This window comes from Panicum virgatum, chromosome 8K (genome assembly GCF_016808335.1).
Source record: "Panicum virgatum strain AP13 chromosome 8K, P.virgatum_v5, whole genome shotgun sequence".
NCBI classification, from domain to species: domain Eukaryota; kingdom Viridiplantae; phylum Streptophyta; class Magnoliopsida; order Poales; family Poaceae; genus Panicum; species Panicum virgatum.
In genome coordinates, this window is record NC_053143.1 from 53,858,713 (window position 1) to 53,930,801 (window position 72,089).

Below are 72,089 nucleotides of genomic sequence, written 5' to 3' on the forward strand. Positions count from 1 at the left end.
TATCCATCAGTGCATCAGGAGATGCAGCCGTCTCATGTTGATTCAGGTCTTCTACATTGGAGGTTTCTTCAGCTACATCCTGGAAATAGAATTACAATCAACCAGAGCATATATGTCTGAAATAAAGAAGAAGGTTTTGAAAGATGAGTTACCTGGTTGGTGTTGGACTCTGATGGACTCGGAGTTGCTGGTGCTGGTTTCTTGATCACTCGCCTTGTGATCATCTTCCTTTTCTTGGTCAAGACTCGGGGGGCAACTACTGCAGAGGCTTGTCTTTGTTTGAAAGCCGACTGAAGTAAGTCTGGCTGAATAGTCATTATCACTGTCTTCATTGATGGTGATCCTTTGCAGAAGAGTACATCAGGAGCAGTTGGAAGGAAGTGAAATGGCACCTCGGTACTGGTCATGGGTTCTGGACCATCTTGTTGCCGCTAACAGGATGAGTAGGATTAGCCAAGAGGAAGGGATAGAGGACTCCGGAGGAATAAAATACAAAAATTCAGTACCTCTTCCTCGGGGATTACATATTCAGGATCGATTTGCTGCAGTCGAGGACCTAGAGCTTTTCTGAAGACATGAGTTCTCCACATGTTCCACCAAGTATCAAAGCCGATTGATGAGGAGATAAAGAACAGATCGGCTGGTATTGGGATGTGGAGGTCATCAAACATGCCGTAGCACCTTGAACTGGTGAGACCATCAGGCAGATCGGCTCTGCTCTCCGCCAAGTGGTGAATATGGAAGTGGGGAGGAACCTGTCCTAAGCCAAATTGCCGAGCTGCTATGACTGGCTGGTAAGATTCATTACCTGGCTTGATAATTCTATTAGAGGTGCTGATGCCAACAGGAAGGAAGCTAGGTCGAATCATCAAAGAATACAGATGCCGAGTGCTGTCGTCATCGGCAAAGCTATCTAGTCTGAAGGCAGTTGGGTTCTCAAAAGATTCAGATTCGGTAAATGGGAAATATAGGGGATTATCTAGTCCTTTGTAGAAGACTTTGAACCAGTTTGCTGCATCTGTTGAATTCAGTTTACTGCCAGGGAGACTGAACAAAGCTTGGCCATAACTAGTACATCTAATTGGTTTACCATTCTCATCAGGAAAGGAGTTCTTGGTCAGGCGTTGGAAGTTGGGAATATGAGGTTGGAAGTACAGTTGTGCCCACAACTGAATGAACCACCAAGGGCCTCCAGTTCTCAGTTTCTTGTGGTTGAGCAAATTGGATGTCATTAAATGGAGATATCTATATGTTTCTCCAAGAAACAGTTTGCCTAGGCTAGTGTGATTACCATGGGCCAGGTGGTAGGCCAAGGGGAGATAGTTCTTAGTTGGAGCTAAAGAAGGACCACAGAAGATGAAGTGCTCTAGCCAAAGATTTAAGAAGGCTATGTGTTCCTTTTCAGTCACTGGACCTTTTGTTTTCATGTGCTGACTCATGTAAGTACCCCAGTTTGTGCAGTTGACTTTGGAAGAAAGTTTGAAGGGGACTTCTGCCATTTTGTGAGCAGCAGGATTAGGAGAGCTAATGTCTAGTCCAGTGATCATGGTAATGTCCAGCAGAGTAGGGGTCATGGGTCCATGACCAAAGAGGAAACAATTCAGAGCATCAGACCAGAAGTAGCTGATGGTTTTCAGAAGATTGTCATCTTTGTCAAGGGGTGACAGTGATAGACTAAGTGCATCAGCTATGTTCAAATCCGGCCATAAGGGCATGTGAGCTTTTGCTACTCTGTTGTACCATGTAATCCAGCTCTCAGGTGGATTAGGCCAGGCTCTTATGCAGTCAGCCCAGAGATTTAAATCAATGTTTTGACTCACAAAAGGGATCCTATTTGCTTCACAAGAGATCAAATCTATGGGGTTTTCATGGGTTTGTGGGCCAAGACAGAAAGATTTTGGGTTAGAGGGATGCGGCAAAAGGATGTCTGACACCTGGAGTTCAGAGATTCAGAAGCATATGTATGGTGTCATGTTTCAGAATTTTAGTTTCAAAAGCTTGGTAAGCTAAAGAAAATTAAAGGTTTGGGCCAAATATTACCTTCAGGCCGCAGATTGCCGTATCATCGGTTGCAGAGTTTGTTGTCTGAGTTGCAGAATCTGCCATGGTACAGATCTGTTGGCTTAGGGTTTGCTTGCTGTGGGCTCTGATTCGAATTCCAGCTGCTTGGAGGGTTCTTGCTCGAATTTGTAGAGCTTGGTTTTCGAATTGCGCTCGAATTTGAGGGTTCGTCGAGTTCAGTTCAGACTGGAAGTATTATTCTTCTGCGGGTTGATTCTAGTTTGAATTTCGTCGGCTCTTGGATATTTATGGAAGCCAGATGCATTGCCATCGGCTTTTTGGAAGGTAAACAAAGACACGAAATTGGGGAAACTCGATTTCATTAAAAAGGAAAGTTCATTACAAGGAAAGCCGATTTTACAAAGGAAATAATCATTCGGCTTTGTAATCCTACTCCTACGGTACTATTACTACTCGTAGGTACCTAGTACCTATGATGCTTGGGGTTTCGGGCCGGCACATCCCCATTGCCGTCGTCGTCGCTGCTGTCGTCGTCGTCGTCGTCGCTGCTGAAGGCGCTGCTGCCGCCTTCAGACCCGGAGTCGCTCCAGTCGTCGTCGTCGCCGCTGATCTCCTCCTCGCTGTCCTCCTCGGAGGACCCGAGGAACCGGAAGGGCTTTCCACCCATCGGCTCATCGTCATCGGAGGGGGAGTTGATCTCCTCTTCCGAGGAAGAGTCAACTTCTTCTGACGAGGGGTCTTCTTCCTCGTCCTTCTCTGACTCCTCTTGGAACAGGAGCCGGAGGTCTTCTCCTTCAGTCATGGGCTCGTCCTCCTTGGAGGCGACCCCGAAGTCGAACTCCTCTGCGTCCCAGTGCAGAGGAGCCAGCGCCTCGTAGGCCGCTGTTGGGTTCCACTCGGGGGTCGGCTCTCGGCTCTCTGGGATAGAGTCGATGGAGGAGGCCGAGAGGGAGGAAGAAGAAGAAGGGGAAGAGGAAGAAGAAGAAGAGTCTCCGAAGGAGTTGGAGCCGGAGGAAGAAGAGATGGCCATGGTTGCTGGAGGATTAGGGTGGTTTCTGTGCTACTGGCTTTGGGAAGAAGATGGAGATTTGCTATGAAGAAGAGCCGATGCAGAGGGAGGTTAAATAGTGAAAAGGTAAAAGATGGATCGGCAGTTTCACATTCTACGAGGAGCCAGTTGCAGGGACGTTGCTCTTCCTTGGTGGTTGCGATATGGTTAATGAGCATTAACGGGAAGATGAAGCGACGGATTGGTTTTGGAATTATCATTGCCAAAACCAGGGGGCATGTGTTATCGCCATAAATTAACAGGGTTAATTTATGGGCCGAAAGCAAGATGGGCTTAAAGCAGAAGATTGAGGAAGGCTTGTAAATCGGCTCCTGCGTGAGCATATGGGCCATATTGGCCATGTATCCTTAGATTTAGTTTAAGTTTAGAGATAGAGTCCAATCAGGACAAGATTAGTTTAGATTGTTTCCCAAGTCTCCGGACTATAAATATGTATCCTTTGCTATTCGTAAAAGGAGCGTCATCACGACTCGCAAACAACAATTCTCGGCGCATCGCCACCCCTAATCCTAGGGTTTCATCCAAGTAAGTGCCATGCTGCCCTGATCGCTTCTTTCGATCAGGGCAGTATTGTTCTTGCTTTTACCTTGGTATTACTCGTACTGAAGCATTTTTGATGGCGAGTAATACTAGTTATCATGATGTTCGTAGCATGGCTTTTAGTAGATCTGTTGTGCTTCGTTGCTTATCATCTGCGAATATCATGTTGTCACTGTGCAGTCACGTTTCAATCTCACGCTAGTTCTTATCGCATAGAATTAGTTGCACAGAGGCAACACCCTGCTTCTTTCATGTCTAGTAGATCTGATCTATTATGGTTTGCTCTTATATTAAGAGTTGGCATAATATCTGCTAGGTTAGGCCTTGCAAACGGATTGGATGATCCGGTGGTGTAATGGATGCTTTATCTTAGCCTTGATAGGGATTGTTCCGGGAATCGGCTCTTGCTAGTTCTTAGGCCTCTGTTTTGGGTTGTGGTTTAGTTGTCTGTTATGTTCGCTAGGCCTAGTCACGTGTAGGATGTTCCGATCTAACAGTGAAGCTGTTACTATCGTGGATTAGATCAAATAGATTTAATTAAAGCAGTTTTATAGTTATTTGTTTTATTTACCATATCTGGATACAATCAGATCCCATCTGACACCGGGACTCGATCGGCTCTTCAAAGCCGATGCAAGAGTCGTCCCGGGGAGCCGACCACGGCTCGGACTTACGTTTACACGTGTCTTTGTATGCAAGAAACTGTTCGGAGCACGTTTGCACCCTCCTGATCGGGTATAGGTCAGGTGGCACGCCCGGTTTTCACACATCCTCCGGGCGCGTGACAGAAATTGCGGGCCGTCGACGAGGGAGCAGTGCCTCTAGCGCCCTAGCAACCTCTCGGCTCTTCGTGTTGCCCGTCGCTGCTCGCCGGTGGGTTTCGACCGACAACAGAAATATTCACATTTACTTTATATGCGTGCATGTGTCTATAATATGACGGGTCCCAAAATTAAGGATGTGCCTAGTTGTTTACTTTCCTTCCTTGATCAAACCTGGGTTTAATTTATGTTGGGTAACTTTGCTAGTTGCCACTACTTTTTGGGCTATGGTTGGTTAATAATGAGACAAATGCTATACTTGTTTACTTCGTGTTCAATGGCTTATTGTTGTTAAACAAGATTATATGTGTTAATTGGAACATGGAGAACCACCCAGAAAAATAGTACAACCACAATACTATATGGCTCTGGTCTTGGCTAATTAATTAGAAACTCTAGCTTATGATGATCTTACCGAAAGGGCAAGAGGGGGTGCATTGATGGAGTATAGCTCGGACCTCTTGAGGCAATGATTTTGTTTATGGTCCTTTGCTAAGGTACCTCCTCATTAGGAAGTGTTATGACCACTTTGACTTGAAACCTTAGCGGATTGTCATAGGTTAGGGAATCTTTGTAAAGGCCTCGTAGTGAACTTCTCGCCAGTCACCAAAGGAAGTGTTTAAGAGCTTTACAAACCCGGGCGATACAGGGGAACACGAATTGTGGGTAAAGTGTACAACCTCTGCAGAGTGTAAAACTGGTATATCAGCCGTGCTCACAGTCAAGAGCGGCTTGGACCCTCACATGATAATTGAACTTCAAGATGATCTAAATTGGTGTTATATTTTTTTGGTTACTGTTGTTTTACTTCATACTCTTATCTTGGGATAATGGTACACATTTACACATAGTTAATGCTTGCTAATAAAACCTGATCAACTAAAATTGCTAAACGCAGTCAAACCGTGTCAGCTATTCCTTGGTTTGGCCTTGCATGTAGTGTAATCTATTCCCTTCCACTTGTTGAGTACCAACCATAAGAGTACTCACCCTTGCATACTGTTGTTCAGACCAAGATAATTGTCCGGAGTTCCCAGAAGATTTCGAGGATTTCTAGGCGTATGTCTCCCAGTCATCTGCCTGTGAAGTTGAAGATCCGCTACTACTCTATAAACGTTTATTTATTCGTTTAAACTTAAGATTGTCGGTCATGTAATAAAGTTCTTAATACTCTCTTTTCGTTATGGCATTGTTAAGGTATACACTTGAGACATCTATCATATGTGTGGGAACTTGATCCTGGCGCACATATGAGATGCATTCGGTTTCTTATTTAAACCGGGTGTGACATCCGGGCCGCTTAATTGAATTGAAAGTGGATCAAAGGTTCTAGTTCTCACAACCACTACAGAACGGGGGGAGGGGCTGTGCTTTTTATAGACAGCAGGTCACTCACTAAAGCAAAAAATAAAACAGCAATAGAATTACAAAGGCTTATTTAGCTATCACATGAACTGTACGGGTGGCAGCTGGTCCGTCTTCTGGAAGATTTTGCACAGCACCCTGCTCTCATCCAGCTGCACGTACACACAAGTTAATTAATCTCCAAACTTAGAGCTCCAGATCGAAGTTGTCTGAGAGAAAAATTAAATGTGGTTTTCATGTAAGCTAGCAATGCATCGATTTAATTTGACTGCTGGAGGCGTGTACATAGTACGTACCATCATGCTGGAAGTCGACGGCGAGACCTTGGTACCATCGGCAGGGAGGCGGCGGTATTCCTTCATGAACCAAGTTGTCTTCTGACCCCTAGGCCAGCGTCCCCTGTAGAAGACGAGTGTCTTGTACATGCCGAGCACCTCGCCGTCAGCGGTGGAGGAGAAGATATCCTTGTCGGTGCCCACGACGTTCCAGTAGCCTGAGCCGGCGGCGCGGCAGGGACGGGAGCTGTTGCCGTACTTGTGGGTGCTGGGGCTGAAGAAGTACCACACGCCCTCACCACCATTTACGCCCTTGGCTGGTAGGTCCCACGGGTCGAACTGGTAGATGTCGAGTTCGGCCACGATGGGGATAGGGCAGGGCTTCGCGGCGGCACGTTTGCACAGGTAGTGAACAATTAGCTCCTCGTCCGTTGGCTGGAACCGGAACCCTGGAGGCAGATCTGCAGATGGGTACATTAAAATAATAGCTCGTCGGTTACTGAACTACTGAAAATTTATTTAGTAATTCTGCTCAGTCTAGATATATAGATGCAGCAAATGAGTGTTCTATAAGAGCTTCCTTTAGTGACCGAATCTTCATCCAACATGGCACTGGGAGAAGTCGATGCAACCATTGGAGAACACGAATCCTTGAGAGAGAAAGAAGTCGACTCATACTTGAGAGCAGGGTTAACAATTTCGGCGAAACACCGGGATCCGAAATTTCGGTATTTTTCGGTATATTTCGTTTTCAAATTCAAAATTCAACAAATTTCGACCGAAATTCAACGAAATTCGCCGAAATTTACCGAAATTTCGGAACGGAATTCCGTTTCCGCTAAACACCGGGATTTGACCGGAAAACGAATTGGTTAACCCTGTTTGAGAGTCGATTGATTGCTCATTAAAAAATTGGGCATGGGAGCCGGAGCTATGGTGGTAGCAGTTGATTGGGTGGGCAGCGTTTCTTTATTGTGCATGCACTGTTCGTTGGTCTGCTCTTGTAATTTTTTTAACCATTCTAATCTGATGTGACTCGTGGGACCCATGAATTGTCAGGAACCAATTCAACCACTGCTGATGCTCTAAGGATTTTGTTTTAACACGCCTCTTGCATTATTGGTACCTTTCAAGTAGCGTAAAATCAACCTTATTAAAAGGATGTATAGTACGTACCTCCCACACGACGATCCTTCACCCAGAATGCTTCTGATATCCCTTCTTGGATTCTCTCGTCTTGGCGGCCACTGGCTAGCATTTTTACGCCCATCTTGAACTTTCCAGTTCTAGCAACAAAGGATGTCACCTGGAAAAAGGCATCAGCGAGACATGCCTCTCCATCATCAAGGGCTAAGATGAGGTCACCTCCTAGGACTGATCCTTCTTTTCCAGGCCGTGGACACACTATGCCACGGCTGAACTCATCCCAAGTCCAGTAATCCTGATCACCATCGACACTAAAGTCTCCGTGGAGAGCTACGACCTCAACAGAAGCTGAAGACAGGGGACCATATGTGATCCTCGTGTTGTTCTCATCGAACAGAGCTACTTTAAGATGGTTCCCATCATATGCTTTTATTTGCTCACGTGTGTAATACGTCTCGCACACCTTATTCACGAATCGCAAACGGTATTTGTTGTGCATCATCCTCTTTAGCGGTCGCCTGAAAAATGTTGTACAGTGGCTAATAAATATGGATAGCAAGAATAGTGACAAGGTCCGCGCAAATGCATGTCTGGCTCTGTGCTAATTGATTCTGTGCACAACTTTGGTAGTTCAATGTAATGAGGGTGAATTGTAGGAATAATGCACCTTTCATCTGAATCATCAGGCTCAAGTGGCTCAATGAGAACACCTCCTCTCCGAGGAGTCTTCTCTGACATGAGGCGCATGGTAGGCAAAACGCTTTTAATTGACTTGTGCTGGCAACTATACAGCGGCATGAGCTGCTCAAGAAGGTCCCAACGACGCTTTCTCAGCTCCACATTAGGTGTATCCAATATGAGGTGCACTGGAAGTGCTGTTTGGTTCGTATTAAATTCCGTACCTGCAGAATATAACGGTTAAGGCATTTATGGGTGAAGTGAAAATGTCAAGAGGCTGAACTTAGAAAACTGAGTAAAAAAAGGTTGGCCAATACTATAACATTACTTTTTTTAGACAATGGAAAAGATTCCGGCTTCAAAGTTCAAACCCCTCTAGAGAGCGGCATCAGTCTGTAATACTATAACATCATAACTACTACCTCTTGTAATCCTAAATCATATTACAAATGGCTTAATTAGTAACAAGAAAATAAACTGACCTACAGTTTCCAATGCATATGTGCATTGGTGTAACAATAGGTTTTCATTCTGAATGCAACCTATTGTCTTTTTGTGGATAAAAATATGACAATATACTTCTTTTAGAACTCCTTATCAATCGGTAGTGTTATTTTCTGGACCAAGCAGTGGTGTACACACGTTTCGATTTTCCGGCCCTTCCTATTAATGGGATGGCATTCGTTTTATTCTTGTATATGATCTCGTTTTCTTTTTCCCTATAGTGTTGACCAAGTGTCTAGCTAGAATAATATTTTGAAGTGGCCAAAATACACTGACTTACATGTTAGCATCTTCAAAATATACAGTAAAAATCCACACAGAAATTAGAACCGGCCAACTCACCGATAGCATGAAACGGAACATGGTCATCACCCATAAAATTCTGTCCCGTGCCGATGCCAACCAATGCCGATGACAGTAGTCCATCTCCAAATAAAGTATTAGGACGATGCAAAAAGGAAAAGAAATTAATAATGATCTGCACTATTGAATGGATCAAAGTAACTAGAACAAAAATATTCAAATTGAAGATTAAACAACAAGGTAAAATGTTGTGGTGATCAAGGTAAAATAAGCAAATGTATACTGTACAAACCCAGATAAACTATCTTCATATTGCTGTGGATCTTATCGATATTTCTTTTAGGTTTGTTTGCTACTACAAAAAGTTCGGTAATAAGCTTGTAAAATTAAATTAACTTACAAACCCCTTAATTATAAAGAGTTGAGTAAAACTGACCTAGTTATATCCTAATAATACATGTTTTCATTTTGAATACAACGTATTGTGTTTGTTGTTCGAAATACGATTCTTTTATGTCAATCTTGTTATATATACCATTATACTCCTATTGATGAAAAAAATATTTTCTAGCCATTGACATTAACGATAGTGGTTCCTTTAATTTTATTTTAGTAATAGAACATATACATATATATTAATTAAGTCAACCTAAGTACACACACGTGTGAGAGAGAGAGAGAGGGAGAGAGAGTGCGCGTGTAGCTACACCTAACTAACCATTGAATGTGATTTGATAATATGGTAGTTCGGTACAATAATATATGGTAGTTGATAGTTTGCAGCAGTAAGAAATTCTATTTGCTGCTCAGATTACAACTTACTCATGGTTTCACTTTTTAAGAGTTTAATATCTCAAAGAAATAATCATAAAAAAAATCACATAAGTAACCAGCATAACCAACTGTTTCCAGGAGCCCCCAAAAAGTTGTTCCCCATAGCATTCTGGTCCGTGAAGTCGTAACTCGCCAACATCTCATCAATAGCTATATAATATTGCAAACATATGAATTTTTTTAATTAAACCTGCACTATGGACAGTACATGATCTAGATAATATAAATAAAAAATATAACTAGGTTGGCAGCTGTTAGTGCATTGTTTCAATGATTCAGGTACATAAACAAAGGTATGCATAAAACTAGGCGTGGATTATCTCCATTTTCTTGCTGATCTTATTGATATTCTCTAATGCTTGTTCATTACTACTAAAAATGCTCTAACACTAAAAATGTTCGTATTTGTAGAAAATAAGAATTTATGTTCATATTAAAAAAGGTTTGTAATGAAAACAAAATATATAGAATTGTTTTTAGTGTTAGTTTCAGCAAACTATGTTTTTGGTGGAAAACTAGAAGAATATTTGTAGGTAGCAGCTTCACAAAATTACACTTCTAATTTATTTTCCAAATAGAAGTGTATATTTTCAAAATTACATGTGGAGTACCTGTGTGGAGTTTATAAATTTTAGTAATGTGAAGTTGAAAAAGTACCAATACATGAAACATCACAAAGAATATAGAAAGATTCAAATAAATACAGAAGAACTGAGAATGTATTTGTAGAATATAGGAAAAGAGTACTTACCTTGTCTGTTTGGCCTGTCATGGCCCCGAACAAAGAAAGGATTTGACAACCCTTCTAGAACTCGTTCTTCTGTTGGCGACACTACCATCACCCCAAGCCTAACCTTCTTGTTACTAGAGTTACTGAATATTTTAGAACCGCTGTGAGATTTAACCCCATGAGCTAAGTTAAATCGGCCGTTACTCACTATTGATTTTACTGACTGATCCACACCTCCTGCTGCTGAATTTGGTTGTCGTGCTTTCTTTATGTTTCTCTCGAAATCCTCTCTGGACCAATTGTATTGATTATCATGTTGATTGAACTCTGCATTAACAACAACCAACTCAACTATTGCAGAAGCAAGGGGTTCATCTTCTACAGTTTGATCCTCATTATTATATTCAACTAGAGCTACACTTATGTCTATGCTTTGCCCCTTTTCAATTTTCTCAGTCACCTCAGATGTAAATTTGAGTTTGTATCTTGGTTGCTGCACTTGATTCGATTGTGATCTGCAATAGAGAAAATTCTGCTACCTTATGAAAATTCTGCAAAACAACTGAGCAAAGCAGATATATGGTACGAGCAAACAACACCTTGAAGCAGCAGAATCATCACCACTTGTGCCCTTAGTGTGAAGCTCCAGTTGTTTACATAGGTCACTGTGACTTTCAGTAAGCTTCTCCAACTTTTTGCTTTGATCGTTGTAACTTTCAGTAAGCTTCTCCAACTGTTTGCGTATTTCACTAGTGTCATCCTTACTTTCAGTAAGCTTCTTTGATTGTTTGCGCATCTCCTCTTTGAGCTCTGTCAGTATGTGTATGACCTCGCTCTGAGAGTAGATTAACTGTGTTAGTACGATCATTTTTGTATGCTGGCAATCTAAAATTCTAATAAGAGAAATTTTGGGTAACAAGTTCAAATGGATCTAAAAATGGGATTTTGTTTCAAGTTTCACATTTCATTACACAATTTTATTCTTAACATTTCAATATGGAGTACAAAGCTTTAATAATTTACTGCCACATGATCAAATGTAAGCACTCCTACAAAATATGAGGTAGGAAATGCATCATATTTGAATTATCCACCTCGGTCATTACTAGACATAACAAAAAGTAACCCTAAATTTGTCCAATGTTGCTTCTGTCATTTTAAATAATAATATCCCGAAGTACTCATGCACACGCACATAGCTCAAGCTAAGGTAAAACATGTATGCATTGCTTTGCAAACCATGTATATAGAAAGCCATGAGCATATTGATTTTTTTATGTAAAACATATAGTTCAAGATAAGGTTTCAATTACAAACATGTCAAACATCGTACAATGAAAAAAAAGAAACTAACACTACTACAAAACAGGCCTTTGTTCCAGGCCATTTGTCCCGGCAGCCTTTGGGCCCGGGGGCCCGGGACAATAGGTGGCTTTTGTCCCGGGTCCAACGGCTAGCCGAGCCAGCGGGGGGACATGGGCCTTTTGTCCCGGTTGGTGCCTCCAACCGGGACAAAAGGCCTTGGGCCCCTTATCCCCTTCCCTCTCCCCCCGCCCGAGCCATTCAGCTCACTTGTTTTCTTGCTGTTCTTGGCTCGGGATAGAGGAGTTCTTGCTCATTTCTTCACCACATTTGTGAAGATCTTTGATTCCCCATCCATCCATCGGCGCTAAAGGTTTGGGGCTTGTTTTTCTCTTCTTCCTTGGCTTGTATAGCTCATTTCATGCTTTAGAAATAGAGAAAATGTGTAGCTAGCTCATTTCTTGGACATTTAGCTAGCTAGATTGCATATGTAGGTGTGATTTTCTTTTAGATTTAGATGAGTATGTGGATAGTAGAAATTTTTAGAATGAGTGTAGACACTTCATGTGATGTACTTGTATATATGACCATATTGTGGATAGTTGATTTTTTTATTCATGAATGAATTAATGAAATGAGTATATTATAGAATTTTTTGTATTATGAATGGATTATTTTGACACTCTATTGATGTATTTAATCAGGCTCACATTGAAACCATCTAGAAGCTAAAAAAATCTTTATTTCGAAACAATTATACGTCCTTAATCTGCCTGTGCCAAGTGCTGTGCCTATTAATCGTAAATGTTGGTGCTGCGACTGGCCGATTGGTGACATCCTTGTACCGCACCGTGTTCCCCCGAAAGGCAGTGTCATCACCGCAGGGTTGAGGTTACTGACATATACATTTTCAGAAATAAAGGTTTATTTTTCTTCTAGAGGGTTTCTGGATATTGAAAAGAGTGTACTCCTGGAACTGAAGGGTGTCAAAGTAATTAGAAGTTATAGAGATTTCTTTCAATTAATTAGAGATTTCTTGAGGATTAATGATACATTTCATCTTTTTTATATGATTTCATTGTTATTTGCAAGAGTTATTAATCTGATCATTGTAATTGTAATAGTAAATAATTTTTGCATTGTAATGGTAAGAATTTATAATTTTGTGGAAAATAAAGGTATTTTTCAGTAAAATATGGGTTCAGGAGCTGGCGGGAGTGGCGCCGATGGGGGTGATCGTTGTCCTTCTGGAGAGAAGGGCACAACTCGAGTAGGTCGTCGGTCCAAAAAACCTAGTGCTTTTCATAGGGTAGCGCTCCGTTATTTGGAAAAAGAATATAGAGAATGCATGGCAAGGGGCGAGGAACCTCCGTTTGATCTTGAGGATTTATTGCGGCGTTACGGTTCGTCACCACCAAACTCGGAGGTTTCAGCTCCGCCATCTTCTTCTGCGCCAGCAAGAAATCCGTTAGAGCATTTTGTGTTCCAACGCAAGGACGGTTGAAAACCTATGTGTTGTTGACCGAATTTTTAAGTTTCATGTATAGTACTCCTTTGTTAAGTTCTGTAATGGATTAAGTACTCCTTTTAATTAATCAAGATGTATGATGGATATTGCATATCTTTTAATTATTCATGTTATGTTACATTTAGTTTAATTTAGGTTTGATATATTTTATTTATTCGATACGTGTAAAGAATTCAAATCGATTTATTTAAAATGCAGATTGACCGGCAATGGATGTACAATGCTGACCGACGTTCGAAAGAATTCATTGATGGCCTGCATTATTTTTTGTCTGTGACTGAGGCAAACAAACAGAATGGTTTTATGTGCTGCCCGTGTGTTCATTGCAACAATAACAAGGATTACTCATCTTCAAGAATCCTACACAGCCACATTTTCGCAAATGGTTTCATGGAGAAGTATGTTTGTTGGACGAAACACGGAGAACAGGGGGTTACCATGGAAGACAATGAAGAAGAAGATTTTGACGACCACTTTCCCGGGAATGCTGGAATCGGTGCATTCGAGGACGATATTCCCATGGAAGAGCCCGAAGCAGATGTAGCAGAAAATGATCCCAGCGACGATCTGGGGCAGGCATTGCACAATGTGCAGGCAGACTGTGAGAGTGAAACGGAGAGGTTGAAGTTCCAGAAGTTGTTAGAGGGCCACCATAAGTTGTTGTACCCAGATTGTCAAAATGGATTGAAGAAACTTGACACCACCTTGGAGTTGCTGCAATGGAAGGCGACAAATGGTGTATCCGACAAGGGATTTGGTGAATTACTCAAACTTGTTTAAAAATGCTTCCTAAGGACAACGAATTGCCTGCCACAACGTATGAAGCCAAAAAACTTGTTTGCCCTTCAGGACTGGAAGTGCAAAAGAAACATGCATGCCCCAACGACTGCATCCTCTACCAAGGCGAGTACGAGAATTTGGATGCATGTCCCGTATGCAGTGCATTGCGTTACAAGATTAGAAAAGATGATCCTGGAGATGTCGAGGGGGAGCCTCCCCGGAAGAGAGTTCCTGCGAAGGTCATGTGGTATTCGCCTATAATACCACGTTTGAAGCGCCTGTTTAGAAATAAAGATAATGCTAAGTTGATGCGATGGCACAAAGAGGAACGCAAGAAAGACTCGATGTTGAGACACCCCGCTGATGGGTCGCAGTGGAGAAAAATAGATAGAACGTACCCTGAATTTGATTTGGATGCGAAAAAGATAAGGTTCGGTTTGAGTACGGATGGCATGAATCCTTTTGGTGAGATGAGCAGTGGTCATAGCACTTGGCCTGTGACTCTTTGTCTGTACAATCTTCCACCATGGCTCTGCATGAAACGAAAGTTCATCATGATGCCAGTGCTTATCCATGGTCCAAAGCAGCCCGGAAATGACATTGATGTGTACCTAAGACCATTGGTCGAAGAACTCTTATTGCTCTGGGGCGATGAAGTTGTACGGATGTGGGATGAATACAAACAGGAAAACTTCAACCTACGAGCATTGCTGTTCGTAACGATCAATGACTGGCCTGCTCTTAGTAACTTGTCAGGACATTCGAACAAGGGATATAAAACATGCACACACTGTTTAGATGATACCGATAATATATGGTTGACTCACTGTAAGAAAGTTGTATACATGGGTCTTCGTCGATTTCTTCCCATCAGGCATGCGGTACGAAAGAAGGGCAAGCATTTCAAAGGCCAAGCGGACCACCAAACAAAACCGATGCACCGTAGTGGTAAAGACGTCTTCAACATGGTAAAAGATCTAGAAGTTATTTTTGGAAAGGGATCTGGTAGCCAACCTGTTCCGAACGAAAACGGAATGGCGCCCATGTGGAAGAAGAAATCTATATTTTGGGAGCTACCATATTGGGAAGTCTTAGATGTTCGTCATGCAATTGATGTGATGCACCTCATGAAGAATTTTTTCGTCAACCTGATAGCATTCTTGGGAGTGTACGGAAAGACAAAAAATGCAGTAGAAGCACGTCAAGAATTGCAACGTATGGAAGAACGAGATGCCTTACATACACAACAGCGAGATAATGGACGACAATACTTAAGTCCTGCCAGATATACTCTTAGCAAGGAAGAGAAAGAAACCATGTTTGACTGCTTGAGCAGTATAAAGGTTCCATCTGGATACTCATCCAATATAAAAGGAATCTTAAATTTGGCAGAGAAGAAATTTACAAATCTCAAGTCCCATGACTGCCATGTGCTTATGACCGAACTTCTTCCGGTTGTGCTGCGGGGGATTCTGCCTAATAATGTCCGGTTAACCATCGTGAAGATATGTGCCTTCCTCAACACAGTTTCTCATAAGATAATTGACCCGGAGAATTTGATAAAGCTGCAAAACGATGTGGTGCAATGTCTTGTTGGCTTTGAGCTGATATTTCCACCATCTTTCTTCAACATCATGACACATCTTCTAGTGCACCTTGTCAAAGAGATTGATATCCTCGGACCAGTATTTCCACACAACATGTTCCCATTCGAAAGGTTCATGGGGGTACTCAAGAAATGTGTTCGTAATAGAGCTCGTCCAGAAGGAAGCATCGCCAGTGCCTACGGAACTTAGGAGGTCATTGACTTTTGTGTTGACTTTATTGATGACCTTAAACCGATTGGTGTCCCTGAATCGCGATATGAGGGGAGACTAACTGGAAAGGGTACATTAGGAAAGAAATCTTATGTCTACACAGATGATTTCTCATTCAAAAAAGCACATTATACGGTTCTTCAACAATCATCCTTGGTTGACCCATATATCGAGGAACACAAGAAAATTTCCCGGAAAAGTCTGAGGCATGGATTACACGTGAGCACGTGAACACTTTCTGCAGCTGGTTGCGGAAGCATCTAATGCATAACATGGATATAAGTGAACAACTGTTCTTATTGGCTAGGGGACCATCTTGGAATATCTTAACATACCAAGGGTACGAGATAAATGGAAACACATTTTATACGATAACCCAAGATAAAAAGAGTACCAACCAAAACAGCGGTGTTCGTATGGATGCCACGGACAATAATGGAAAAAAAGACACATATTATGGCTACATTGAAGAGATATGGGAGCTGGATTACGGTCCCAATTTTAAGGTGCCTCTATTTCGTTGCCAATGGGTTAAGCTATCTGGAGGAGGGGTAACAAAAGATGAGTATGGGATGACAATAGTTGATCTCAACAATCTTCGGTATAGAGACGAGCCATTTGTCCTAGCCCAGGATGTCGCTCAGGTTTTATACATTAAGGACATGTCCAGCAAGCCAAAGAAGGGGATAAACAAGCAAAAGGATGAGCCTAAGCGACACAGTTCTATCAGGAAAGAGAAACATCGTTGGAGTGGAGGATAAGACAGACTTGTCAGAAGAATATAATAATTTTGTTGCCATTCCACCTTTCGAAGTAAATGCTGATCCATGCATCCTGCTAGCCAATGATGATGCTCCATACTTGCGCCATGATCATAATCAAGGGACATTTGTGAAGAGAAAGTCTGTTACCGCTAATCCTTCATGTACTTGAATCATTTTATATTATTGTATAAAAACATAATCGGAATTCGAATACTTTTATTATATATGTACTGTACAATTATACTTTATGTGTTATATATATTATTTTATATATTTTTCACTTAATTACCAGACTCAATTATAATTTTCATTCAATAATGGATTACTCAACTAATTTTATTTATTTCATGAAATTACATTCATATTAACACACTATACTCTCTCACTAACACACAATCTCACTAACACAAACTATCTCTCAAACTGACACACTACTCATTAATATCATGAAATTGCTTAATTTTATCTAAAATTCACTTTTTAAACGTTAATATCGTGATAGAATCCACTTTCTGTCGAAAAGTAACCGTTTGAAAAAATTTGTTCACCTAATATATTTTTGCATGGTCAAAATAACAAATATGATTTCAAAAAAGTTAGATATTTCATTGACCCAATCACTTGAATGAAAATTAATTATTTTTGTTGCATGTATCAAGTTTATATAGAGATAAGAAATTTTGTTCCATAATTTTTGGAACCATAATTTTATTAACTAAATTAACAAATGAAAGCCAATTTTAAAAGAGAAGTAAAAAGAAACAAAAACAAACATAAGATTAGGCGGGAAACGAGGGAAAAAGGGCCCCTTTTGTCCCGGGTGGTAGATCCACCCGGGACTAAAGGAGGGCCGCGGGCTGGGAATTTTCTCGGCCCGCCCAAAAACCCCTTTTTGTCCCGGGTGAAGCCACCACCCGGGACAAAAAGGGGGGGCCTTTTGTCCCGGGTGAAGCCACGACCCGGGACAAAAGGGCCTTTTGTCCCGGGTCGTGGATTCACCCGGGATAAAAGGGGGGCCTCCTATATATTCACTCAACCTCCTCCTTCCTCCAACACGCATTTTCCTGATCTGCGCCGCGCTGCCGTCGTCTCGCCCATCGCGCCTCCTGCTCCGCCGCCGTCCACGAGCGCCGCCGCCTCCACGCCCCGGCAGCCTTGGACGACGACCCCGCCAGGCCACTCACCGGTGCGCCGCCGTCCCCGGCCCCGTGCCACCTCGTCTTCACCACCTCCGGCCATCCCCGGCCCCCGCCGCACGAATTGACCGCCGCTCCACCTAAAATAGAGCACCAGTAAGCCCCACCGCACTGCCCCCCCCGCCACGATAGCGCGAGCACCGGAGCCGCACGCCCGTACTGGTGCTCGCATCGCTTCGCGCCGCCGCCGCCTGGCCCCACCGCCGCCGGGACAGCCACTCCGCGCCTCCCCTGCTTTGCGCCGCCGCTCGGGCACGCCGTCGCCGTCCACCCCGCCGCCTCGGCGCACGCGGGCCCCACCGGGCCGCCGCCAACCAGCCGCCGCGCGGACCGCCGCCGCGGGTCCCTTCTCCCCTGTGCCTGGCGCGCCACCGCCACTGCGGTGTGCGTGGCTGGGCGGGGAAGACGCCCGTCCCACTGACCAGCGGGGCCCGCTGGTCAGTGGAGGGAGTAGGGGGGATTTTTCTTTATTTGTTGATTGATTTCGGCTGAAGCTCGTAAAATCCGTATAAAATCAAAGGAAAATGGGAAAAATATGAAATAAATTTTGTTAGATTTGTTAGAGTAAGATCTACGGAGGAAAAATATCCATGATGGCGAAATGACCTCTTTACCCCTGTAAAAATTTAGATTGTGTTTAGTCTTGATTAATTAGTTTCTATAGATCTGTTAATCTAAAAATTATGAAATTTTTGCAGTAGCTTACTTTAAGTATGAGTGGTTCACTGTAAAATTTTCTTGATCATAATACATAGTTTAGTACATGTTTATAAAATGTACCTAGCTAGTATATTGCATAGGGGTAAATAATATCTTTATATATAAGATTCTTTAGAAATCATGAGAAGTAATTTAATAAATGTTTTTGCAAGTCATGTTCTGTTGATATTAAGTGGTACTCTAGTTTGATACTTAGGTAGATTAGTTGTTTCTAGCACTAGGGTTTCAATCATAATTTCTGTGCTAGGAAAAATTCCTTATTTTTACCGGAGCCAATGAACAACTAGTTATGATTGCTGTAAAAATGTGAACACTTGAAGTACAGTATAACTGTTTTTAAAAATCAGTTATGCTTTATGCCTTAATAACTTGTGTTATTTTTCATACCCTGTAAAGTTATCCATTAAATCTGAAAAATTTGCAGAGAACTCCTAACGTCCGCCATCCCGGCCCGGACCCCGCCGCGCGAGCCCAACGTCCCCGAGCGCCGCCGACCTCACGCCGCCGCCTAGAGCCCCGCGTCCTCCGGCTCGCCCCGCCTTCGCCTGTGCGAGCCCAATTATTTGTTTAAATTTGTTTAGAAATTAGTTTAAATATGGATTATTTGTTTAAATTTGAAAATATGGATTGTTTGTTTAGAAATTATGTTGTAAAATATATATTATTTGTTAATTTGTTTAATTTTGATGACAAATAGGGTGTTAATTACTTTTGAAATTATATTATTTAGAGTTCATGTTATTTAGAGTGAAATCATAATTTATTGTTTAGAGTGAAATCATAATTTGTTGTGTAAATAAAGGTATATTTACAAATTCTCGAAATGTATGAATGTATGTATGTATGTGTAAAGTGAGTTTAAATTTCTTTTAAATATTTCATGTATATTTCTTGAATTCATCCATCGATCGTTACTTAGTGAAAAAACCGTCTAGAATATTTCATATATAGATGATTTCAAGTTTATTTCTTGAATTACATAGAGAATATTACTGGACCTCATCCATCGATTGGTACTTAGTTAAATGCTCGCAAATATGTGGATTATTTAGAGAATTTTTTAAGGGTTTTATTTGTATTCATATTTTAGTTACGATGGACCCGCGACACACAGACGCGGAAGACGAACAGTTCCTGTTGAATATGATTGGCGAAGGTCAAGGAGATGTCCCTGAACAAGCTGATGATGGCAGCAATACCGACATATATTTGAATATGTCCGGTGATGGAATTGAGGCACCATCTATTTAGGATGACGTTGCTGCTGAACAAAGTGCTAATGTACATATCACAACTATACTTATTTGTAGTGACAATCATATTTTCATCTGAATCTATATGAATACTATGAATGTTTTTTTATAGCCGTCTGGATCATCGTCGCAGCAGAAAAAGACGAAGTGAGGCCCAACAAAAAAACTGGAAGGGCGGTTCATTATAACGGAAGTTGGTCCAGATGGCGAACCGATCGCTCCAGAAGCTGCCGCCAAAAAATTCATAAGACAATCCGGATGTATTGTCAGGGACCACATCCCGATCAGCTTCAGACTCTGGAAAGCTTACAATCCAAGCGAGGAACGTGATGCGGTACCCAAAAGAGAAAAAGAATGGTGCTGGCGAGAGCTTAAGAAAAACTTCACGGTTCCAGCTGAATCCGAAGAGATATGCAAGCGCTGGACCCTGAGTAAGATGGCCGAACAGCTGCAATCATTCAAGAAAATTTTGACGAAGAAATATATCAAGACCGTGACCACACCCGTATTTACCGGCGAGCTCGAAAAGCTCAGGGGTCACTGGGATGCATTTGTGGAATACAAGTCTTCAGAGTTTGGGCTTCAGAAGGTGCAGAAGGCCAAAGACAATGCCTCGAAGAAAGTGTACCATCACACTCTAGGCCAAGGAGGCTACAAGTTTGCAATACCCAAATGGAAGAAGATGGAGCAGGATCTGCTTGACAGAGGCATCCAACCTGCAACCTTGAACTGGCCTGAAAGGTCAAGGACCTAGTTTTATGGTCACGGGGGAAGCTTGGACCCATTGACTGGTGACTGCATCTATGGGCGAAACATCCAGCGAGCAGCCCAGAGACTACAGGAGGCCATGCAAGCAGTGGCCGAGGAAACATTCCAGAGGGATATAGAGAGGGACGAGCTGACTTACGCCCTTGGGAATCCAGAGCATCCGGGCCGCACAAGAGGCAAAGCCGTGGTTCCGTGGAAGTATGGGTTCAGGGATTACATTGAATCATATAGAAGCCGGCAAAGAAGAAAGAATGATGAGCGGGAGCACATGCGAAGGCTAGAGGAACGGCTCATGTCACACGATCAAAGACTGGAGGAAGAAGTTCAACGCCAAGTGGCCATAGCAATGAGCCAGCAACAACAAGCGCAAACGGTGCCTCCAGAGCCTAATGTCGCAGCCGATCACCTGTCTCAGCGGAAAAGCAGCTGCGCTTCAATAGACGTCGCCGTCGCCGAGCCAACGGGGATCCAGGCCGTAGTTGAAGCGTCGGCCCCGCAGCGATTTCCAGTGGATGAGATCACCCAGCGGACACCTTGTGACATGCAGACTGTCGTTAAGAACTTAATGTTCACTGTTGCGTACGGTACCGCCATGCCAACCCAACCAGGCGACGTGTACCACGGGCAGCAAATTCCGCCTGGATACACACGAGTTGGCATGGAGCAGGTGTGCCAGGGTTGGGAGACGCTCAAGCTTGATATTCCTGGAGGCAATGGGGAGAGGACACTAGCAGAAGTCATTCATGGCTACATCCTATGGGATAAGCGCTACATTGTCCTAAAGTCGGATGATCAAACACCAAGACCGGTATCTCAGCATGCCTCTCCAAGGCCGGCATCTCCGCAAAACTCCCCAAGGGCAGCACTGTCTCGGCAAGGATCACCGGCACATTCTCCATCACCATCATCTCATGCGCCGATGAACAATCAAGCGTCACCGTCGCCTCCATGGTCACCCCCTCCGCCGCCGGCAAAGAAGCAGAAACGGCCGCCGACAAAGAAGGTGGCTGCACCGGCTAAGGAGCCTCCAAAGAAGAAGGAAAAGGAGAAGAAAACCAAGGAGGCTCCTATTAAACCCTGGGACATGAGCCACGAAGAATGTGATCGGATAACTCAAGAAAGAGTTAAAGAGCACTTCAAGCCGGAGCCGAAGCCGGAGCCCGAGAAAGTCATAAATCCGATATATTTGAAATTTTTTAAGGGAATGTGCGAAGCAAATAAGAGAAAAATCATTTCGAGAGACCTCCCTTTAGACTACGAATGCACAATTATCAAAACTACTGAGAAAAAGAAGAGACAATCAAAGTCGTCGTCGTCCAACGTTCCACAGCTCGGAGCCCAAAAGAAACAATCAATAGAGCCTCTCGTAGTGGGACAGACGACGCAAGAACAAGACTTTACTACATTTTTGAAAGAATCAAACCTGACGGCGGCTCATATTGCAGGGGGAGAAGATATTCCAAAGGCCGATGTGGTCGTCAAATGGACGTTTGAGATCGGCAAAACTCTTGTACCCCCCGAAGTAGTGTCTGTGCTTCCAACGCAAATGTATAAGCTGCACCAGCACTACATGCGTGCGATGGCCGATTGCATCTTCATGCAGGGAGCAAAGATTAAAGATGACGATTTCTTACGGGGGGAGGCCATTATATGGATAAATTGGGAAGAAATTTACCAACTATTCCATCAGGAGGCCCTCGACATCTCTATGGTCGGCTTGTGGGTTCTGTAAGTATATTACTCTCCTTACGTATTGTTTTGCTTGATCTCAACATACTGATCTCTTGATTTATTCGGTATCATGTAGAATGGAGATACATACTTGTAGAAGAAAGGGATACTCTCACCTCGGCTTCATCAACCCAATTACTTGTAATTGGAGGCTTCTACGTGACAATTCTGATGAGATATTCCAAAACTTGTTCAAGTACATAAGCGTTCATCACAACAAGCAAATGATATTGTTTCCTTACAACTTTGCGTGAGTGATTCCTTCCGTCTAACTCTTTCTATTCTGTAATCGAATTGTTTAAACCTTAACTACCAAGAACTGCCTCCGTATAATCTTGCAGTGAACACTGGGTCCTAATTGTCATAATTCCCGAGAAGAGCCTACTCGTGGTTATGGACTCATTGAGGAGACCTCCAGAACAATACGAAAATCTTCTTAACATGATGAAAAAGTAATTCTACCACTACTCCGTCGATGACCGATAATTTGAATCACTTTGTTACTTGACTATAATTGTTCTAATCATGCACAGGATTTGGAAAGAATTCGCTAAAAATCATCCAGGCAAATTTGACAAGGAATTGAAGATCAAGACAGATTTTCCGGTACGCACTTGGATGATTCGTTGCATGATTCATTAGTTTTATTATATATTCATGTAAATAACTGATAATTTCTTCTCTCTTAAAGTGTATGAGGCAGAAACAAGGCACTGTATTGTGCGCATACTATGTATGCGAGAACATCCATGGTCTGGTAGGTCCTCCAAAGGGCTGGACAGATTGGGAGGAGGAAGTAAGTAAAAAACTTGTTAATATTTGAACTCGTATTTTAATTAGTCAAAATTAATTATCCCCTTTTTCCATAGGTCGGGGAGATGCGCGATAAACTAATACCGGAGGAAAAGATTATGGTGATTCAAGAACAATTCTCCGGATTTATTGTTGAGCAAGTCCTCGATCCAAAAGGCGAATTCTACTATGATGGAATATCTAATATTGACAATCACAACAAATATGACAATATACGCATATATATGTAATTAAGAACGAATATACCTATGTAAATATATATGTGTGTCTATGTATTAAATTTCTATTTATGAGTATGTATGTATTAAATTTCCAAAAGGCGAATTCTACTATGTAATTATGAACAAATATACCTATGTAATTAAGAAAGAATATACCTATGCAAATATGATGGAGTATGTATGTATTATATATATAAGCACTCCAATAATATATATATATGTCTGTGTGTATATATATATATATCTTTATATAATATTGGTCCTAGACATTTGCATATGTAAAGGAATTCACATGTATAGATATGTGTATACATATATATATATATAAGTGAATTAATTTATATATGAAAACAAACTATCTAGGACAAATATTATATAAGTAACTATATATATATATTAGTGGAGATCATACACACTGAATTCCAATACATAAGTTTAATTAAAATGCAAAAATATAATTGAAATAGAAAAAGAATTGAGAAAAGGAAAACATGAAAAAAAAGGACCTTTTGTCCTGGTTGGTAACACCAACCGGGACAAAAGGGTGCGCCAGCCACGTGGGCGCTGGCTGCACCTTTTGTCCCGGTTGGTGTTACCAACCGGGACAAAAAGGTCCTCTTTTGTCCCGGTTGCCAGACTCGGGACAAAAGGGCACCCCTTTTGTCCCGGACTGGCGTTCCCGGTTGGGAAACCGGGACAACAGGGGTTTCCCAACCGGGACAAATCAACGTTTTTGTAGTAGTGTAAGAATGGGATAGAAAGCCGTATAGATTAATTGGTAATAATGAAAATATATCGCTATAAGATAAGGATAAAGAATATCTACATGAAAATTTTCTATCCTTTTAGAATATGAATAAAAGAGAGAAAGAAAAATAACGTTAATTAATAGAGCCACACCACCCATCCCCTTGTCGTATACTCACATGCTGAAAGAGCGTGCGCAACTCTATTACATGTTATTGGAATAAGAGAAACAGAACAAGTAATAAAAAAATGTTCTTATGCAGAAAGTTACTCCAAAGATACCAAAATAAAATTGAAAAAATAGAAATGTGACAGTTTTCTTAACAATTTCAAGAGAAAACGTCACAGCACCTTGGCACATAACGGGTTCATAAACATTGCTCAGAATAAAAAATGATTTTAATCAACTTAATAAGAGAGTGTGCTGCTTATTTCTCAACATAAGTATCATTTGAGATGTACCAAAATGATACTATAGAATACCCGCAAAAAAAATTGATACTATAGAAAAAAGATTTGATGCTTACCAATAGAAAGCCAGGGGCACCTTAAAAAGACTGAGTGACCAAAACACATTGTTTAATGTGAATTTCATAAAATTTTGAATCACATATTCAAAACTTTACATTCGATATTGTGAAACTTCCAAATCACACACGGAATGCTTTATGCCATCAACTTTCATATTACATATTTCAAACTTTTCTTTTCATAGATAAAAGAAACTTCAAAATATGGTAATTAAAATAAATTATTCCCAACTCTTAAGATATATGTACGGGAATTTATAATTGAATTTGAAATTTTTTGACACATATATCCAATAGTTTATACATTTCTTAACTCTTTGTTCACATATTCAAAACTTAATAAATAATAGGCAACTTTAGCAGATCAGTTGAGCATTTTAACTAAATTACTTTGGCATTTATTCCATTGTATATAAAGGAATTTATGTGTTTTGAAAAATATTATCGAAACATATTCAAGTGAGGTCTTGTTTTGAAGATATCTTTGAAAGAGATATAATTGTACAATCGGAATTTATATTTGATGGATAGTTTAAGAACTACAGGTTTTTTAAGTTTTGAAATTGCTTCCATGTGCCGCTGTCTGCAGGGGTGGGGGCCAATATAGGCTGTCGTGCAATAGCACAAACGTATAACCGGTCGTAATGAAGTCATTACCTTATATATAATTGAAAGTTTTAGGATTCCTTCTTGAAGGCTCCCAACACATGTCTCTAGGTGTTTTATTGTGCTTGCTTAAAGTTTTAGGCTCCATGTTTGAAAGCTTTCAACATATGGGTCCAAAGTTTTATCTAGTATTGTTATTCAAGGATTTTTTTTTATTTTGTAGCATTTAAAGTTTTTATGTTTGCAGATCCATAATCATTTTTCATATGGCTTGGCGATGACATATCTTTGTATCTACAACACTCCTTGAGATACATAGAGGCATGAACACCAATATCCACTTCACTGAACTCAGGTATACGAGGCAACATTATGTAAACCCATAAGCAATTTTTGCAAACATCATAAGCAAATTAGAATATATGAAAAAGTATTTTCCGTCAAAAATATATCATTAAAACATAGTGGTGTGAGAACTTATTTTGAAACTTTTATTGCAACAAACACAAATGTGCAATTGGATTTTGATTTCGATACTCGATTTTGATACTGTGATATTTTTATTTTCAAATTATGCGCATGCATACGTTTTTTTTTTCCCTCTCCATACCCTCACGTGCATGCACGACCGGGCAGCCTCACGGCACGTCTAATTACCGCAGGCTGGGTATGGCCGTATGGGGCCTGGTGGTGGCAGCCAACACATGGTGGCACACATGTCTCCCCTCGCGAGGAGCAGCATGCGGTCGCAGGAGGAAGGGGATCGATATGGATGGTGCGTGGCCACCGGCCAGCCCGCGGGGGAGAGGGGGTGCTGCCGCTGCTTCGACTTGGATCATCTACTGGCAGAAGGCACGGGGCCGGAGGATGCGTGCAGACAGATCCCGTGGTGGTGACCAAAGCCCAGCACCGGTAGTAACAGGCTAATAAAATGCAGCTCGAATCGGCAAATCTTTCAGATCTGAGACTGGGAAAGGGGCTCGGGGGAAAAACTCGGAATATATAAGTCAAATAGTGCAAAATCATGAAGCAGATTAAAGCTTCACAAGCAGATCGGGAGGTCACAACTACGGCAATTTGCTGACACCAAGAACATAGAAGTACCTTTTTTTTCCTAGCATCTCTTTGTCTTTGTGCCTGAGACCGGCTTCTTCGACATCTGGCTTCCTCTGTAGGCAGGTCATCAGTTGAGCTGTATGGTCCCCAGCAAGTCAGGTGAGGTTTCAAGCAAATCAAATTCGGACGAGCGTAGATCCGTGTGATTGTGAGTGGCATACCTCGAGCTGCTGGAGCTTGATTCGTCCTCCGTCCACCGCTTCTTTTTCTTGGCCATGGCGTCCCCACCTTACGACCGAGCAGGAGGGTGTTGGAGACGACAAGCAGAGACAGTTACCTCCTTCGCGTGGCTATGTCCCATGACATGTGCTATATATTCTGTATTATTAACAAAGGTGGGTGGGACCAATTGGAATAGTCAGAGGGTTTATTTGGTCAACATTTGCTGCTGTGCTGAAATGGAATGGTCAGGCATGTGAACTCCCTGGGAGTCCTTGGGAGGTCGATGTGAAGTCCTGGGAGCTCCATGTGATGTCCCGGGGTGTGCACAGCTATTCCGCCGAGTTGCGATTGCTCCCTGCGCCTTCCTTAAAAGTTGGAATAAACTCTGAGACATGTCGTAGGGCATCTAACGTGGGTGCAGCAGAGAAACAAAAGGCTTCCAGTGCATGAACCGGAGGGTACTCCATACCCGCATGGCGCCCCAGGGTAAGTGGGTAACTCATTCTGAAACCCCCCTGAGCCTTGAAAACATGAATGCAGATGCAGCTCAGGCTCATGAGCAGCAGAGCAATCCCATGGTCACCTCTTGTCGAGACGAAGTAATCAGTTAATTGTATGAAATAAACATACTTGCTCCGGCTGTTATATATACAGGGACCCGACTCTTTGCAGTGGCATAGACTTAGATCGAAATCGTCCTTCATCGCTCTACATTCATATCCATTTCCCGTATTAGCGATCGTCTCAAAACTACACGAAATAATGGCGGCGTTTTGGGACATCGTGGGGAAGGCGGCCAACCTGGTCCAGATCCTGGGACTGGACGCCGTCACGCTCATCACAATAGCGATGCGCTTCCTGGTGTTTCATGAGGTTAAGCAGGAATGCCGGAAGCTGGAGGACCGTGTGCAGATGCTCCGGCTGCTCCTGATGAGCTCCCCAGCCTGTTGCTGGATCATGCAGCAGGAGCACTTGGAGGCGGAGCTGGGGTATCAGGTGAACAATGCACTCAAGCAAGCGCACAACCTCATCGAGTCCTACAAACAGAGCACTCTGTTCTTACGCGTCCTTAGGGCAAGGAGCACGGCCGGACAGTTCCGTGATCTGTGTAACAGCATCGACTCCTACTGTGGCCTCCTCCTCTCCATCAACGCCTATCTCCTCATTATCCATCAAGCGAACCCTCCTCCTCCGCCACTTGTACTTGTCAGGTGATCAGATTGGTTACTGATTTTTAGGTTATCATCTAATACATGTAACTATAATTCTACCTAATTCGATGGACATCGCTCTGTTCTGAACGCGTTCTTGGCTCTGCAGGACTGCTGATGAGGTTGACGGAGACGTGCCGCCACCGTCGACTGGATATTCCATAGATGCCGAAATGTCAGCGGCTGCTCCTCATCCTGACACTCACATCATCGATGTTAGCCAGGAATGAGTAGACAGCTAGCCTTTCACGCATGCACCAGAGATGATCGATCAGATTGTGTATTACCATATGCGTTCTTTGATCGATGCCTTTGAAGTTCATGTTGTGTGAGAAATGTTGTATGTGCATCCATTTTCGCGTGCTGGGTATTGTACTTCAAAACGGACCCAAAATTTTCATTTCAGTAATACTGTGTATTCGATTAATTTTATTCAGCTAAATATCTATATGGGAACCGGGCAATTATTTTCTTATTCTCAATTGAATTCTCTAGCTACCATCTGATGTGCTTTGTGATTTTCACTCGGTCTTGTCTTCTTCCCTCTTGGTTCCCCACACCTGTCGTACTAGCTCAAAAAATAGAAAATGAGAAAGCCTGACTATTGCGTCCACCCTTTGGATTTCATTTATGCAAGTGTAGGAAATTAAAGAAAAGCAAAATAATCAGATAGTACCATATACAACGGAACTAGTTAGGGCGTTGCTATCGAATCAATATATGGCATAACTGATCAGGTAAAAACAACTATGATCAGGTAATCACAAATTTTGTAAGAACCCGCTTTCTATTCCTTCTTATATGATATGGCTGCGCTCCTACCTTTAAAGTTCAAAAAAAAACAACAATGATAGTGTTAATGAGAGGCATGTAGATGTAGACATGCATGTAGTAGTATTGCTACAATCTGGCTGCAAGTTGGGTGTCTATATGCTAATTATGTAGTCAAATTATATTACACAATTGTAGCTTACACACAGGCCGGCTAGCCAACTACTAGATGGCGAGGACGAAACATGTCCATTGAGGGCGACAAGCCACCAGCTCGTCTCGAGTCTTAAGCATTGTCCACCCTATTTAAACATTTTCCTGCAGCAGGGCGTCCCTTCCATTGGTTCTCTCTGTTCTAAACTCCGCCTCCGCCACCGGGCCGCACTCAGATCGGGGGCTGCTGGTGGTGTGGAGACCTGACCACAACCACATAGCAAACCGCCGGCCGGCGCCGGAGCAGCATCCATGCGTCGCAGGTGTGCGTGGATGTTGCGGCAGGGCGCGCGACCTCCCCACCATAGACGCCATCGCTGGCACGGTGGACCCCTTTGTGGAGGTGAAGGCCGGCAACCTGAAGGGCCTCACCGAGCATCGGGAGAAGAACCCCAACCCGGAGTGGCGCCAGGCCTTCGCCTTCTCCGTCGAGCACCTGCCGTGGCCGTCCAGCCAGTTCGAGGTCGTCGTCAAGGACAAGGACGTCCTCTCGAGCGCATTCATCGGCCACGTCATCTTCGCCATGGCCGACGTCCCCGAGCGCCAGGTCGGGCCGCAGTGGTACCGCCTGGCGCACCGGAACGGCGACAAGCTGCACCGCGGCGAGATCATGCTGGCTGTCTGGACCAGCGTCCAGGCCGAGGACGCCTGCTGCCAAGGGCGTGCCTACCATGTAGGCATGGGTATTCAAGTGAATACCTAAAATTTTTGGCAAAAAAATTTATATACATAGTGTATAACATGTATATGTATCATAGAATAGCAAATAAAAGCATCTCTAAAAGAATTCTTAAATCATACTCCTTACATTCTAAAAAAACAAGTCATCTTACTTTCTTGAGAAAGTGCGTATGCATGCATGCAAGAATCAATTAGTGTCAAATATGGGTAATAAATAGGGACAAATATGGTCATTTTACTATTTTATTAATTTGTCCTAGAATTTATAGGATGGTTTTTTTTATAGAGGGAGTAGTCTCTAACTCTTTATATCCTTGTGTAGAGGGTCATCCTAAATATTACTTCTCCCTATATTTTTATATTCCCACGACAGTTCCCTTATACCAGATATCCTATTGTTCGAACCTTGACATATTAGAAATGAAACATAATCTACGAATTTTAAGGTTGAATGTCTATGATCTTGTTCTAAAATGGCAAGTATTTGGAATCGAATGTGGAATTTTGTTCTCGGATGTGAAAAGGGGAGAGAGATGATTTATGATGTTGCTACCTTGAGGGATTGTTTTTAGAGTACTTATGGAGAGAGGTTTTCCACTAAAATCCTAAATTCGATATTAGAATAGTCTTTAGGGTGTCTCTTGGAGTTTGGAGATGATCTACACAAAACAGGCTTCACAATCTAACATTACCCCTTGTGCTTAAATAGTCCACTTTGCCTCCTCTACGCACAGCCGCAACGACGGCCTAGTCACGACCTCAACCGGCTCCAACCCATGTTCCCAGCCCTAACTACCCCGATTCCACTTCCCTTCTCCCGTGTGGCTGCTTTCTTTCTGCTTTGGGCTGGCGGCAGCGAACCGTAGCGGTGCGGCAAGCAACGGCTGCTCGCGAAAAGACGCGAGCAGCGCTACAATGCATAGCAACGACCAAAAAAATTTTGAACCTTTGAAAATGTTGAATACCCAAACCCCAAATCCTGGGCCCGCTCCTGCTTGCTGCCACTCGGATGCTCATCACTCGGGCCCCGCGGGGGGCTCGCCAAGAGGCGCTCCAAGGACTAGCAATACAGTTATTATTGTTATATACAACAACGTAGTCTGCTTTTCTATCAATCGGAGTTTTTTTTAGACCCTGTCAGTCGGAGTTCAATCATGTCACATGTTTACAGTGTTGGTTTACTTTGCCTGTACAAATAAGTATCCCTGCAGTCATTGCAACATATACATGTTTGAAGTTTTTTAGTGTTGAACTTGAACATACTCCTCTGCTTCGTCCCTCAGCTAGCTGTAAGCCAGTGATGATTCACACAGATTAAAGGTTTGAAAAACAATCACATGTACGGTGTGTCACGGAGCTATTTTTACAATCATACTCTTGATCCTCGTTGCCCTGCTTATTTAGTAACGCATCTTCTGTAACTGTAAACCTAATCTTGCAGTAGGAAGAAGAAATGCAGGTTCAGATCGTATCTTGGCTGGGGCTTGCGACTCACTATTGTAACTGCCAGTTGCTACACCAGTTCTGCGATGCCCGGAGTAGAGTTGGCGTTTGTACCAGTGAAGTAAGTGTTTGCAGGACCTCAGCATGATTCGAATTGGTTGGTTGCAATCAAATGAGGAGCTATTTTTGAAAATAACAGAAACTATGATATTCACAAAAAAAAAACCCTCGGTTTGGCATTTTCGTGTGACCCCCTGATTTTGATCGAAATTATTCACATAACTCCTCGGTTCAGATCGGCTCCTCACCTCCGCCTGTCGCCGCCGGTCGGTCCTCCGTGGCCGCCTCCTCGCCGTCGCCGCACCTGTCTGAGCGGAAGGCACTCTAGCTCACCGGATAGCCAGGCAGCGCTCGCGGGGAAGGAGGCCACCGTGGCTTGCTTGCCCCGTGCTCACTGCTGACGCAGGGGGAACATCTTTGACCAGAGATCTGCGTGCCAGCTTCCTCTCCCTGCTAGACACGGATCCATGCCTCGCCGTTCTGGATGGCCTTCTGCTCGTACCAGTGCTCCCTCCGCTGCTCTCTGTCGCCGCTTCCTCGGCTAGGCGCAGCTCCAGTGCGCTCATCTCAGTCGAATCGTCGCGCGTCGATCCGGCCAAACATCAGGTACCAGCTTTTCAAATCAACTGGAGAAACTCAGCTGAAATTTGCAAGTGGATAACACTTTTAGGGTTGGATGCTTGTGCATCTCACAATTCAAAGTCGAGATTTTTTCTAAGCTTGTAGTCAGTTAGAATTCCATTCTTCCCTGTTCATGGTATGCAGGTTCTGAATCTCAACTGAAAGTTCGCCAATCCCTTTTTCGAGGTTCAAATCCTGAAAAGCTTTAAAATCCAGCTAGGAAAATTCTGGATCTCATTTCGAAGTCGAAACATCTAAAAGCTTTAAACCAAATGTTTGATTTACTAACTATTTTCTTCCATCAAGTGCTTCCCCTGGTTTCTGACAATTTGTTGATCAAAGTCAAATTTGGCCTTAGTGGATATAAAAACTTAAAAAGGTGATCTCGTGGTCGTCAGAATACACCACCAAACTTAGCAAGATATAGGATAATACCACTAGGTCCACTACTGATGAGTAATCTTTTTTTTTTCGAAAGACCCGGACAGCTTCCGGCATGTATTAATAAGGAGAAAGCATTTTACATGAAAACCAACCTAACCTGCCAAATTGCAAGTCGGAGTCAACGCCCAACACCATTGCATTGCTTGACCAAAAAATATGTTCAGTCCTGTGCAGACTGAGCTATGCAATCTACATATAATTTTTTCCAACCATTACTCCGCCGTTTCACTCTTTCAGCTTGGTACGCTACTTCCTGAACTATGCACCTTGGCGTCCGTCAACAAAGAGTTCTGATTCCTTACTTCTGTTAGGTCATGCTTGATTTACCTTTCTGCTCAGTGTCTCTGCTTCTGTTCCTTCCTGCTGGACGCTAGCTGGTTGGAAAAGAGATCTTTCTGGGAGCGTAAAATTCACATTGGCACATACTGATCTCTTCTTGTACATCTCTCTGATCAGTGGCTTACCAATTTACCCATATTCAGGTAACTTTTATTGTTCTAAGAGCTCTGATTTAGTGCTGATTCTTCTTTTCTGCTAAGCTGCTCATGTTGTGTTCTGCTTGCCCAGTCTTCTTGTTGATTTTGAGCCAATTTATCTAGCAAATACTCCATCAGTCCATCTATTAATTTTTCTCTCTCTTTCTATTTTTTATAGGTGTCGCAGCTTGATATGCGGGTTCTCTCTTGTGCTGATTGTCAACTTTCTGTCTATTGATTTCTCCAAGCAGTCCCTTTTCATTTTCTTGGGCTTGTTTAGAACTTGATATATCAAAGTAATGATGGGCTGATCATCATCACAAAATGGTTCCATAACATGGTTGCAGTGGCCAGTGGATCTTATCATTAATCCTGTTAGCTTGCTGGAAGATAGATCTGCAAGGTACTGTGCTACAGATATTGATTCTTTGTTTACATGCCTTTGTAATGTTGTTACTATTAGTGATTTGTTATCACTGCTTCACAGCTAGAATGTGAAAATTCAATTACAGGCTTCAGGGGAGGGAATATCCATAAAAAGATGATTCATCTATGTTAATAATAAAGTATGACTAGTGGAACATTACTCTCAAGGATCAGTATGTGGGATCCTATGTAAGATCTGTATTTGATTACGCTAGGATCGAGTCAAATGATAAGCCACCTTAACTGAAAGAACTAAAATGAATGTCAACTCAAACATGATAATTCACTATTGATATGTCAGTACCTCACCACATTTGTTAATTTATCCAGCACCATCATTGATCTTTTTTTTGTCTTTGAAGATTATTTATGCATTATCCGGAAAAGGCACCATTTACCCTAGTGCATTAGCTCCTCAGAAACACATAGCGTTTTCTGTAAATTTACTCAGCTCAATATTTCTAATAACAATAATGAACTGATTATTATTTATTCTGAGCATGTTTAATAATTTACAAGGTTGTACAACTTCCCAGCTCAAGTAACCTACACTTTAAATGCGGTTCAAAAGCTATGTACCATTAAAAAAAGTCATCAATAAACCTCCATAGCTCAACTTGTTCAAGACATAAACATAAATTAAGTAGTGATTTATGTGAATCTGTTACTAGGATAAAAGTTTAGTGATCCTTGTCTAGCTTTTCAAGCTGTCTTAACACATGTTGTGGATTCATTGCCAGTCTTCAAGTCTGCTACCCTTGCAAATAAATCACTTGGAATTTCTTGAAGACCTTCCTCAGAAGTTTGGCTAATGGCAACCATATTACATTCTCTGGTTTTATCATGTGCTAAGAAGTTGCAAGATATCATAGCAGAGGAGGCAATTCTTATTCTAGGGGTAAAAGGAGAGCTTAGAGAATTGCTGAGAACAATGAACCAGATACAATGCTTTCTTAATGATGCTGAGCAGAGAAGGACAGAAGGGTCGGCAGTTAACAATTGGCTCGCTGAGCTGAAAGATTCTATATATGAAGCTGATGATATTATTGACATGGCCAAAATTGAGGGAAGCAAGCTGCTAGCAAACTATCCTTCATCAACATCCTCGTCATCAAGAGACTCGATTGGGTGTACAGGATTCTCGGTTTTCTCTTGCGTTCCTACTATTCAGAGACACCGTCGGATTGCAATTCGAATAAAAAGTTTCAATGCAGAACTTGAGAAGATTACAAAGCTAGGTGAAAGATTTTTAAAGCTTCAGAATGTGCAGACTAAAGAGGATGTTTCAGCAGTGAGGAAGATGAAAACTTGCCAAATTTTGGAGCCTAACCTTGTGGGGAAGGAAACATCACGTGCCAGCAAAAGAATTTTGGAACTGGTGCTTGCACACAAGAAAAAGAAAACTTTTAAGTTTGGTATTCTTGGAACCGGAGGCGTTGGTAAAACAACTTTGGCTCAAAAAATCTATAATGATGAAAAGATAAAAGGAACCTTTAGGAAACAAGCATGGATTTGTGTTTCTCAGGAGTATTCTGAAGTTGCTTTATTAAAGGAAGTTCTTGGAAACATCGGGGTAAATTATGATCAAGATGAAACTGTGGGTGAACTCAGTGCAAAGCTTGCAATGGAAATTGAAAACAAAAGTTTATTTCTTGTGTTGGATGACATTTGGCAGCATGGTGTGTGGAATAATCTACTTAGAATCCCGCTACACACTGCAGCTACTACAGTGATTCTGTTAACAACTCGAAATGATACAGTTGCACAAGCAACTGGGGTGGACGATGTTGTCACACCCGATTTTAAAAACAAAATCGAATGCATAACTATATATATGCCAAGATCAAGTTTCATACATACAGTGACATTGTAAGTGAATAATCAGTAACAGTATTATTAGAATGAGCAACTCAATCTATTCCATGGCCCAAAGGGGCAGAATATACATGTACACAATATGCAAAGAGGCCCTCCAACTAAAGGGAAATACAAGAGAGATACACACAGCACATATATATCTGACACCCCCCCTCAAACTCATGGGGGATCCACAACACTGAGTTTGGAGAGGAAGTAGCTGTGCTGAGCCCTTGTCTGTGCCTTTGTGAAGAAGTTCGCCAATTGAAACTCGGAAGGCACATACTGAAGAGCCACAATCTGATCATGCACCTGCGATCTCAAGTAAGAAGCATCAACACCGATGTGCTTGGTGAGTTCATGCTTCACAGGATCCCAAGCAATATTGATCGCACCAGTACTATCAGAGGAGAGAGGAGTTGGTGTGAAGCCATCACACCGAAATCCTCAAGTAGCCACTGGAGCCAGTGATCTCAGCTGTCACTGCTGCCATAGCCCTCAACTCAGCCTCAGCACTTGAATGAGAAACTGTTGTCTGCTTTTTGGTTTTCCAAGCAATCAAGGAGGACCCAAGAAAGACACAATAAGCAAAGAGAGAGCGACGATCATAAGGGTCATTAGCCCAGGTTGCATCAGAGTATGCCTGAAGCTCAAGAGGGCTAGAACGAGAGAAGAACAACCGACGAGAGCTAGTGCCACGAAGATATCGAAGAACCCGAAGGAGGTGAGTGTAATGAAGTTGGGTGGGTGCAGAGACAAACTCAGGATGTGAACAACATGAGAGATGTCAGGACGAGTGATCCCAAGGTAGACAAGACTACCAACAAGATGCCGGTAGCGAGTCAGATCCGCAAGAGGCTCACCATCAGTGGCTCGCAACTGAACACCAAGCTCCATGGGTGTGTCAACAGTGCGGTGATCGGTGAGAGCAGCACGATAGAGAAGATCCTGAATGTACTTCTCCTGGGAGAGGTAGATGCCATCAGGCGTGGAGGAAACCTCGAGACCAAGGAAGTAACGAAGAGGACCCAGATCAGACATTAAGAATTTGTCACTAAGACGCTTCTTCACAAAGTCAATGAACTGAGAGTCATCACCAGTAATGATCATATCATCAACATAGAGAAGAAGCGTGCGACCACGAGGGTAAGTGTGGACAAAGAGAGCGGGATCGTGGGCGCTGGGCTTAAAACCAGCATCAGTGACAACGGAGGAAAAACGCTCAAACCAGGCCCGAGGAGCCTGCTTGAGGCTGTAAAGGGAGCGACGCAGACGACAAACCATGCCATCCGGAACAGAGTAGCCTGGAGGTGGCTGCATGTAAACCTCCTCACGTAGCTCATCATTGAGAAAGGCATTCTTGACATCAAGCTGGGAGATGGACCACTGTCGGACAGAGGCAACAGCGAGAAGAGTCCGAACTGTGGTCATGTGAGCAACTGGTGCAAAAGTCTCATCATAATCACGACCGTGCTCCTGCTGAAAACCACGAGCTACAAGACGAGCCTTGTAGCACTCAAGAGAGCCATCAGAGCGAGTCTTGATCTTATAGACCCACTTGCAAGTAATAGGATTCACATGAGATGGCAACATGACAAGATCCCTTGTACCAGTGCGCTCCAAGGCAGCAATCTCCTCAGCCATGGCGTGCTGCCAGTTAGGGTGGACAACAGCCTCTTGGTAAGTGGCTGGCTCAACAAGTGCAGCAGCAGTGAAGCCATAGCACTCTGGAGGTCGTAGGGCACCACGATCACGAAGATCATAACGAGATGGTGACTCAGGAGCAGGACCAAGGAGTGAGGAAGAAGACTCGGGTGAAGGTGGAGTTCTCGGACGACGAGAGTAGACGTGAGTGATCTCACGAGGAGGGGCCACCACAGGAGCAGGTCCGAGGAGTGAGAAAGACGACTCAGGTGAAGGCGGAGGTGGAGGTCTCGGGCGATGAGAGTAGACGTGGGTGATCTCACGTGGAGGGATCATCACAAGAGTAGGACTAGGGGACAACGGAGAAGACACAAGAGGAGAAAGAGGAACCTCGACGGGAGGAGGCCCAAAGAGCGACTGAGAAGGCTCAGGTGGAGGTGGAGGAACTATAGAAGGAGCAGAAGGTGGTGGTAGTGGAGTGGATGGCAGTGGAAAAGACACGTCAGGAAGAGTCAAGAAGGAGATAGACTCCGCGGTAGTGGAAGAGGAGGTGGAGGAGGAACGAGGGTAAAAAGGGCGGGATTCATCAAAGGTGACATTCCGAGATATCCTCATCCGACGGGCAACAGGGTCGTAGCAGCGATAACCCTTATGCTCCGTACTGTACCCAAGAAAAACACACTCAACGTATTGAGCAGTTTGCTTAGTGCGCTCACGAGGGGGGAGAAGAACAAAGCAGGCACACCCAAAGCAACGGAGATGACTGTAGTTGGGTGGATGGCCAAACAAATGCTCATACGGGGTACAACCCTGAAGAACTAAGGAAGGCTATCTATTAATGAGAAAAATAGCCATAGAAACAGCCTCAGCCCAGAAGTGAGGTGGAAGCTCAGAGGAGAGTAGTAAAGGGCGAGCAGTCTCAAGTATGTGACGATGCTTGCGTTCGGCAGCACCATTATGAGCATGGGCACTAGGACAAGAAAATTGAGGAAGGGTGCCCTGGTCAGCAAGGAAGCGGCGATGCGTAGCAGAGATGTACTCACTAGCAGAATCAGCACAAAAAGCACGAATGGGAGAATCATACTGAGTGTGAATCATAGTGGCAAATTGCTAGTAGATAGAAACTGACCATGAGAGGACATAAGATAAATCCAGGTAAACCGTGAATAATCATCGATGAAAATGACATAATAGGAGTGACCCCCCTTTGGAGACAAAAGGACCTGGCCCCCATACATCAGAGTGAATGAGATCAAAAGGACGCTGCGATACAGAATCACTAGATGGATAAGGGAGTTGCAACTGTTCACCAAGTTTGCAACCCATACAATGAAGTGCAGCATCACCAGACACAGGACCTAGAACACCACTGCCCACAAGAGTGGATAGCCTCGAACCGGAGAGATGGCCAAGGCGACGTTGCCACTGAGCAAAGGTAGGTGCAGTAGTAGAAGCAGCAACCATGGGTGCAGGTGAGCTGGATGAGGGATTCGTCATAGTGGACGAGGGAAGGCGAAGCCAGTCAAGCTCCCAAAGATGCTGAGAGTCATGGTGCTGAGGCCCAGTCCCAACAAGAAGTCCCATGCGAATATCCTGAACACAACAAGAGTCCGACTCAAGAATGATCCGACATCCATGATCAGTGATCTGGCCAGCAGACATCAGCTGCATAGTGAGGCTAGGAACATGTGAACGGTAGGCACATGAAAGGAAGACGTTGAAAGAACACCTCGTCCAGTAACTGGAAGAGAGGTGCCATCAGCTATCTGAACAACAAGAGGGTGATCAAGAGAAGACAAGGAAGATAGCTGGGTTGAATCTGGAGTCATATGAAATGAAGCACCAGAATCAAGGAACCGTTGAGACGATGTGTCATGGTAAGGATGCGGTAGTGGGGAATCAGAAGCACGAGCAATAGTCCCAGAAAGAGAGGAAGTAGCTGCATTGAGGCGGCAAAACAATGTGAGCAGCTCTTGCTCTAAGGCAGAGCCCGAGATAGTGGTGGAAGAGGCCATCAGCGAGACCAGAACTGCTGAGCTCACTCTGTATCTTTTTCTTTCTTTTTTTTTATAATGAGCAGGGAGGCTCGAGAGCAGAGCAGGGGAGGGGAGGCTCGAGTAGAGCAGAGGGCTCGAGCCGGGAGGGGTTGGGTTCGCGCGGGCGGCAGGGGCCCGCGCGGTCGAGCAGAGCCCTCGGGGCTGAGGCCACGAGGCCGCGATTGAGGGGCGGCGAGCGGCCCAGCAGGCGCGGCTGCGGCCCGGTGGCGCGGCTGCCGGCCGCAGAGGCGCCGAGGTGCGAAGCCGGCGGAGCGCGCGAAGACGCGGAGCCGACGGGGCGCGCGAAGGCTGCCGCGGGAATAGGACGACGGCGGCCGGCGCACGGACCCCCGGGAACAGGGATCCGCGGGAGCTGGGACCGCACGGGCGGCAGGGGCCCGTGCGGTCGAGCAGAGCCCGCGGGAGCTGGGACCCGCGGGGCTGAGGCCGCGAGGCCGTACAGGCGGCAGGGGACGCGCGGCTGAGGCCGCGACGGAGTGGCGGCGAGCGGCCCAGCGGGCGCGGCTACGGCCCGGTGGCACGGCTGCCGGCCGCAGAGGCGCCGAGGGACGAGGCCGGCGGAGCGCGCGGAGGCGTAGGCGTCGGGGCAGGTGAGAGGCAAGAGGAAGGAGAGATCCGGGAGGTAAGAAAAGGAAGGAAAAGGGGAGAGGGAGAAGAGGAAGAAGAGAGGTGGAGCTGCTCTTCGCCGGCCGGCGGTGGCTGCTCACCGGCGGGTCGCCGATGGCACGCCGGCGACGGTGGAAGGGATCCTGGCTGGGGACCTTAGCTCTGTTACCATGTTAGAATGAGCAACTCAATCTATTCCATGGCCCAAAGGGGCAGAATATACATTTATACAATATGCAAAGAGGCCCTCCAACTAAAGGGAAATATAAGAGATACACACAGCACATATATATCTAACAAGTATCATGTAAAAAGAATTACAACAATTAAAAGACTATCAGAGTTATACAGTTTATCCTGGAAACGAAGAATCCAAACTTCAGAGGCAATCGACCGGAGGTTGTGTACGCCTAGAACTCATCAACATCTTCAAAAGACTTCATAAACCTTCTCATTCTGAGCAGCAATAAGCAATGGTGAGTACACTTATGGTTGGTACTCAGCAAGACCACAAGAAATAACCAGAAAATGATTTAATTTCATCTTTAAGTAAAATTAATCATGTGAGGGTCCAAGCCGCTCTTGACCGTGAGCACGACTGATATATCAGTTTTACACTCTGCAGAGGTTGTACACTTTCACCACAATTCGCGTAAAAGTTCAAAGAACTTTAAACCCAACCATGCAAGTGCGGGCCAAGCACTATATCACACTTCCTTATGTATGACTGCATAGGGACGCTACGAGGTTTTTCCAAAGAATCACTGTATGTACGCACTGGTCCCTTACTTTCTGCGGTACCTTAGAAGATGAAGCTTCTATCACCCACTTCATCAATTCTCGGTAACCCAAAATCCACCAATCAAACGCCCCAGGCACGACATATATATCATCGAATTACTTAGCCAAGACCAGAGCCATATGGTATTGTGGTTGCACTGTTTTCTTGGGTGGTTCTCTATGTTCCAATTAAATCAAGTATTCTCATAAATAAGCATAGATAGAAGTATGGTTGGGGTAATAGGGTCACTTGCCTTTCTCCAACGAAAAGCTACTCTTACTGCTCTTCAGCTATTGCTCACTTGAAAGAACTTGATCTTCAATCCTCGAACGGCGATCCTTCTACTCGAAGCAATCATCGGGCAACCATACAAGCAAACAAGAAGTACAACTAAGAACAAAACACCAAAACAAAAGAATGGTTTTAAAAGAGCGCATTAAAGGATAGGGCTCGCTGGTACGGTTACGAGAGCGCTAGAAACGCAGAAAACAAAGCTAGGGTTGAAAAGAAACAGCTATCGAAAGTTTATATTACTACTGAACAAAACAACTATGAGCTTAAAATATTTTATTTAGAAAACATGTGAAAAGGATATTTTTAAGAAATATCCCAATTATGATCAGCTCATATTATACTTATTTTCAAAAGCGAAGTAGAACTTAGTCCAATTTTATTCAATTATCTATGTACAAATTACACTAATTAAACAATAAATTCGGAAGAAACTTGTGAGAGCATCTAAACGCACAACTTTATATAATTCGATTGGAACTAACAAATTAATTTGAAAACACATTTGAGTTGATATTAAACAAATTAACATTAATTATGATAACCGGAGCAACATCTAATTAGCTTTTAATTAGAAAAAAAATTAGATGAGAGAACTTTAATCAAATTAAATCTAAATTTAATTTTGAAACAAAAACTACGATACTACAACGTTGCAACATGATAGCTTATGCTGAAAGAAAACTAACGCGACAAGAACAAACTGAAACAGATCTAAAACGCAAAAACTACAGGCTAAACGATGATCTAGGATCTAGTCGTGATTAACCGTAGACTTGGCTAGCTGCTGATTTTAACAAGGCACAGGAAACTATGCTCGCGAATTTAGCAAATGATAGGGGTAGATCCGGAAAAGGTTAGGGTTGGGGCTAGACTGAAAAGATCTAATACATCTAGGGGGTTTACTGCAGATTTCACCTACGATGCGCGGATACTTGTGAACCCTCAAGTATCAGATACTGATACTCCTCCGATACTTACAGGATACCGATACTCCTCCGATACTTGTCGGACAAGTATAGAATATTTAAATAATATTTAAATAAATAAGATAATATCGATACTTTGTCGACACCTTTCCGATTCTTTCCCAACACGTCAAAACCCTAACCCCTCATTAACCGTGTAAATACACCATCTATACACACGAGACCCTCTATCCACGCATCCCTTCGTCATTTTCCACGTAGCAACCAATTGCACCATCGCCATCTCCCATCACCGTCGCCCAGTCCGCCTCTACCCGATCATCCTGCCCCTGCTCCAATCTAATCAATGGCGAGTGAAATTGGGGCGTCAGATCCATCTGCATCCAGCACTACTACTGGTACTGCAGGTGCTGTTCCTTCATCAGGCAACAATTCAGCTAGGGCAAGCCAAATTTTGGCTGTTGTTCATGTTTTTCCTCGACACGACAATGAGATGAAGCCCTTGTGGAGGTATGTCGAGGTGCTGGAGAAGATTGGAAAGGGTCAGGGAGGTAACGCAAAGAGTAGATTTATCATTTCCATACTATTTTTATATTATCATACTATGAAATATGGTCGTTTTGAACTAGTCTGGAACATTTTTATATATATATTATATATATATATTCGCATATCCCCTTATCAGTGTTTTAGGAAAAATGACGTATCGGAGTATCAACGTATCGCGTATCCGTATCCGTATCCAAGTATCCGGGTAACATAGGATTTCACAAGACACAAAGAAAAACAGCAGATTACAATGTTCTCCAGGGGCTAGATCGCAAAAGCTCCATCTCCTCCATGGCTGCCGTACAGGAACTAGAATCTGGCCAAAATTGCAGCGATTTAGACCACAAGAGAGAGGGAAAAGTGGGGGAAAGAAAGAGGAGATTGAGGGGAATCCGTTTTACTGCTTACCCATGGTGGAGGTGGATCATAGCGACGGGAACCGAAGCCGGAAGGGGGGGCGGCATTGGTCTGTTCATGACCAGCGAACAAGCCTGGGCAGCAATGCTGTGTAGGGGCGATGTAAGGGGTCTGGGCGACCTGCTGCAGGGGGCGAGGGGCGAGGTGTTGCTGGGGAACGGAGGAGGCCAGCACGCTCGGCCTTGGTGGTGGCGTGCTCTCGGGAGAGGGGCGGCGCACACAGGGCTGGGCACCTCCACGTTCAGCAACAGGGGAGGTCACAAGGTGTCTTGGCCCCGCGACGTAGGCGCAAGGTGAGTCGCATGCAGGGGAGGGTGCCATGGAGTAGGGGCGCAGGGAGGCCTGGGCGCCTGGCTCCCTGATGGCGGTGCTGGGTAGGCTCGGCGTGCTGGTGCCTCACGAGCAGGAGGAGGGTACGGGTGGCGTGGAGCCCTAGAGCCGGCGATGCAGAGGAGGTCGCAGGGGCTTGGGCATCGCGATTTATAGGCACGGGCGCGTGGAATGCAACGCACGCACGCCCAGGAGGAGACGTCGCACAGCACCTGGACCCGATGAGGTCAGCTGCTAAAGAGCCAAGCAGGTTGCATGCAGGACTGGGCTGGACCGAAGGGGTTTGAGCTAAGCCGAAATGGGTTTGTTCATGGGCCGAAGAAGGTTAAGTCTGCAGGCAACACCTTTTTAAAGGACGCAGATGGTCGGGCTTGCATGACGTGCATGCTGTGGACTGCAACGAGGGCCCTCCGATCTCGAGGTGAAGTCCGAAATAGGCATGGCGCGAACAGCTAGCTCGTGCGTGTGGTACGACCAGATCAAGCATGCATGGTCGTACCAAACTCGTTGAACGAGTCCTGACGCGCACGCACAGGAGTACCAAGCATGGCACGATAAAGCTGCTGTAGCCAAGAAAGAAAAGGATCGAAGGTGGATGATAGTTGAGACCGGTAGCTTTGGAGAGAGGGAAAGGAGTGACAGGGTGGCTACTATACTGAGGAAGAGAGCGGGGAAATCCATGGCATCTTACGGTGTTGGAGAGGAATAGAGGGAAAAGGGTGGATGGTGATAAAACGCTTGATTCAACTGCAATGAAATATTCGGAACTGAAGAACGATATAAAGAAAGAGAAAAAACTCAAAAGATTTCTCATCTCATGGAGAAACTACGAAGTAACCCCAACTTGGTGAAGGAAAATGATCGGCGATGATTGTCAGTCAGCTAGCTTCGATAAGCTATTAAGCTTTGGAAAGGAAAGGCAAAAGACGAGAACAAGGGTGTTTGTTTTCGGTACATTAACGAGAAGCTTTGAACGGAAACGCGACAAACAACGAGATCAAGGCGATGGCCAAGATCAAGCTTGCACGCAACACGATTCTAGGATTTAGGGCGGACTAGAGCCAAAACGAGTTGAATCCAACTCGAGATGAAAAGAAAAAGAAAGGATTTCATTTGTCGAGAATATATTTTCATTCTTAAAACAAATCTAGAAAAGTCTAGATAAATATTTTAAACAATGAAAAGGATACCTTGATGATCCGAAAATTCATGAAAGTTTATTGAAGGTAGTTCGGGACATGAGAATCCAAATAAAATACTTGGAACTCATGAAAAAGATTTTAGAGCTTTCCATTAAATGATTTTAACTCTAGAGAAATTGAGAATAAACTTTTCCGGAAATTCTGGAAATTTCTCATAAAACCTTAAAGGTGTATGAAGTTATTTTAAAAGATATTCACATCCTAAAATTAAATATTTTAGGGTGTGACAGATGTGCATCGAATTGAATTGATGTCAGCAGATGTGGGTTGGGAGCTGCTATGGAAGAGTATGAACCTTAGTGAACCGATCGAAGTGCAAACCTTACAAGGTGTAGGGATGGAGGAGATCGTTCATATGTGTGGTGGACTTCATCTAGCAATCAAAGTTATTGCTAGTGTTCTGGCAACAAAAGAGCGAACTGAGAGCGAATGGAGAAAGGTTATAAACAGAAGCGCTTGGTCCATGGGCAAACTTCCTATCGAGCTTAGAGGAGCATTGTATCTGAGTTATGATGAGCTACCAAGGTGTTTGAAGCAATGTTTCCTCTATTGCGCATTGTATCCGGAAAATATGATAATGCATCGTGATGATCTTGTCAGGTTTTGGGTCGCTGAAGGTTTTGTAGAAGAGGAAGAAGAATAACTTCTTGAAGATACAGCTGAAGAATATTACTATGAGTTGATATATAGAAATCTGCTTCAACCAGCCCCTATATGTTTTGACTACTCTTTCTGCAAAATGCATGATCTTCTGAGGCAACTTGCTGGACATTTATCAGGAGAAGAATATTTTTGTGGAGATATACTATCATTTAGTGCTAAACCTTTCTCCAAGTTGCGACGAGTTTCAATTGCCAATGACAAGAATTCTTTAATTTTCCCCAATGTGGACAGGGACCATAGTAGAGTAAGGACATTAAACATTCGTTTTGCTAAGTCACCAGGATCTGAGAACACAATATTTAGAAGATTTTCACACCTTCGCGTATTTAAATTTGACTGGCTCGCTAATACAATTTATTCCAAATTCCATTCGAAATATGGTACATTTACGGTCACTAGATCTTGATTTGACTGGCATATGTTATCTTCCAGAGTCCATCAGTTCTCTCATAAGTCTTCAAATATTAAACCTGGAAGGTTGTTATTCTCTGGGAAGCCTTCCTTTGGGAATTACTCAATTATGCAACTTAAGACGCATCGGTCTCCGTGAAACACCAATAAATCGGGTTCCAAAAGGGATAGGACTATTGAAAAATCTGAATGATTTAGAAGGATTTCCGATTGGTAATAGCAGTGATAATTCAAAAATGTGGGATGGATGGAATTTGGATGAATTGGATTCTCTTTTGCAGTTGAGGCGTCTTGATATGATTAAATTGGAAAAGGCAGCTCATTGTGGTGTAGAATCTTTACTAAAATATAAAAAACATCTCAAAGTTTTGCGTCTGTGGTGCACTGAGTTTCCATTTCCATATGAACACTATCATGAAGAGGATATTAGTAGGATTGAGAGTATATTTGAGCAGCTGATCCTTCCGCAGAGCTTGGAAGAGCTAGTATTTGGGGGATTCTTTGGTCGGAAATTTCCCACTTGGATTGATGGTGCTCATTTATCTTCAGTGAAACACTTAAGCCTCGTTAATTGCAGATCCTGTCTGTACCTCCCTCCTATCGGGCAGCTACCTAACTTGAAGTATTTGGAAATTATGGGGGCAAGCATGGTTGCCAAGATTGGGCCTGAATTTGTTAGCTACATGGTGAGTAATTCATCCTCTGCAGAGGCAATTGCATTCCCGAAGCTTGAATCGCTGCTCATGCGACAGATGCCCGAATTAGAGGAGTGGTCATTCATCGAAAAAGAAGAAAAATCAGCAGTAAATGAAGAAGGCGTTGGAGGTGGACCTGAAAAGGGGGAAGCTCCATGTCCAAGAATGGAGCTACTGCCTAGTTTGAAGAACTTGTATATTGACGACTGACCAAATCTGCGAGCTCTCCCACAACAGCTTGGACAGCAGGCCACCAGCTTGAAGGAGCTCCAACCGAGATATGTGGGTAACCTTAAGGTGGTGGAGAATTTCCCGTTCCTCTCACAGGTCCTTGTAATTGAAGGATGTGAACGCCTGGAGAGGGTATCAAATCTTCCCCAAGTGAGACGGCTGCGAGCACATGACTGTCCAGATTTGAGATGTGTTGAGAAGTTGGACAACTTGCAGCAGTTGTGGCTCGACGAGGATATGCAAGAGATCTCCTCACTATGGGTGCCTAGGCTTGCGCGGCAGTCCCGACAACTTCACTGCGAAGACCTGGATATCTACACTTGGACAAGGGGATAATCTATTGATGCCTTATTAGATGGCTATAAGAAGATACTGGGTATCAAGCATTGCCTAGAATTTATTTTCTTACATCCTTTCTTACAGTGTTCAGTTTGTACTGTTTTAACATGTCATAGAGTAGTTATAGTTACCCTTCATGAAGAGTACTCCACCTGGATGATGGAACTGACTAGAGATTTACTACATCCCTGATGGGAAAAGTATCTTCCAAGAACCTGATTTATTTGTAAGTTGCAGAACACCCTAGAAACTTCTTAACAGCTCGTCTGAAGACCTACTTGGTTTATGGTTACCACTGATTAACGGCATAAGAATTATTCAATTAATGTATAATCTATTATCTTAATACAATAGTGTTAAAAGAAGCCACCACATTCGCCAAGAGGGTTTAGAAATTCCCACGTTAATCTAAAAAAGAGAAGAATATACACCGTTGGATTTTATGAAGATCTAACGGTCTATATTATTATAAGATCTTAATACAATAGTGTTAAAATAAATCACCACGCTCGCCGAGAGGGTTTAGAAATTCCCACGTAATCTAAAAAAGAGAAGAATATACACGTTGGATTATGTGAAGATCTAACGGTCTATATTATTCTAAGAATTCATATCATATAAAAAAATCCATATCACATAAAAATCCACATTGAATAAATTTTTTTATATTTCCTATTGTTATTAGAGTCGGACTCCATTGTTTTAGCGACATTAAACTGTCTATACTTGGAAAGGTTGCATGCTTCGTTTCTGGCAAGGTTACATCAAGCAAACAAAGTTTGGTTGCTCAAACTAGGGCTCTATACTGCTTCGTTTATGGATAGGATTTAAAAAATAAAGAAAGGTCACATCATAAAGATATATCCGTTTCTATCACGTACACTCTCACGTACATCAAAGCTTTTGCTCGGTACAAGACCGACTCTGTCATCTATATTAGGCTCAATATATAAATAGAACCTTAAAACAATTGGTACAATTAGCTTTGTCTTGCACAGTTTTTTTCTAGCCGAAAAGAGTTCTCCGTCGTTTCTCAACCTGATCTCTCAAAGAGGTCTAGAAATTCCCACGTTAATCTAAAATTGCACCGTCGGATTTTATGAAGGTCTAATGGCTTAGATTTATCTAAAGAGCCCATATCAAATACGACTAAAAATATTAGATTATTAATAGAAAAGATAATAATATGCATATATAATAAATTCTATAAAAGGAAAAGAATATACAACCAATAAGATAAGCAACTCTTTACTAATTTCTCATCTGCAGTTCCAGAAAAACAATCACACATACCAAAACCAAAATATAAAAATTAGCACTTTTTTATTTTGGAAAAGGACTGTGGCAATATGCGTGACATCCTGCGTGGCAACAACACCAGGACGACATCGTTATCCGCTCCATGGCTCTCTAGGCGAGCGACTCATGTCCGGGCCATCCGGGGGCAGATTTTATCTCTCCATTGCATCTGCTGATTTGCATCCATAGAAGATTAATTATTTTTATCTACGATCGATTTAGAATATGAATAAAGTTTTATTCATCACACTTAAAATTCTCCAATCACCTGGACATTGAGGCTTCATTCAGTTGATGGTGGCTGCCTAGGCGGCAAGCATTCCTTGATCTACAGAGAGGTGTCCCTAGGCTTGCAGGATGCCTGGGGCTAGAGACCGGGCACGAGGGGTGGTAGTGGTTAGCACTTAGCAGCATGGTGGTGTGGCTAAAGCGCCGCCAAAGTCATCATGAGCTACTCATATGTATCTCATGCACGTTCTCGAGAGAACGACGATAGTTGCAAGCGGCTAGGATAGGTACAAGTTTCAATAGGGGAGGAAGATCATTGGACTAGCAAGAGGGCAATAAATAGAGGTGAAGACGGGTCTTGGCCATCGACCATCTATCGGACATGATTGACGACATCTTCGGTGGAGTGAGGAGGTGAGGACAAGAACGTTGGCCACATACAGCCTGAGCTCGGTGGTGGCCAATTAAAAGCTGCATGTCAGGCAGTGCAGAATATAACAGATCAATTGTTGGCCGAGTCTGAAAGAAACAATGGTTGCTTTCTTAGGAGAGGAGCTAACCACAGCATAGAGAAAGCTAATAAGGTTGAGGTTGAATCCATCAGCATCTTTAACCCAAAAAACTAACATGCCGTTACATGATGATTGATAACTGCATGGAATAGAGTCGAGGAAGCGACACAGCTTGCTTTTTGCATTTTTTTGCAGGGTTAGCAAAAGAAGGAGAAGCGATGAGGGAGCACTACAGAAGGGATGAATTAGCAAGTTTGGCAACATGAGAGCGGGAATGACACAAAATCGAGTCGCAATATGATGTATTAGTTATTATCAAGCAAACTTCTGGCAAGGCGCAGTTGATAGTGTGCAGCTAAGGATCGGTACACACAATGTAGGAGCTGATTAAGTGTGGCAATCTATTCTTCAAAGTAGCATGTTTGCGATGGGATATTGATCTATATATGTTGAATAAAAACTTCATCAAGAAAATTAAAGATTAGACAACACTTAATTATTGCAAAGCATAATTGGGTGATAGGGGAAGCATAAACTGTGGACATCAGATGTGTCCGCTGGACCGACTGCACCATACAAATTTCTTTTGAAAACAACCTTACAACATATATTGTAGATGTAGCAGTCTTACAAAAAGGTCCTCCAAAGCGAAGCTAATTATGAACCAGGCCTAAACGACGACTAGACACACACGAACACCTCCACTCACAGTAGAAGCGAGAGCCTAAAGGAATTCACGAGCGAGCTACAAAACACAGTCGTCACCTCCATGAAGCTCAGCGATGAAAGCCACCAGAGGCACCAGAGTCCGAAGGAACTCATAATGATGCTTGGAGCTATAGGGCGGAGAAGCCTACCTAGGAGTTTGAAGAGAAAGAATACTTCGTTGATGAAGACCAACACCGGTGACCCAAGGACGCAGAGAAAAGCGATGCCAACATGTAGAAAACAGAATCCTCAAATCCAAGGGAAGTTTTGCAATGTAACAAACAACAGAGGTCCACAGGAACCCGGATAGAAAAAAAGCTCAAAGCTGCTTCAATAAAAAAGATAGCGGGGTGAGATGAGAAGCAAACTAGAGTTAAAAAAATTAGCAAACAAAGACCACTTAGATTCACTCTGAAGAACAAAAGCAAATCCACAACACAAGCAAGCAAATCTACCTTGACTAACCAAAACTAAAGTAATCAGATCGGTAGAAACCTGGAAGCAAGAGAAAGTAGGGGAAAAGGAGGAAGAAGGAGGAAGATGAAGAGCTGAACCAGAGAGCGAGGAAACGAAGGAAGAGGGATGAGATTCGGTCAGGCAGAGCGAGATGAAGAAGAGGGAGGGAAGAAACCTTTATTCAAGCTCACCCTACAGCCATCGTAGCAAGCCACAACGACGAGGGCACTAGCGGCACCAGCAATAGCCACAACTGGGGGGAGGGGGGCAAGCGCCCATTCGAGCATAACAAAGTACAGATAGTATACACCAAGAGAAAGGAGGCTGGCCCACCTCCTTCTCATCGTCAAGTTGGGAGCGATGGGATCTCTATGAGCTATAGGAGAACGGGATGGGAGACGATAAGATTAGAGGAAGCTTCGCAAGCTCGCTTGATATTCAGATGGGCATCGGGTAAGGCATTGGTTACAAAACGATGGTGGTTTAGTGATGATAAAAATTTAAGATCCTACAATATCTATATCTTTTTACCAAATACTCATAAACACTTCAATCAATATGAATAAATCAATTGATCTATAAGAAAATATTTAAGTTCATTAGATCTTGAAATTAGAAATATATGAACTACAAATAGATCCATTGGTCGTACAAATTTAGGCTATACAAAATAGAGCATGCAGAAGAGTACAACAAATAAATATAAACATGTTTTAAATGTTAAGAGTGTTTAGGAATTACAAAGTTAGTTGAAAAGTAAAAGAAATAACACTAAGTTTTATGATGATTTAGTGGTTTTATTAACCTGTGACATTACCTTGGCATTGATTTACGTTGGTATTATCACTTTGATGGTCTCAGAATTTACTTGATCAAGAAACAAAAAAAAATCATTTGAATTAATTAATTTTAAAATTTTAAAATAAATATAAATATTAGTACGAAAATTCTAGATACCCGCGCTATTTGCACGGGCCACCTTGCTAGTTGATATCATACTTAAATGGTTCATTTAAGCCTGAACGTGCATTTGTTTTGAGCTCACTCAAAAAATCTCTAGGGGTAAGCAATGATCTACTTAGAGCAGGGGCAATGATACAGCACGCTGGTCGGCGGATAAACTCCAGCGTGGCTTTTAATTAATGCAGCAGTAGCTTTGCAGCAGCGCAAACAGCGAATAGGAAGGGAGCGCAGCAGTAGAGCAGTGAATGGGAGCGCAGCGCACGCGTATTCTCCCGCTTCAAGCCGCCGTCTCGCCAGACACTCGCTGCGCACTCTCTCTCCTTTTCTCTCTCCGCCAGCAATGATTTAGCTGACTTCCAGCCAGCCATAATACTTGCTCTTATCGTGAAATTATTTTAACTCTTCTAATGTTTTTATATGCTTTGTTTAGAACTACAGTCTACAGTCTACATAAACAATTATCTGTGCATCTGCCATCTAGTGTGCTGATTGCTGCAGGCGAGAGGTGACCATTCATATTTTTCTAGGTTAACTTTTGATATACTAAATTCAGTTCCAATCCCAAGCAGTACACCAGGTAGTAAAATGCGTCTAGGAACATGCATTTCGCCTGCACAGCGTGTATGTAGTAGTAAAATGCTGCAAGACTTGTTTTAAAGTTGTGAATATATTCCAACATTAGAGTGCTTTCTGCAACCAACGGTTGAAACCACCAAGTGAAAGAAATGGAGAAATCAATAACTTGTGTTAAGCGACACAATCGATCCTGGCTTGTGAAGAGCACAAGCACAATTGCACAAGTGGCAGCGGAAACTTCTCTTAGGATCTGATTGACTAATGACTAGTAGCTTCTTGGTTTGTTCATCACGGTAGGCCCAATTCGAAACTTGTCTGGATTCAAACCCACTTTGAACAGAATTTTACCCAGGAAGGCCCACAAAAATATCACCCATAAAGCTTTCGCAGGCCGAAGCTCATCTCCACGTACAATAGCGGTGGCAACAGGCCCATCTGGCTTCTGGTCGTCGAAACGGGGGCTCGTCGCACGCCTCAGAAATCCCCCATACAAAACCCATGTCTGAAATCGCCGTGGTTTCACTAATCCAATGACAAGTCTGACAGAGTTGTTTGCTGTTGTTGTCAAGTTCACACAGAGAGTTCAAAATTTGCAACTTGAAGCAGGGAACCGGGGAAGGTAGAATGCAGAAGTCAGCTATGTTTGTTTGATTGTTTATTTCGGGCAATTTGAACTGGCTTCTCGTCTGACGAAGTTTGGGGAAGGAAATATACTAAACTTGCTTGCGTGTACATCTGCATAATGCCATTATCATGTGGTGAATCATCAGATCATAATGTTCATCTGATCCTCATTAATCATGGACTTTGGTGCAATCAAACATTTTAGAGAAAATTCCATGTGTGACACTGGAAGATAGCTCAATTCCCTCTATTGAATTTTAGTTTCGAATCCTCGAATGACACCGCCGTCCATTTCATGTATCGTTTCTGTGAGTTCCTCCAGAAACCATGTCAGAAAAAAGACGAAGGGACGAAAGTACCCTTTGCTCTCTAATACCATTCTGTAACATTTCGCCTCCCCGAGCAAGGTCGGGTCCGCTTACATCTGGTAGCTTAACTAGGACATGAACTACTCTTACATACCAACATAAGTCTTTTCTACATCCTCACTTGTGCGCACCCGGAAAGTATTTTCCGATCGCTCACACATCCCGAAATTGCTCCAGGGGTGTCACACCGAGGCCAAGTCGCGCAGCGGTCAGGGGTGCCGAGGCTGGCTGCCCTTCAACAAATATTAATTTCTATGATATGTGTGTAAATTATGCATAATTTGGACTAATCCCTTACAAAAATAATTGTTTACAAAAGTTTGCTCCCGAGTTGTGGCTAAAACAAAAAAAATGAGAAGAAAACTAGCTTTGGATAGTGGTCTTCATTCTTGTATGTTTCCTTCATTCTAATTCTAGGGGCAAATTGGTCTTTTCACAGTCAACTTCATGGCATTTGGCCACCAAACTGACGGCCATGTCATTGGAAATTCAGGATCATACGAGGTAGAGAAATTTTTTTCAAGGTCATGGATAGAATTGAGCTATCTTTTGGTGTCATACAGGGAATTTTCTCAACATTTTAACCACCAGAGCAGCGCTGGGCATATGTTTAAAAATTCTAAATTGATACTGGAACGCATGAGATAGAGTTCTAAATTGTTATTTGTTTAGTATGTCTCTACAGTAGTACGTAGTACCTTGTACTTTCATATGCAAGCAAGTTTAATTAGTATGAATGGATGAACACGCAAGTTACTTAGTTTATTTTCTCCCAGTGGGATGTGGTTTGTTTGAGAAGTCATGACAGGGAGGTGGGAAGAGCTGGTGGTTCGGCATGAATGAGACTCAGATTCCACTTTCAACGCAGTTTGTCAATAAAGCGCTAGGAAAACATCTCCGGTGTTACCAGCGGGTTAGGTGTTATCATGTTATCAATTTTAATTACGCTTAAATTTGTACACATAAAATTTTAATAAAAAAATATGAATGGATAGAGCACGCAAGCATCTACCATCATGCAAAAATTTGAGATGCAACTGAAATTTGTGCAATGAGAAACAAAAAAAAGAAATGAGACTATGAATAGTAGCGGGTTATGAGTCAGATATGAACAGTTGAACCCGCAATTATTTAAGTGCAAGATTTTCTTTTTTATTTCTTCTTGCAAAATTTTTTGTTCAACCTCAAACTTTACATGATGGTAGATGCTTATGTGCTCTATCTATTCATATTTTTGTTGAAATTTTAGATACACAACTTTAAGTATAATTAAAGTTGGTAACATAGTAACATGTTAATGGGCGGTACGGTAACACCGGAGATGTTATTGCGCTAGTAGGCCTAAGCGCTGCAAGCAAAAGCCCACAGATAGAGTTGACTAGTTTAAAGTTTTATTTCCTTCATTTCCTCTGCATCGTTTTGAACCGGCTTCATGCGACGACACAAGGAGAAATAAACTAAATTAACTTGTGTGTTCATCCAATCAGATGCGTTATCAACTGACAAATCAGAATAGTGACAACGCCTAGTATAATAAATTTTTAGCATTATGGACTAAGCCCACTTGCAGCCAGGTCAATTGACTGTGGCCAATCAATGAGATTATTTAATCATCGGAGCGGCCTGTCATTGGAAGCATGGTTGCACCTACGGGTGTTAATGAGTGACCTTTAGGCTGACCTCACCAGCATCCTGCAGAAGCGTCGAGAGCCGTGATGTGGCGGCCGGGCGGGCGGACGCGGGCGGATGCGGCGGGGCCACGTGTGCGGACGCGGCCACGTGTGCGGACGCGGGCTGACGCGGCGACACCTTGGGGGAAGCTGGTGAGGTCAGCCTTAGCCAGTGGCGGAGCCAGATATCCTACCTGTGGGGGGGGGGACGAACATAGATAACCTTCTATGTAAGCGCCAAGGATTAAATAGTCTGCTGCTGACTATGTTTCTGAGTGTTGTGTGCCTGTAGGCCATGTAGTCTAACTGCCTCTCTACTTTGGACTACTATTTGCTCTACTTTGAACCACTATTTGCTGCAGTGTTCATCGAATAGCAACTGTGAATAGTACTAGATTCTCATAAATTGGCGCAGACCAAGGGGGGGCCATTGCCCAGGTTGGCCGCCACTTGACTCCGCCCGTGCCTTTAGGGGCACCTCCAACCCTCTTTAGTTCAAAATATTATACTAGTTTTTCAAAATGGAAGGGTCACCCATTGGCACTCCTAGTTGCACCTTGATATCGAGGCTGTTAATATACCTAAAACCAAAATGAAAGCACATGGTTGCACAGATGAGCTGTTGCCACCACCTAGTATATATAGTCTAAATGTATATTTTCTGCAAGCACAGTACAAAAATAGTCTTTGATCTTTGACATTAGTCCCTACTGTTGCTGGCCTCAAGACTAATAAGAGCAGCTCCAGCGTTGTAGGAAAGCAAACTGGGGGCGCTGCATGCGGACCATACGCATTGGACGGTTCGCACGTTTGCTATCAGGAGGTGGAAGCCAACTCTGCAGATGCACCGAACCAAAACCAATAAAATAATGGGGCATGCACATAGCCGTTACCTCCCCCTCCCATTCAAAACAAAAATAAGCATTGTACAATTCCGCCTGCTCGCACGAAGGGGAGGACGGATGAGGATCACAATTTTTCTTTTCCTGGTGTGCCCCCACTATTCGATATTGACGTTGGAGAGACCGAACCGTGGTTTGGTTCGGCAGGGCTGCCTTTGCGAGTTCGAACAAGGACCGGAGCTGCTGTAAGAGCTTTATTCCTGGATCCAATGGCTAGGAGGTGGGGGCTCTTTAGTCCTGGTTGCTACCACAAATCAGGACTAAGGGTCTATCTTTAGTTCCAGTTAGTAGGTCCAACCGAACTAAAATTCGAAATCTTTAGTCCAGTTTGGTAATATCAATCCATACTAAAGGGTTCTCCTTGTGTTAGTTCAAAAGAATCATGCGCTGCGTGTCTTGTAGACTGCAAGATTGGCAGTGGTTGCCAATTTATTTATTTTTAAACTTCCACGCCCTTTAGTCTTTGCTACAACCAGAGCCTTTTCCAACAAAGTGTTCTACAGACCATGCCTGCCGCACGCCTCGACATCCCATTGTTCCGGTCGAGCTGTCAACGCCACAACCGTGGATGGCAAAGACACCGGGGCTTCGGCGGTGCGCAAGATGGATTGGTCTTTAGATTGTTTGCTGAACATGAATTTCAACGTTGTCAACACCATGCTCATTTTACCTCGTCCAATGTTTTACTGCCGTGCCAGCTGCCAATCCAACTTGTTCACCTTGATTAAGATGCGCTGCCAATTCTCAGCCAAGTCTTGATTCAATCGGTAGAGTTGTTAGCTGGTGCTGTCATAGGCGGCCAAACTTTTATTGCCTTTAATTCGAATTCGTTGACTTGGCTGCTTCTAAGACCAGCTGCTTGTGGTCCGGCCTATCGTTTCTCAATTGTGGAACTTGCTTTAGGCCGTGTTTAGTTTCAAAAATTTTATCTTAAAAAATATCACATCGAATGTTTGGACACATGCATAGAGTACCAAGTGAAGTCTATTTACCAAACTTTTTATATATATGGGTTGTAAACTGCGAGACGAATCTAATGAGTCTACTTAATCCGTAATTTGCAACAGTGATGCTATAATAACCATCCACTAATTATAAATTAATCATGGATTAATTGGCTAGTTAGATTCATCTCGCGATTTATAGCCCATCTCTGCAAAAAAATTTGTAAATAGACTTCATTTAGTACTCCAAAATGAAGATTTTCTTTCAAAATTTTCACGAGTAAGGCTGTGTTTAGATCCCTGGAAAAGTGGGAGAAAAAGTCACATCGGACACTGTAGCACACTGTAGTACTTTTCGTTTGTTTGTGGTAAATATTGTCCTACCATGACCTAACTAGGCTCAAAAAATTCGTCTCGCAACGTACATCAAAACTATACAATTAGTTTTTTTATTTACCTACATTTAGTACTCCATGCATGTGTCATTTACTATATTTAATGTTTCGATGTGATGGAGATGTGATGGAAAGTTTGGATTTTAGGGAGGTTTTGGGACATCTAAACACACCCTAAAGATCTAAACACGGCTTTAATACGATTAGTAGAGCCACCACTGGTGCTGGTTGGGATGCCCTATAGTCCTGTACCCTAAGGCCAATCTCAGTGGAAGTTTCGTGAACACAATTATCTAGACTGAGAACTAGATAACTGTGTCAGATAAGTTTTATGGTGATGAAACTCTTCTCACATCTCATAAAACTCTAGCATTATCTCTCCTTGTCATGTCAGCAAAAGTGATGGTATTTAATATCATGAAATTCTCTATAAAACTCCCCTTGAGACTGGGAGCAGGTCATCGCGCCTCTACGCAAGACCAATAATTGAGTGGGGGCCACATGGCCCCGCTCCCAGCGCTAGACGGAGACCTTGACCATGGAATCAAGTTGCACCAGCCTCACCCAATCAACGACGGCAACGAGCAGCGTTCATGACTTCATGGTACATATGCCTGCTGTGACCGTGATCCATTTCCTCGCTGCTGAAGTGATGTTAATAAGAGGAGGAATTGGAGTGGGTGGTTCAGTAGGAAGTGCACTTTGGGCTTTCAACCGGCTCCTCTGTTTCTGCATCCTTTCAGTTTGGTAAGCGAAAAAATTCATTGCCTGGTTGACAAAGGGTTCGGATGTTTAGTTTCCCCTCTCTCTTTTCTTAAACCATGCTTGATTTACATGTGTTGATTGTGCACCCGTTTCTTCTCATTTCTGTTGGACAGCTGAGAGAAAAATAAGAAAAGTTAAAAAAAAAGGGGGACACACGTACTGGCATCCGTCTGGATCGGACATTGTCCTCATCCTTCAGCTCTACTCTGCTAAGCTCATGGTACGTTGATTGATGTGCAAAGCTCCTTGGCCCTGGTACTTAAGACAAGATAGAGTTCCGGTTTCCACTTTTCTCTTCTCATTGCACATGCCTCACCTCATTGGCTGATTTGAACGTGTTGATCGTGCAGAGATAGCAGAAGTTTCATGCTAGACAAAGCACAATTTCTTATTGATTACATCCGGTTGGGAGCAAAAAGGAAAAACAAAATTCATTGACACAAACTAATCTCCGTGTACAACACTCTTATCTGCCAAATAACAGTGGATCCATATTCGGTATTCAGGTACTGTTTTCAGCTCTAGAAGATCTGAGTCAGTGGTAATGTTTCTTGTCTACTATGCCATTCTAGTTGTGCGCACTGTATCAAATAGGCTGTCATTTAAGGTCTAACGCCACTTCTCAGCTAATAGTCCTCATCTATTCTGTAGGTTGGTTTCTCCAAGCACTTGCTTCTAATCTCCTTGGTCTCACTCCATCAAGACATTGATGTACTGATGGACTGATTAACTGAACAAACTGTCTCTGCAAGATGATTACTATTCATCCTTGTTATCAGTCACTTTTCCTTGAGGGAGAATAAGATTGTAAGGTCAGACTTCTAGCTGTGGTTCACATATTGCGTCCTTGTTTACTTGGCCCCATGATATTTCCACAGTAAAATATGATAGCATGTCCTCCTAGCTAGCTTGTGTAAATTCATTAATTACAGTTATTCATATCAAATTTAGATTATAAACAAGTATGTTTATCTGCGAACCTCTATTACAAGATAACTATTTAGTGAAACTTGTCTAATTTTAAATAATCCATTTGCAGCCTACAGCCATGCGAGTTTTGCATTCTCCCATATAATCTGCTTGGGTACTTTGTGCATCTCTCCCCCCCCCCCCCCCCCCTCCCTCAAGATTATCAGATGGCAACCATACTAGATTCTCTAGTTGGTTCTTGTGCAAAGAAATTGCAAGATATGATTTCAGAGGAGGCTATTCAGATTCTTGGAGTAAAAGAAGAGCTCATAGAACTAAAGCGAACCATGAACCAAATACAATGTTTTCTTAATGATGCAGAGCAAAGGAGAATAGAGGAGGCAGCAGTTAATAATTGGCTTTCTTAACTAAAAGATGCTATGTATGAAGCTGATGACATTATTGACTTGGCTATATTAGAAGGCAACAAACTGCTACCTGATCGCCCTTCATCCTCAAGTAGCTCTACTTCATTTAAAGGTTCTTTGTTTTGTTCCTGCTTTCCTAATATTCGAATACGCCACAAGATTGCAGTTCAGATCAGGACTTCAACACTGAACTTGAGAAGATTTCAAAGCTTGGTGAAAGATTCTTAAAGCTTCAGAACATGCAACCTAAATTAGAAAATCCAATGGTACAACAAATGACAACATGGCAACTTGTGGAGCCAAACATTGTTGGAAAGGAAATTTTACATGCTAGCAGAAAAATTATGGACTTGGTACTTCGAAATAAGGATAAAACAATCTACAAGCTTGGTATTGTTGGAACAGGAGGTGTTGGAAAAACGACTCTAGCCCAAAAAATATATAATGACACCAGAATAAAAGGAAGCTTCAGCAAACAAGCATGGATTTGTGTTTCTCAAGAGTACTCTACAATTGATCTTTTGAAAGAAGTTCTTCGAAAGTTTGAGGTACAATATCAGCATGGCCAAACTGTGGGAGAACTCAGCACAAAGCTTGCTATAGCCATTCAAAATAAAAGTTATTTCCTTGTGTTAGATGACATTTGGCAGCATGGCGTATGGACCGATCTCATAGGAACTCCACTTGACCCTGCAGCAAAAGGAATAGTTTTGGTCACCACTCGAAATGATACAGTTGCACGAGTGGGGTGGAATATATTCATCGAGTTGCTTTGATGTCCCCAGAAGTAGGATGGGAGCTGCTGTGGAAGAGTATGAACATTGTAAAATATATTGAAGTCCAAAACCTGAAGACTATTGGGTTGGAGATTGTTCGTTTGTGTGGTGGCCTTCCTCTTGCAATCAAGGTTATTGCTAGTGTTCTAGCAACTAAAGAGATAAATGAGAATGAGTGGAGAAAGGTTATGAACAAAAGTGCTTGATCTATTAGCATGCTTCCTACTGAGCTGAGTGGTGCTTTGTATCTGAGTTATGATGAGCTACCGCGGCATTTGAAACAATGTTTTTGTACTGTGCCTTATATCCTGAAGATTTTACCATGTTTCGTGATGACCTTGTTAGGTATTGGATTGCTGAAGGTTTTGTGCAAGAGCAAGGCACACAACTTCTGGAGGATACAGCTAAAGAATATTACTATGAATTGATATATAGAAATCTTCTTCAACCACATGAAACTTTCGCTGATTATTCTAAATGCAAAATGCATGATCTTTTAAGAAAACTGGTTCAACATTTATCAGGTGAAGAATTTTTTTTGTGGAGATCCACAATCCTTGGAGACTAAATCTTTAACCAAACTACGACGTATTGCAATTGTCAAGGGTAAGGAGTTATCAATTACCCCTAGTGTGCAGAAGGAGCATATTATCAGAGTAAGGACTTTGACAAATAAGTGTAAGGCATTAGAAGTTGAAAATACAATTTTCAAAACACTCCCAAAGATACGAGTGTTGGACCTCACTGGTTCAATTATAAAAAGTATTCCTGATTGTATTGGAAGTGCAGAAGGAGCATATTATGCAAAGATAAGTGCAGAGGGAGCATATTATGCAAAGATACGAGTGGATTCTATTGGCCCGAGATGCATGAAGATGCGAAAAGATTTGTTTCGACTTGTCCGGAATGCCAAAGGACGGGGAATATCTCGCAAAGGAATGCCATGCCATTAAACTACAATTTGCAAATAGATCTATTTGATGTCTGGGGAATCGATTTCATGGGACCATTCGTGAACTCACATGGATTTGAGCATATATTGGTGATGGTGGACTATGTTTCTAAGTGGGTTGAAGCTATGCCTTGTCGGAAGGCATCAACGGAGGAGTCCATAAACATGATTAAATCGGTAATCTTCCCTCGATATGGCGTCCCGAGAATCTTGATAAGCGATGGAGGAACACACTTCACGGGCAAAGACTTTGGTAAATGCTTGAAGAAATTGGGAATTGAACATAGAGTGTCCACGGCTTATCACCCCCAAATAAACGGACAAGCGGAAACTTCGAATAAGCAATTGAAGGATATCTTAAAGAAGACCGGGGTAAAAGGAGGAAAAGATTGGTCAAAGAGACTAGATGATGCACTATGGGCATATCGTATGGCACACAAAACCCCGATTGGTATGACTCCTTATCAATTTGTTTATGGAAAAACATGCCACTTGCCGGTTGAGCTAGAACATAAGGTGTATTGGGCAATGAAGGAAATGAACTTTGATGCGGAAGCCGCTGGAATTAAAAGGAGAATCCAAATAAGCGAATTGGAGGAGTTAAGATTGAAAGCGTACAATAGTGTAGCAATTTACAAAGAAAGGATGAAGAGATGGTACGACAAACGATTACAAAACAAGGAATTCAAAGAATGAGACAAGGTCCTACTCTACAATTCAAGATTCAAATTTTTTGGCAAAGGAAAATTACAAAGCAAATGGGATGGACCATACATCGTACACTCGGTTTCACCCACGGGAGCGGTGACAATCATGGATGCGAAAGGCGACCAATATGTGGTGAATGGACAACGACTAAAGGTATTCTTGGAGCCCGACGTCATGCCCCTTCATTACATCGACATATACACCATAGAGGAGGAACCGGAACGTCAAGCCTAACGACGTCAAGCAAGGTAAGTTTGTAAATATTCTCTTTTAGATTTTATTTTCATAGTTTTATTTCTATTCTGGACGAACTTTGAGTAAAATATAGGCTTCTAATTTATTGGTGTGCACCTCGGAAAAAGTTGGAGTCCAGGGGGCTGAAAAACCCCCTGGGCCGGCCGGCCCAACACCCCTAGGCCGGCCGGCCTAAGCCTCCTCGTGTGCGAATCGGTCTCAATTTTTGGTAGGTGCGAGATAAGGAAATTTCAAACCTGTGCCTTATAGATTTCGCATGCCAAAACCGAAGATATTTTGGACTTCTTGTCCAAGTCTTTTCGGGGTATAAATAGAGGGGCGGGGTAGATCTATTCTCTCATACTTTTCAATCTACACCACCACCTCGTGAGAGACTTCGACAATGGCCGGTCCAGCGAGTGCAAGAGCCATGGTTGCAGCAATGGAGATTGAGGAGAGGGGTTGGACGCCTGACACCCCCACGCCAAAGACACCTAGCCCCATCTCGGCAACCGGTGCGCAGCCCCTCCTTGTCGAAGCGAAGCGATGTGAAGTGAAAGCCCCTCCGAAGAAATTCAATACCCAAGCACGGATGAGCGTCGGAGGGAAGGGCCGTCAATGGTACAACGAGAGGCTAGCTCAAGACCAAAGGGTGGTCGTCGTCATCAGCAGCGACGAAGACGAAAGCGAGAAGCGACAAGACAAAAAGCCACCCGCACCTAGGCGTTCCTTGCGCCTCCTCGGAGTCAAAAGAAAGAACTACATCGAGCACACTCCGGAGCCGAAGGATTATGCGGGGGACAGCGATTGGGAGAGCATCATGAGCCCTGGTTCATGGGGCGCCACCGGTCATGACTACGATGATGATTGGCCGGGGTGGGCCGAAGAGGAGAGAAAAGAGGAAGACGACCCCTCCGGAGGTGATAGCGGCAAGAAGAAGAAGGACGACGACGAGCCCGAGGACGACAGCCCCAACCGCAGCGGGCATCACTTCGGGTGCTGTGTCAAGTGCCGCAATGAAATCGCGGACCTCCATTCCACCATTGATAGGTGCCACGATCGAATCGTGGCAATGGATCAAAGGATGGACGACATCGAGAGCTTGGTTGAGAGAGACTACAACTTCCTTGTCCGCAACATAAGTTATTCGGGATGGTCGGAAATCTACAAAAGCAAGAAAGAGGAGGGTGTCCAAGATGCAATTGCCCGAGGTGCCATTGAGAACACAAACGAGCGTCACACCCGTCTTTTATATCATTGCGACGAGGACGCCGCATAATCTAAGCATGGGGGGAAGGTGTGATGACTCGGAGATTGAATTTTGGTCTTTGTTTACTCGAAAGTTCGTCGTGTGTGTGTGCTTTAATTCCGCATGTGTGAGAGTCATAGTTTAGCGTTGTGGGCTTTATTTTTCGCATGTGTGAGAGTGAGTCTTAAATTAGTGTTGAGTCATGAAAACAAAATAAAAAGAGTCTTTGTTTTTGTTGGATCGTGCAATTTTATTTATGCATTCAGCTTTACTTTATTTTCTTTAAAAGCAATTGTTCACGAGCGTTGTCATGAAATTTAAATCTTATTTGTGGAGCTTAGTAAATTATTCGTCCATGATAGGCTCGACAGCTATATGGTTCAGACTTCCTTGAGGTACCATTTCTAGATTTAGTCTCATCATTTCCTGGCATAGAGTTGCGTTGAATGGCTCTACCAATAGACAATGGCATTGTGACTTGCGGCTAAGTGCATCCGTAACCACATTTGCCTTTTCTGGATGATAGTGCACTTCTAGATCATAGTCCTTTTTCAATTCTAGCCAGCATCTCTGTCTCATGTTGAGATCGGCTTGGGTGAAGATATACTTGAGACTCTTATGGTCAGTGTAAATGTTACAATGAGTTTCCATAAGATGATGTCTCCAGAGCTTAAGAGCATGAATGACAGCAGCTAACTCCAGATAATGTGTTGGATAGTTCTTCTCATGATTCCGGAGAGCTCTTGATGCATACGCGATCACCCGGTTGTCTTGCATAAGTACACAACCAAGTCCCGTACCAGAAGCATCACAATAGACATCAAAAGGTTTGGTACTGTCCGGTGTAGCCAGCACTGGAGCAGTAGTCAATCGTGCTTTGAGAGTTTGAAAGGTTTCTTCACATTTATCATCCCAAACAAATTTCACTCTTTTCTTTAATAACTCCGTCATAGGTTTGGCTATTCTGGAGAAATCAGGAATGAATCGATGATAGTATCCAGCTAAACCGAGAAAACTGCGAATCTGATGGACTGAAGTAGGAGGTTCCCAATCCATCACTTCTTGCACTTTAGTTGGATCAACCGATATACCTTCACTGGAGATAGTATGACCTAAAAATTTCACACTATCTAGCCAAAATTCACACTTGGAGAATTTGGCATAAAGGTGATGATCTCGTAAGCGCTGAAGAACGCGTAAATGCTGAGCATGATCTTCTTCATTCTTGGAGTAGATCAAAATATCATCGATGAACACCACAACAAATTTATCAAGCTCCGGCATGAAGACTGAATTCATCAGGTACATAAAATATGCCGGGGCATTGGTAAGACGAAAAGACATAACCAGATACTCATAGAGTCCATATCTGGTCGAGAAAGCTGTTTTTGGAATGTCACAAGGCTTGATCTTTATTTGATGGTAGCCAGAACGAAGATCGATCTTAGAAAAAACCTTGGCTCCAGCTAACTGATCAAACAGGATATCAATGCGGGGAAGAGGATACTTGTTTTTAATAGTAACCGCATTGAGTGGTTGATAATCAACACATAGCCTCAAACTGTTGTCCTTCTTCTTCACAAACAGGGCTGGACATCCCCATGGTGAAGCACTTGGATGAATAAAACCCTTGTCAAGATTTTCAATTTTGCCAACTCATTTAGAGGCATTCTGTAACACCCCGGGTGTTTAAAACACTAAACATAAAATATTAAACATTGCATCATGCGTAATCATCAAGATTAAATTAAATAATGCATTTCTTGTATGTTTACAAATGCATGTGTATGTATGTGTATCTAGGTGTATGTGTGCAAGATATGTGAAGAATAGAGTGCTCATGTATTTTTTCACCCTCACCATGAAATGACAAATAGAATGTAACGATATACACCCTAGGTGATGTTTAAAATTTTTTTTGCAAGAATAATCAAATTCAAATTTTAAAGTGGTCACATGAAATGATGAAATAATTCAAATCTTTATCAACATGCTTTAAAAATAATTTTCAAACCATAGCTCAACTAAACTTTTGCCCAAAACTAGAGTTGTATAGTTTCAAATGATAAACAACTTTCATGTTCAAAGTTTTTCAAGTTGCTACACAAAAATTGAAGAGAATTTTGAATTTGAACTCTAATAGGGCAATAATTCATATTCATTGAACATTTAAAATTTAATTCTCAAACTAGGCTCCAAACGAATTTTGGCCTGAAACAAAAGTTGTAGGAAATCGAATTTTGAACAACTTTCGTGTTCAAAATTTTTCGAGTTTCAATTGTAAATTTTGAGAAAATTTCAGGTCAACTCTCTGACTTCTCTCTTTTTCTCTCTCTTTTCTCTCTCTCTTCTTTCACTCCCGGCACTCGAACGCAGAGCAGGGCAGCTGCGCTGCCGCCTGCCGCGCTGCCCCGCCTGAGCTCGCTGCGCCTGCTGCTGCCCCGCTGCTGCCTCGCCGCCCGGCCACGCCACCGCGTCGCTGCTGCCACCCCGCCTGCTTCGTCGCTGCCCGCTGGTCGTCGAGCACGTCGCGTCCCGACGCCCGCTCGGCGACACCGCCGCGACGACAAGCCACGGCGCCGAGCCTGCCACGCCCTTGCCTCCGGCCAAGCCCGGGCCGCTGCCCGCCTGCCCGAGCTGCCCGGCCTCCCCAGCACCACCTCCCCTCCCTCGTGCGCCTATTTGAGGCCGAGCTGGGACCCTGCACGCGCGCGCCCAGAGCTGCCGCCGCCATTGTTGCCGCGGAGCACGGGCTCGCCGCGGAGCCCCCTCCTCCACCCTTCCTCGCGCCCAAACGACCCCGTAGCTAGCTTCCTTGGCCTCCACCGGTGCTCCCCGAACCGCTTGCCACCGCCCAAAGCCACCAGACCACTGCCGCCGCGACACCCCATGGCCGCAGTCGCCCTGCTTCCGCGGAGCTCCCACCTCCGGTCTCCCTTCGTCCAAACTGAGCCCGGGAATCGCTCCACGACCTTCCCCTGAAGCTCACCGACCCCTCCACCGCTCGCCCTCACCCACCGGAACGCCGCAGCGCCGGAGCAGACCGCCGCTGTCCGCCGGCGCCTGTGGAGCCGACGCCTCGGACCTTCTCCCCGCGAACCAAGGACACCCAGAGGTGCGGCTCAGTCCCCTCTCTCCTTTCCCCAACTTTCCCCTCGCCCCCAGGGCCGAACCTCGCCGGAAACCAGGCCGAAATCCCTCCTCTGTTCTCCAATGTCCGCCAGGGACCTCTAGTGAGAAGAAACAAACTTCCAGGGGCCTAAATGCAAGAGTTCTTCTCCTTTTTCTTTTGTTTTCAAAAACAGCAAAATTGTAAATTCCGTATAAAATCGTAGAAAAATCAGAAAAAGGCAAACCAAAATGTTTTGGAATCCTTGCAACAAGACCTACAAATTTTGTTACATCCACTTTTGCATTTGACCAATAGTTTTATCTCTAGATTAAATATTAGTTTAATCCACATTTGTATGTATCTCAAGTTCTACCCATTAACTAAGGCTAGTTTTTGGACAGTGTGCTACAACTTAGATGAATAGCTTGCTGTAAAAATTTGAGAACATTTTGACAATTCTAGCTCTAGGTTTCATTAAATCTTGGTTTATGCATGTGTTAAATAGAATTAAATCCACAGGGTTCTTTATTAGTTTTCTTGAGCTGAAATTTTTACAGCAGTCTTATCTTTGTTTTTAGATGCTATAGAAAAAGTTTGGTAATTTTTAGTAAGTTATAACTAGTCCTTTTGAATTATTCACGAATAAACTTTGTAAATCAAAAGCCCTAGTTTCTTTTATTAGAAAAATCTCATGTTTTTATTAGAGCTTGATTTTCAGTACTAGTACTTACATGGTTTGATCTATACAAATTAATCTTGTTCCTAGTTGTGGCTGTGTATTTTGTTTTTCATAATTTTTCTGCTGGGTGAAACTTTCTGAAATTTATACAGTAGGACCTACACTTGTTGAAGTACAATACATAAAAATTTCAACCCTATAAGCACTGTGTAACTATAGTTTTGGACAGCACGTGTATCTCTAGTGTTTGTTAAAGAAAATGACTTTTGGTATGTGTTGGTAAATGATGGAAACCCCACAGTGACTCTATGGTCTAATAATTGTTGTTTACTACTCTATAAATGATTGCCCAATAAAGAGAACATAATCTCCAACTTAACTGGAGTTGTGTTGGTTTGCAACTTTATTAGTGAATCAAATTATGAATTGAGATCATCACGTAAACTCATGCATATGCATCTCGTGTAGATTCGACTACTCTCGCCGACGGTGCGTACGAGCTGGTGTCCGAGTCCGAGAGTGAGCAGCGTGAAGCCCAAGCTAATCTAACTGAAGCCGCCGAAGACCCGAACCAAAGTTCGGAAGAGCCCAAGGCTAACTTTGCTTAGCAAGGCAAGCCCCGGAGCATGTCCTACCTATTCTAAATTTATGCAACTATTCATATTCCTGTTTATTTGTGCATTTAAGTTGCAGGAATTGTTTGGGACCTTATTTGCATGATCCTAGGTACCTATGCTTGAACACTAGTATGTGTAGGTCGCTAGTTGGCTATGCTAATGGTTCGGTAGAAGTCGAGTGATTTCCTGTCACTCGCGAGCTCATAGGAGTTGAATGCTTACTACACACTGCAATATAAGGTTTACGGGCGGGGTTGTTGTACTTGTGATACCCCGTCTGTTTAGTGAAAATGGATAAGGCCGCGGTGTGTGGTAGTGGTGGTTAAGCGTTTGAACGTACTAACCACATGCCGAGAATATGGTAATCGGTAAGCTTAAGTACCTGATGGAACCGGCCGTGGAACATACTCCCCACTGTCTGGTCTATGGTCACGCACGGGTGCAGGGCACCCTAGGACGGTGGGCCTGTTTCATGCCCGGGGAAAAAGGGGAAAAGTCGCGTGGGTGATTGCATTCCCCATGTGTGTGTTTAGGTCTACCTGGCCAGGTTAACAAATTCGATTCGAATCGTCCGTCTCTCACGGATATTGAGACTGCTTAACCCTTTTGCCACATAGAGTAAGAAGTGGAACAATGATGATGAGAAATATGGTTGAATGATGAAAAATAATTGCTTTCCACCATGTATGCTTTAGGATAGATGCTAATGTAGAATGGTTAATCATAATAGAACTTGAAAGCTAAAATTGGAAAATAAGGACTTACTGCTTTTCGGCAAAGACGAACCCCTCAAGCCAAAAGCCTTGCATGTCTAGTTAGAGGGTTAGTTATATCCTAGTCGGGTAAGCCTTGCTGAGTATTAGTATACTCAGCCTTGCTTGTGGCTCAATTTTGTTTCAGGTGATACTTTTGAGGACATGCTTGCTAGTTTGACTTGGCCGTGTACTCTGCCTCCTGGTTGGTCGGTGGAGTGGGATACGACTCCGGCCAACGATGGCAATGCCGAGTGATGTCATATACGGGCTTCATCATGACATCATGTATCGTCGTTTAGAACTCGTTTTATTTTCCGCTGCAGTGAACTCTGAACTATTTTCAATTCGAACTTCAAGTACCTTTCGAAGATTTCGAACTTAGTTTGTAATACTTAAGCTAAGACTCTGTAATGTAATGTATCTGTGAAATGTTGTACTCTCTGGACTCACCTTCGTGTGGGTTACATGTAAGCTTTGGGTTCGATCGACGCTCAGGTGGATTCTTCGGGACTTTACCCGACAGCACTGCCGAATTACTCCGTTTGAAGTGCGTGTTAGCCGGGATTATCTTTAAGATGATGGTTAGCGCACTTGAGCCGGATTAATTAGGGCGGTACTGCCACACATTCGGTACGACCTCTTAGAAATAGGGGCGGTACCGGGTTGAAGCTTGATAACGAACTCGATATCTCTATCAGGGGGCATTCCAGATAAATTATCTGGAAATATATCCGCATACTCACACACAACAGGAATATCTTCAATCTTAACTTCTTTTATGGCATAGGCACAAGAGTTGAAGCACTCTAGTTGTGGTAGATAGAATATGGTGGCTCCTTGATATGGTGAATCTATCTCGATAGCTCGGGAAGAGATATCTAATAGTACTTTATGTCTAGTCATCCAATCCATGCCCAGAATAACATCCATGCCTTCTAAGTTCAGTAAGATCAAATCTGTCTTTATCAATTTGCTACCCAACTTAATTGGCACATGTGTAATAATTTGATTGGAAGCTATCTTCCCACCAGGGGCTGCTATCATGAAAGATCCCTTAGTATGACAAAAATCCAATCCTATTCTTGCTCCAAATTTGGCACTTATAAAACTATGAGTTGCACCAGAATCAAATAACATGACTGCGGGTTTATTGTGAATAGAGAAAGTACCCGACATGACTGGTGCTCCTTCGGGAAGCTCTGCAAGAGTAGTGAAATTAACTCGCCCCTATCGGACTTGCACCATTTGCTTCTTGCCCTTGCCCTTGTTGTTCTGATTGGAGTTCTGCCCTGGATAAGACTTCTTGGGTCGCAGGCAATTCTTGGCAAAATGGTCAGTACTGCCGCAATTAAAGCATCGATTGTTGCCATTCCCACGATTAAATTGTGGGGTATTTGGCCTTGGGCCAAACTGCTGCGGCTGCTGAAATACTGGAGGTCTGAATCCTCCCTGTTGCTGAGGCGGCCTAACAACAAATCTGCCCGTTGGGGCATTTCTCTGTGGAGGTCTTGGTGGAGTATTCTGCACCAGACGATACCTCGGTGGCTGAGCACTCGAGGGTCCTGTTGGTGCCTTTCGCTTCTTCTTGGCGCGGTGTGCTGCGATGCAATCTTCTTGAGTAATGGCCATATTGACCAGCTCATTATAAGTATTTGGCTGAACAAGGTTCAGGCGTTCCTTAGCTTGAGCTTGGTGTTGAGGCCAAGACGAAAACGGTCACGCTTCTTGGCGTCAGTATCCGCATGATGGCCTGCATACTGGCACAAATGATTGAAGGCCAGTGCATACTGAAGAACAGTGCAGGTTCCTTGATTCAAAGCTAAGAATTCATTCAACTTTCTCTCAATCAATCCCTTAGGAATATGATGTGTCCGAAAAGCATTCCGGAATTCCTCCCAAGAGATAACATGTCCAACAGGCTGCATAGCACAATAGTGATCCCACCAAATACGAGCGGTGCCACGAAGCTGTTGGGTGGCAAACTGTGCCTTGTTCGCATCAGCACAAGGTACTGCTAGCAAGGAAAACTTGGACTCAATAGTACGGAGCCAAGCATAAGCGTCCAAAGGTTCATCAGTTCGGCTGAACAGCAGAGGTTGGGTACCAAAGAATTCCTGGTAATCCGCTGGTTGTGCATCACATTCTCCATGTTGCTGGCGTGGCAGATTCTGCTGCCCTTGCACCAGCTGACGAAGCAATTTGGTTTGTATGGCCATTAGCTCGGCCAGATTCGGCGGTGGTGGCGGTGGCTGCTGAGATCCACTGCCAGTTTCACGGCCGAAACCTTCAGGCGATCCACGGGTATGACCAACCATCTGTAATTATGGAAGACATCCATTAGATACATTTTTCTTGCTCCCAAAATCAATGGTATGTGCAATGATCATACGTTGGATATCAAAACAAAATCAGCAGAGTTTAACAAGATGTGGTGTAACACAATATGCATAACACATATTTGCTCAACCAACATAGCTCAAAATTTGGTCAGCTGTTAGATAACTTCGTACTCTCTCACTTCGGTAAGCAGAAAAGTCTTGATTTCCAAACTGGTAGTCATTATTTATATTACATCCAAGGTAGTCTTTATAGTACAAACCTAGCATCACACTTTCTTACCACATATGCTACAACAAGTGGTACTCCTTCCTAGGGCTATTTTACAACATCTCCATACTTATTTACATATACTACAACAAGGAAGATCACATGCTACCTAGGACTATCCTAAGATGCCTAGAAGTCGTCGAGGTTGCCCACAGAGGAAGCACTGCTGGAGGAAGAGTCGTCCGGCTGAGGGTTAGGCTCGGCAAGCGCGTGCTCGGAATCTATCTCAGAAACTCCCTCAATCTCCTCTGGGTCTTCTTCTGCTGCTGCAGGCTCGGCTGGAACAACAGGGGGTATTGGCTGCTCATGGAGCATACCAATATGGGCCATAGCATCATCCAGATCCACTTGGAGCTCATGAACCTGCTCCTAAAGAAAAGCAATCACCGTGTTGCGCTGCACTATCTCAGCACCATGCTCCAGAACCTGAAGCTCAAACTGTGCAATGGCGTGATCTCTCCCAGCAACAGCCTCATTAAGCCCCTGAATCTGAGTGTCTCTCAAACTAAGACCTCGCTGAAAAGTCTGGGCCAAGTCCATCACCTGATCCATGTGCCTCTGCTGAAGGATCTGATAGTGGGACAGGGCATTCATATACCTGATCACCTCCTGGACAGTCTCCTCAGCTACGTCTCCAACTAAGTGTCCAAAGTGGGTGATCCTGAAGAGCCACTCTGCGTTGCCAGCACTGACTGTCGGAAACAAGCCAATAGGATAAGCGGCTACTTCATCGGGATGATGCTCACAGAAGGTAGTGATAGCTTTGAGAGCTGCTGTCTCAAAAGTATCCACAAGACGATATCCAACCACCTCAATCTCAATAGGCGGCCAAGCCAAGGTGGGGTGCTGAGGAATGGTCATGGTGACTCTGCTCTTCTGAACTCCATCCTCAAAAAACTGTCGTCCCTTGTACCGGGGTGGGTCTGGGTAGTGGAAAATACGGAGCGTTGTAAGGATCACCGGGGTGTCCGACCCTAGAGGGGGAGGGGGTGAATAGGGTCGCTAATCGCTTTTCTATCCTAGTGCTCAATCTAATTGCATAAGATAAACCTAACACATCCTACACATGCTAGTTATGACTAAGGTTTATCTATGCTACCCTCTACTTACCCCAAAAGACTTGCAACCTATAGCCAATCCTAATCAAACTAACTAGGAAAGTAAAGGTAAGCAAGAAAGAGTAAATGCGGAAACGTAATGCGGTAAGTAAAGCGGTAAGGGAGAGGATATGCAAACTCCCGTGAAGACACCAAGACACACGATTTAACGTGGTTCGGTTAGGACACCAAAGTCCCTCCCTACGTCCACGGCCACTTGCTCACAAAGAACAAGTGGGATGCCGAGTCTCTTCGCTTGATCACCGTCTTGCCACGCCTCCAAGGCTCCCGACAAGCAAAGGCTAAGTGACGCCAAGTCACAAAGACGAGGTCACCGCCACCGTCTATCTCGAAGCGTCACCACGGCACCGTCTTCACTATCTTGGAGCTTTAACACCAAGTAGGGGCCTCCTTCCCCGCACAAAGTGTCGTTGCCACTCCACACCAAGTCGGAGGGTCACACGACGAGTACACAAGTTGCTTGCCGCAGCAAGACTTTCTCTCAAGCTAGTTCTCTCAAGAACTAAGCCTAAACAAGCACTAAGCACTCTCACAAGTGTGCTTAAGCCTATATGATGTACAATGAAGCTCTATGGTGGTTGGAGATGATCTTTAGCTCTTGTATACTTCCTTGAACTCCAGCACTCTCAAATGACCCGGCCTTAGGGGTATATATAGGCAGCACAAGCAAATATAGCCGTTGGAGAAAAGCTGCCAAAAAACTGCGTAACGCCGGTTAATCCGACGTACCCCAAAAGCCATCATCGGTTTAACCGGTGTATGTAAACTGCTACGTGAAAAACTAGCCGTTAGCAATTAACCGGTGTATCGCCGGTTTAACCGATGCAATCAACCGGTGTATGTAAAATTAGCGTCGGTTTAATCGGTGATTGTAACTTTTTCACGTTCCTCCAAAAACCACCTCTCTGGACAACTGAACCGATGCAATTGACCGATGCATCGTCGGTTCAACCGGTGTATGTATTTTCATCGGTCTTCGTTTGGCAATGCACCGACGTATGCATTTTCTTCAATGTCGGTTAATCCGGTGAGTGTATCTTCAGTTTCCAGCTTCTGGACAATTACACCGGTGAGTGTCTTTTCCTTAACGTCGGTTCAACTGGTGTATTGAATTTCTTCACAGTCTCTTCGATTCTTGTCTTTTGGACCGAAGAGGTTTCAGGGCGCTGCCCTGAGACCCGCGAGGGGTGGCCCTTCGGGCCTTGCTACGCCTCTCTTCTCTTTGTCATCACTTGAACCTAAAAACCTGAGAATAGTCATCTTAACAATCACATTAGTCCAAGTGTTGTGTGTGTCATCAATCGCCAAAACATTATATTGAAATATGGCATGAGAGGCCATTTTCGCTACAAGCGTATCCCACAAAATCCTTGGAAAGCCCTCCCAGTACAGGCAATCAGTATGAGCACATCCATCCTCATCCCAAAAGACATTGTGACAGTCCACCATCTAAATCAAAAAGATTCAAATGTGAGTTATATAATTATCTCAAGACTTCTCAAATAAAGCTTTTAAGAAGACTGCAGAAAAATGTGATTCTGATTCAAAAGATTATACGATTTCACAAACTCAGGAGGTAAACAACCACAATTGGTACTGGTTCATCATTTGAGATTCTTTGGAACGAAAAGATCATTAGAACATCAAGATGGGGCTAAGGATAAAGGCATGACTTAAATCCATCTTTTTATCCAAGGAAATCTAAATGTTTCTACAAACATGCTCCTAATATCAAGTTTAAACTCAACTTATGATTTTAAGCATACTAATACATATCCATGAAGATCCATACTAGAAATTCCTTAAAAAGGCTCATGTCACAATTTCAAATTCTAGGAATCAAATC

The 72,089-nt window shown here is 43.4% G+C and overlaps 1 protein-coding gene and 2 pseudogenes across 2 annotated transcripts; 2 read left to right on the plus strand and 1 right to left on the minus strand.

The window, feature by feature from the left end:
* Positions 1-5,724: 5,724 nt before the first annotated feature.
* On the minus strand, positions 5,725-26,455 carry LOC120645239. Of its 2 annotated transcripts, none has more exons than XM_039922040.1 (10): positions 26,341-26,448; positions 26,168-26,255; positions 10,887-11,122; positions 10,309-10,802; positions 9,627-9,707; positions 8,763-8,852; positions 7,906-8,140; positions 7,269-7,756; positions 6,114-6,553; positions 5,725-5,969 (listed from the first exon to the last, which is right to left on the minus strand). In XM_039922040.1, the coding sequence occupies exons 1-10, from the start codon at positions 26,394-26,396 to the stop codon at positions 5,898-5,900; spliced, it is 2,280 nt and encodes a 759-aa protein (XP_039777974.1). In that variant the 5' UTR covers positions 26,397-26,448; the 3' UTR covers positions 5,725-5,897. The 2 variants fall into 2 exon arrangements, with proteins under 2 accessions (XP_039777974.1, XP_039777975.1); XM_039922041.1 differs by having other exon boundaries at positions 5,904-6,026; positions 26,341-26,455.
* A 4,505-nt stretch (positions 26,456-30,960) lies between these two features.
* LOC120645240 lies at positions 30,961-45,763 on the plus strand (annotated as a pseudogene).
* A 10,160-nt stretch (positions 45,764-55,923) lies between these two features.
* LOC120645241 lies at positions 55,924-58,995 on the plus strand (annotated as a pseudogene).
* Positions 58,996-72,089: the final 13,094 nt, after the last annotated feature.

Excerpts from the sequence above, each read along its gene's own strand:
- LOC120645239 (XM_039922040.1), bottom strand. The coding sequence starts at position 26,396 with ATGGCCAAGAAAAAGAAGCGGTGGACGGAGGACGAATCAAGCTCCAGC. Across the intron at positions 11,123-26,167 it reads GAGATGCTAGGAAAAAAAAG|AGCGAGGTCATACACATACT; the intron begins GTACTTCTATGT and ends ATCTACTCTCAG. Across the intron at positions 5,970-6,113 it reads CGTCGACTTCCAGCATGATG|CTGGATGAGAGCAGGGTGCT; the intron begins GTACGTACTATG and ends GTGTACGTGCAG.